The sequence below is a fragment of the Tinamus guttatus genome, unplaced genomic scaffold (genome assembly GCF_059628265.1).
Source record: "Tinamus guttatus ecotype Peru unplaced genomic scaffold, ASM5962826v1 Tinamus_guttatus_pri_ptg000464l, whole genome shotgun sequence".
In the NCBI taxonomy this organism is placed as follows: domain Eukaryota; kingdom Metazoa; phylum Chordata; class Aves; order Tinamiformes; family Tinamidae; genus Tinamus; species Tinamus guttatus.
In genome coordinates this window covers 1,348,807-1,420,895 of record NW_028288998.1, presented here as the reverse complement: position 1 = coordinate 1,420,895, position 72,089 = coordinate 1,348,807, and the positions used below count along the sequence as shown (strand labels likewise).

Below are 72,089 nucleotides of genomic sequence, written 5' to 3'. Positions count from 1 at the left end.
TGACACAATGTTTAAGAAATGCCAACAACCCTGACGATCCAAATCCCCTAAGAATGTTTAGCGCATATGCAGTTCTCACCACCCTATTAGCTGCTTTCTCCCAAAAGCCACAGCTTGGTGATGGTGCCCAATTTCATGCATCAATCTGGCAGTTAGAGGCATAAGAGATGAGGAGTCAGGTTCTCTGACCCTCTCAGCATGAAGGCTGAGATCTCCTCTTAGAGACTGACTATGTAGAGGAGCAGAACACTCTAGCCCTCCATCTGAAGCTGTTCCATTGTACATAAAGAACTGTAAGAGTCTTGAAATGCAAACAAAACAGCGCAAGGACCTCGACTTCCTGCTTAGAGCACTGGCCCAAAAGTGGGAAGTCTGCAAGCCAGAACACGTTCACAAATGTTACACTTACACAACCATACAATCAAAATCAAGATAATCTGGGAGAATGGCACTGGCATAAAGAACCTGCGCCATGTACGCTTTTCCCCAATTCACAGTCTATTGGAAATTTTCCAAATCCTTTAATAAAGCCTGTAACTGTCAAAATTAAAAAAATAAAAATACTCATCCTAATGTTTTTTCCTCTTACAGACACAAAATAGTGTCAATTTTCTATATTCACGTTTAGGTCATTATTTATTATGCTTTATATATACCTTATTTCTATGTATGCTTATTAAAATAGTAAGCCACTTTTTTTTTTTCAGGAAATATTCTAGCTGTTCCCTTTTCCAAACAGTCACACAGGACATCATCTCTTCTCTTCTCTTGTATTTTCCCAAACTACTAACACACAAATATGTCACACAGAGGTGCTGCAGAAGCTGGCCCAGGACAGAGTAAACAGATGTGACAAGTATTCACATCATCGTCACTCTTGTTACAAGCAGATCACCTTGAGCCTTTCTCACAAGAAAAACACAGCTTTCCATTTATTTCTTAAAGTATTATCCAGACAACACTCTCAAAAAACTGAGGTGATCCCCTCGACTTGTAAAATCACCCTCACCTGAAGCTCTGAACAACATGAGGTGTCTTTAGAGCGATGCCTTTGATGCCCTCCGAATCCTCTTAGTCACAAAACCTAAAAATGAAAGTGGCAGAAACTTCGTCCTCTTCTCTATCAGTCAGTCCTAAAGGTAAAACAATGAGAGTATGCCTTGCTCGAGCTCAGAATCTCAACAGAGGATGGGATTTAGCCTCTCTTTTAAACATAAAACAAGAGCTTGAAGTGTCTGGATTAATTTAATTTAGAGCTAAACTCATCTTTGCAATGGTTACGAATACACCACGGAAAGATCTTGACATTTAGCCTTTTCTGCCTTACCCAAAATAAAAGAGGTATGTTTTTAATGAAATTGTCATTATAATTTGTTGCAAATTGTACTGAAATTCTTCTCTGTAGTTATTTTAGCTGTTAATGTCATCACAGCACTAGAACACTTCAGGCTTGTAAATAACATCCAAACAATTAAACTCGTAATTATTAAACCCAAACAACGTACTTTTAATTATCCCCAGCTGACAAGCTCAATCACAAAAACATGCAGATATTTGGTTGTCCAAACCCACAAATCAGAAAGTAGATAAGCACCCTAAATAGTCCACATTACTTGTTGAGTTCACAAAAAGCTACGAAGTCATAACCTTCAGTACCTCAGTACCCCCAAATCTCTCTCAATACTGGGATATTGTGTTTAGAATTGCAATATACAAAGCAAAACTGAAAATTCACCATTATCTCTACAAGGAAGATATAACTATCTCAGTAGATCTAGACATCAGAAAATGTTTAGAAAATAGTTTAATTTAAAAATGCACCATATCTTTGCAAGTCACTGCAAAACCATAAATTATTTTTAAAGGTCAGCACTTGCTCATAGAGCATCACAGGCACAGTTACCTGGACTAAGGGCTTAAAAGTCAGGAGCAAAAAGTACAGGCTACAGAGAAGGCTTTTCTTACAGACTTGAGGTCTAAAGGACAGTCAACAGCACGGAGGGGAAGAGGAGGAAATATGGAAGTTTGTTCTTTTTTTGTTGTTCTTTTAAAGCTGGTCTTAGCTAGGGCACAGGCAGGCTTCAACATTGACACATTGTGGTTAAAGGTCCCATCAAACAGGAATCAGAAAGCTGTATGCTTTGCTTTCAAGAGTACTTAAGAGGTCTCCAAATGGGAGACATCGCATTAGTAGCTTGTCAAATGTGCAAAGAATGTCTCGGCTTTGGAAAAAAGAAATAGATGGATGTGCTGGAGAAAGTGGCAAATTTGGGAGAAAACAAGAGGCAGGCAGCACAAGCTACTATTTCTTACGCCACAGACATTGTCACAAGTTCTCAGGGTCAGAAAGCAACCCACAAAGGGACAACAAACTCAGTCCACCCAAGGCAAGCTAAATACATGCAATTCTGCATTAGGGATCAGTTGTGTGGGGAAGCGAAATTCCTTCCCCCTCCCCAATGCATGGGCACATATGGCGTACACACATAAGGGAGCAATAGCTACCACGGGAAAAACTTCAAAGACAACACATAAACAGTAATGGGAACATCTATACCAGTTAAATCCATTCGGGGCTGCTGGGTTCTGGGGCATGGTGCTGGAGCAGATGAGTGCTGTTTGCGCTGAGCACACGTTCCTGTGCATTTTGCCTTGGGCTGGTAACACTGAGGAAGACGTTATGCCACATTTTTCTCTCCCTCTCATCAGACTTAACTCTCTTTCACTCACCATCTTCTACTCTATTTGTAGGCGAGTTCTGAATTTTAGACTAGTGAAAAGTAAATTCAACATATTGATGATTTGTAAACTATCCTCGATACTTTAAACAAATACTTTATTCTACAGCATTCGCTGACCATTGCATTAATGGATAAGAACTTAAGAGGGACAAGAACTCAAACAGATCTACAAGCATGAATAAAATTATTTAACACATGCCCCAAATTAATGAACAGCACAGATAATGAAAACTTAAGACTAAGAAGTTTGCTGAAGATGAGATCCCACTGGATTCTACTTTCAAATGATTTTGAAAGACTATATAAATCTTTTCTTTTTAGAGGCTTGAAAAGTCAATCAGCTTGAAAAAAAATGAAAACTAGGTCCCCTATTTCCATAGAGATCTTTGGAGTACTGTTCTGTTAAATAAAAGCCAGGTGTTAATAAGTAAAATTATTTTAAATAGATGGTTATATATAATCTGTATTTGTAGTGTATTCGAATCAGCTATCCAATGATTTTGATACTGCAGGGCTTCTACCCATTATTCTGTATTTTTCCTTTATTTTACATTCTCCTCATGTGTGTCCAAGTCCCACAAGCACATTTTTGAAAAAAAAAAAGGAAAGAAAAGGGAGACACTTCTATTAACTTAAAGAGTTTCCATATCTCTTCTTCCCCTTGTGGGAAATGAAACTATCTTAACAGCTAGTCATCATTAAAATGTAATCAAAGAGACTGTACAAGTACAAAATAAACAAACAGACAAACAAAAAACCTATTTTTCTCTCTCTTCTATATCTTTTTTTTAGTTAAAGTAGATTTTTAAATAGCTATCTTATCTCTTATATAAGGCTACATTCTTTAAATGTTACAGGAAACAAAGTGTTACCTAAACATTTTTTCCTGCAAGAGCTCATTATCATACCTTTGACATTCTACGTCTTTCGTTCACAAAAGACATGACAAGATTGGAGACTAGCAGTAATTAGAAAAATGATTTATATTTTCTCTTGGGTTTCAATTGCAACCTCAGTCTGATCTGCCAAGGGAGATATGTAATTGCCCCACCCTGAGGGCAGATTAGATAACTCTCCTGAATGAACGTGTGTTATCTCCATACGCTACACACAGAGAAGAAAAGGGTTTGAAAGCAGGTGAGTTGTTATACCTTTTAAGGAATTCAGTTTTTGTATCTGGTCAGCTTCGTTGGTGGCATCACTTCATTTCAGGGATCTTGAGAATACGCTTCTAACTTTTACTACCATTTATGAAACTGAATTTCTGTCCAGCCTGAGACGCCACTCACAAGGGTCGCTACCCCTAGCTTGGGTATCAGTTTACATTTCTCACCTTGAACAAATCAGCAAAAATGGATTATTAGAATAGTCGTTATTGCTGTCCCATAACAGCTGTAATACGGCCAAGATCAAAAAGGAAAAGGAAACTTGCTTGGGTTCCTGCATTGTTCCAAAATTGCTGCAAAGGTTTTGATGGAGCTTTATATCACATTGCATAATATCACCTGCTCTGCTACACAAGTGTCTACCTGCCTTATGTGAGAGCCTCTTAAATGAACAGTTTTTTGACTTCTTTCTTTCCCAATCAACTGTAACAGCAGCAGCAGTCAACTTTAACATAGCACTTACACCAAATCTATAATTAAATTAAATAGCACAGTTAAATTAAATTCAGATGCTCTGAACTATTGCATAGACTTGATAGTATCTATGAAACACTAGTGTTATTTTTGTGGAGAAGAGTTCATTTAAAAGGCTGTGCAACAGCTGACATTATGCAATGCTGGCCAGCCGAAATGCAGACCGTGTCCTCTGTTCTCAGAGGCACAGCACCATCCATAAACCCAGCTAAGGAAATCAGCACATGGAGAACAGGAACAGCCCATTGCTAGAGCTGAAACCCCCTGGGAACATCAACGACAACTACGCAAAGTCCAAGAAGAACTTCTGTCTGCTCGTATGCTAAAGATAATACAAAAAACAAAGATAGTTGGAAGATAGTATCATTTCTGACCACGGTTGGTTCTGTAGTAGTCAATATTTATAGTAGTTTCAGTTAAGTCAGACAAAAAGGCATAGACTGAACTGGCAGAAAAAGCTATGTATTATCTTGATAGCACCCAATTTAATCTAAAACAACAACAACAACAACAACAACAAACACATAAAAAGATGATCTATTCATAAAAATGTTTAATTTCTAATCAAATAGGACAGAGGAAAAGACACATAACTGTACTTTTTAAAGAGCACGAAAGGAACCAGCAGATTTTTGTAACACAGGGACATACAAGTAGGGCTGCTTGCACTGAAATCAACCTGAATGGAGGAGACTGCTTGACTGACTGATTTCTGAACCCCACATGGTACTGGAAATAAAACCAACTGCATAATATATCTGCATGGAAGGACTTCACCATGAAAAATCAATCTTTCCATCATAAAAAGGAGGGAAAGTTGGAATACGTTTTAATAAAACTGTTGCCAATGCAGCTAAATGTGGAACCTACAGCTTGCCTTGGATGTTAGCCTCCTTGAGGAATTTTCTTTGTGAACAAGAGGTTGATTTATTGGAACATGGAAACTGTATACTGGGTGTATACATATTATATTAATGATACGCCACACACACGGTTAAACACTTCTATGTGGATATTACTGAAATAGCTTCCCAAGATCTTCTAATGAATTCAGCCACTAGTGTCTCAAATCTACATTATTTTTGTTGCTGTTACAATGCATTGGAAAAAAATGCAGGAAAATAGTTCATTAAAACAAAACAAAGATGGCAGAACTAATAATGTGAGTTGAAACACACAGTTGAAACCTTGCACAGATAAACTATATTTCTTGTTCCTGTTTACGTTCTCAATTTCATAAAAATACCTATAATTGTATTTTCAGGCAATAACATTCCATCATAAATGTAACTAAATATAAACAGGTATGTCCCACTTATACAACATGACTGCATTAATACTACTGCTGGAAATTTAACTTATGTTCCTTCTTTTTATTTTTTACATTCCAGTTTTGAATAGTAGACAAAAAAATGTAAGTGTTGTTATGAATCCTGGGTCTATTAAACCTATTAGATCAGAGCCTATTAGAAAAGCCATTACATCTTTAGCACAGATAATAATGCAGACAGGACTATGTTTTTTAAGGCCTTTAATAAAACCAGCCTTCCAGTCTCCTATAGTAAACTCCATGCAGTTCATTGTATTCAGTTAGTGATATCAAAGGTCAAGATGATTTCCAGGACTACTTGAAACCATAGCATTTTCAACTTTCATTAGTAATGATGGGAATTACCTGCATGCATCAGTGATAGAATAAACTCTAGAAGAATTCATCTTTACATCAAAAAGCAGTTTTAAAGACAGATTTCTATCAGTGCATTGTACAATGACTATGCAAGGATTTTGATTTGATCCACACTCAACAGGGGTTCCTGTTATTCAAACCATGTGGTATCTGCTTGGTATGTAGGGTCTAAGACTGCTTCTGTCAGCATTTGCTTTAAAACCTGATGCAATATATTATAAAGAAGATTTGAACAATAATAACTAAAATTTGTTGGGAAGACTTGAAACAAAGGGTTGAATGAAGTTGAAAACTTATGGAAACAATAAAATCTGAAATGTTATAAAAAGAAACTTAATATCCACATGGGAACTATTCTGCAACCTTCTTGGCAAATTTTAATCAGACATGTCTAAAAAAGTAATAAAACTAAATTCTATGTAAGCAAAAACACGCATACCTTCCAACAAAAGGATTAAACATTACAGCTAAACATTTTCAAGACTACCATATATAGGAATACTTAGTGTAATCTCACAGCACTGAATTAAAAAAATGCATGGCAGATTAACAGAACAATTTCCAAAACACAACTGTTTATCAGGTCATCTTTTACTAACTCTTTTCCACCAAGAAGACCATATTTACAGTAATGATGTAGTTCTATTGGTTTTATTCCATCTAGCTTTACTTGTCTCACTAAGTTTTAGGAAAGTCTTTTCTGTTACACACACACACACACATAGATAACCTTTAAAACAGACTTTATCTAAAAAGTTTTAATATTAATTTGTTCCTTGGTTTTGGTATTTATACATATCTGTCAGAGGTTATGACGGAGTTCAGATGAAAGTTGTTTTCCAAAGAAATCTAAAGTATTATTGTAAATTACACAGCAGAGAGTCTTCAAATAAAAAATAGAGATTTGTCTTACAGTAAATACTTTATATTACATAACTCCTTGCTTCAATATTTTCAAAGTCTAAGAGAAACAAGAATGCATCTATCTAAGTTAAAGTAGCTGTGTTAACCATTTTTTAGAGTGGACAAAACTAAACTTATGGGGATGTTGACTGAAATTTCACAGAAATTCTGACAGAATTAGAAGTAAAACCTGCATCTCGGATCCAGATATAAAATCTCTTTTGTGTTTTGACTTTCAGATTGTGCTTCAGCTGAAGACTAGCCTTCACCTTTAACAAAGTTTTTCTTCTCTATTTAAGAAGTAAAGTCTTTGGTGAAGAATTCCAATGCAGAGTTACTCTCAGCATTAGAGAGCTTGAGAATCTGATGAAAGAAAAGGAAAGGGCGCACAAATTTTGCACTGTACAATTTCAGTTTGTGCTTTCAGTAGAGATTTCTGCCCTTAGTACTCTTAGCAAAAGTAACCCAATACAAAATAACGGAGTCACTACAAAACATCAATGTAAAGTGAATTTACATTGGGTAAACTTCTGTACTTGGCTCTCAAGAGAGGGAAAAGGTGCCAGAGACTTTGCCCCTTCCCTCCTTTAAAGCTCAGGCTGAGTTTGAACGGCGCTCTGAAGATTTATTATCTGCAGCAGCCTCCCGGATGGCAGTGCTGAACAAACAAAAAAGCCTATTAACTAGAACATTTACCAGACACAAAAAGATCTTAAGACTGATAGAGAAGCATGAAAGTACATCTTACTCAATTCTGCTTCAGTAAAGATTACACGACCTTCTGAGATACAAGATTTTTATCTATTTATTTTTTAAACAAGATGCTTAATACTGCTGTTTAACACTGCCATTAATACATAAATAAATGTATTAAGAAACTGTTCCATTTAACAACAGAATGTTGAATTCTGCCACAGAATCATTTTTCACTGAGATGAATGACCACTGAAGTAACCACATTTTTCAGTGAAAATGAATATAAAGTTAAGACCAAACGGACAACTTAAAAGATGCAGACATGTTTTCTTTCTGCTACAAGTTATGTCAGTATTGCTTTTCAGAATGAAAATTCTATCATAATCATGATAATCAAATACTCATTTCTGAAAGAACATGTCAAGATTAGTCAAGCGTACGGTTTCTGGTGACAGAATTATTCTGGTGGCAGAAAAAAAATAAACTTAATCATTTTTGTCACATTACATATCCTGCTCATTTGTATGCATTTACTTATTTCCTCTTCCTCCTGGCTACTTTCAACTGCCCAATCTGCAGTACAATCCAATAGTGATGTACATAAAAGGGATGAATCAAAATAGAAAAGTGAAATATTCTCGGTTTTCTCAAAAACAGATTCCAGAGAAACTTTTCAATTCCACTTTTCCATTCTTTCCTTCCTACTTCTCTAGATCCTATATTTATGAAAAAGATGTTTTATTAAAAAGTAACAACAGATATTGCACTACGAATAGTAAACTAAATTGTGCTTTATTCGGTGCCTGTTTTTTGGTTTGAGAATCCAAGGCACAAAACGACACGGAAGGCTGAGGGATTTTGAGGAATATTTCCTCATTCTATTTAGGTCACTTTGACACCAAAATAAATTACCATTTTGGTGCATAACAAATAAATAGCAGGTTAACGAATAAATGGATGACTGAGTACCATACATGATACTCTTATGTATGAATCTTATTGCTAACGGCGCACAGAACCATCAGCTATTGCACCAGAAAGCATAGGTCAACCTTATCTCTAACAGCTACTTTTTGGTCTTTTTGACTACTGATCAACCTACCACCATATAGTCATGTAGTCCTCCAAACTCTTCTTGACTTCAACACATGCAAAAGCAGCCCCTGAATTCAAGGATATAATCTCCATAAGAAGTCATTACTACTCTGAAACACATGCAGTCAAACACTACAAATCAAGCAAAATTATATTAGAGAATGTCCCTAAAAAGTTCATATACCTCAATGATCCGTTTTGCACAACACACTTCCACTCTTTTCTTTGGGGGACCTATGCCATCATTTTTATCGTTAATATATTAGATATTCTAAAAAGCATTATGTATGATGCATTATATCCCAGCCCTAAGTATTCCTGTATCGTTTCTAATAACCGCAATAGATCATCTAGACTAACTGTTACACATACAGGAGGACAAAATTTGGGATCCGACTTCAAAGTCTATCATCATTTTAGAATCATTCTGATGGGCCTGCCAAAGGAGTTACAACAGGAGAGATTCGGAGGGATTCTGGGGGCACTCACAGTGGACCAGTTGAATCTTCAGCATTACAAACCCTCACTCCCCACCACTACCACCAAACACAAAACACCAAATGTAAAAGTTGAAGATTATTAATGACGCACCATCGGTCAATGCCATCCATGTAACCCACAATGTTTTAATTCCCTGTTACCACTACAGATCTACTCAGGATATTCAGAAACTGGGGAGGTGAAAGAAGTGGAGTAGAAGTTTTCCTTTCGTATTTTTTGTGGGGCTTCTGTTACTTTTGTTGAGGGGGTCGAAACAAGCCTTGGAAAAAAGTACAATGGAAGCTGCAGTTTGAGTATAAATAATGACTCACACAACTGTTTTTTATTTTCATTTTTGTTTTCACTGACTGAGAATGTAAATTAAACTTTAGTGCTATTGTGCTTTGTTCTCTCTCTGTGTGAAAATGTGTTCTGCATTAAAGTGCATGGATAAACTAGAACAGTCCCAAATATCACCCTTCAGCTTTTGTATAACACAAGAGCCAAGAAAAGATAGAGAATGTGCTTTTATGACCAACAGATGGTGTAATTGGTATCATAGATGTTTTTATGTTAGGAGGTCGTAGGTTCAGCCTCCATCTGGAGCCTTCTCAGATCTGTTGTATAGCTAAATGATTAAAGAAGCTATATTGGGTCAAAAACATAACCACCTGCCTGAGGGTAAAAGTATTGCTTTCTTGATCTAACTATTACACTACAGTTGCCTTCCATTATTACAGCTCTTAAGCAATGCAATAGTTAATACCAACAGCATTCAACAAAACATTCAACATCAGTTATTTCTTCATATCCTTCAAGACTTTCAATAACCTTTGACACACCTAAAAATTAAGTCTAGTTTTTCCCACATTTACTGAAATACTATTTCCAACTTAAGACTGAAAAAATCACAGTAACAGGCCTGAACCCAAGGAGAAGGATGCTAGAGGGATCTTTGAAAGCAGAGGTTCAGCACTGATGGACAGGTTATGCTGGTTCACACGTTCCAGTCAGAATTAGGTGCATTTGTAGGCTGAGAGCAAAAAACAACACTATTGCTAAAAATGATTGGTTTTAGCTACAGTTTTGGATTAGAATATCAACAAAATGCTTTCATCCTACAGCATCAGGATTATATAGAGTATACTTGACTAAAAGGGTGCACAGATAGATAAACTTCAATAATCTCTACATGCCACAAGATCACTTGCTTACTTTTAGAGGTTTTAGTAATAGTACTGCTAAATAGTACTTAAGTACTGTTACATCATGTTAATGACTGTTAAATCATGACTCTAATAAGAAACAAAATTCTCACTTCTGTGGGGCATACACTCATTCATATCCTTATCCAAGGTGCCAAAGTTGCCTGGGCAATCCTATGTAGAAGCTCCCTCCATTACTACTGATGCCAGGACGCTTATCTGGCTAACACTGGAAATTATTTAAAAGTTTCTAATAAATAAATAAACCAAAAACCATAGCTTTGTGCAGTCCTACTGAGATATACTCTTATGCTTTGCAAAATCTGGAGAAAGGTAATGCTATGTCAAACAGAAACAGTGGTCCAGGATCTAAATTTAAAGATGATACCTGTAGGACTCAGTATTTTGGTGATGTTGTTGTTGAATAAAACAGAAGCAGTTTTATTATTAGAAAAAGTTTAAAATGAACACACGGTCAAAAATAATGAACTGGGATAGGGGATAAAAGTGCAAAGATGAAGCTATTACCAATATAACTATTAATTTATCATTAATATAGTATTACCAAAATAATTACCAATACTATACTTTGGAGTAAGCATCCTCCAGTATGCTTCGTTTCCCAACAATGTGACGAGGCTGGTCATTACTGTATTTCATACACTAAAAACATACAATAGAAACAGAATCACGGAATGGTTGACGTAGGAAGAGACGTCTAGAGATCATCTAGTCCAACCCCCCTGCACATGCAGGGTCACCCAGAGCACGTGGCACAGGACTGCGTCCAAGCGGGTTTTGAAGATCTCCAGAGAAGGAGACTCCACAACCTCTCTGGGCAGCCTGTTCCAGTGCTCTGTCACCCTCACAGGAAAGAAGTTCTTCCTCATATGAAGGTGGAACTTTCGGTGTTTCAGCTGTGGCCGCTGCCTCTTCTTCTGACGCTGGCCTCCACTGAAGAGTCAGGCCCCATAAACTATAAAACTAAACCCTTTTTTCATAACATAAAAAATTCTCTTGTTGAAGATACATTTCTCTGACACACTTACACACCTGTAACAGGTTACCAAAGAAGTTTCAGCTGTTGGTAACATTTATCTGTTGTTTTTCGCAGACGCCTAAACAAAAAATATAGATGTTGTAAATCAAGTCCTCAGGAAGTAGTCCATATTAACAGTAGGTGGAGTTTTAACTACACCTTCTTTAACACTAAACATGTTCTTGCGTAAGTCACATTCATGCCTTAAATGTTTACAGATCTAAGACAGACATAAGACGTAAGGAACAAAGTGTATTTTTTCTCTCATACAAGAAAATATGAATTTCTATTTATTTTTTAGTTATCGTTAGCAATGATTTCATCTTATATAAGCATAATTTATCATTTTAAAACTTTTTTTTAAACACAGATACAACACGATGGATTACACAAATGTACTAATGAGCATGTCCACTTCAGCTAAGACATTTCAAGTGGGTGCATGAAAACGAGTAATATTAGAAGACCACACCAAAACACTTGTAAGTATTGCCAAGTATATTGCTTCTGGAGCAGGAAACATCACAAACAGTTACTGAGTTTCCAAGAAAGAAGCTGCTGACTTGTTTGAGTAGTTCTATGTTACACCAGGTGGTGTATTATTACTACTGCTCAGGAACACCCCAGAGTTACACGCAGTTCTTAAGAAACTGGGATATTGGCCGTATTTAACAGAAATAACTAGGCAGAAAAGCTGTAGTCACACAGCATGGAAGTCATACATCCTGAGACCATTCTGAAAGGCAGCACGATGCTCCCAAGCTATTCCAGTAAGGTGCAGGAACTTCAAAGAGTACTTCATAATGTCAAGGCAGAAAGTGATAATCAGCAGATAGGACCTACACCTAGAACTTCTGAGAAAAATCAGAAACTCCGGCCTCTTTCATTTCTAGATTCTTTGGACACATGGCCATATAAAATCTTCCTTTGCTCTAGAACTTGCTGTATTAATGTTATCTGTAAATCAGATATTCCAACTTTTTCCTCATCATTAATGCCTGGCAAAAGCAATTATGTGATGTTTGTAAAGAGTTAGTAGAACAATAATCAATGGCTTTTTAGGCAGGGCACTACTGAATACAGACGGAGCAAGTCAGTAAGAGGAGTAGCGTAACACTGTCCCTCAAACCCATCAATACCACCCTGAGAGAGAATAAACAAACACGCAGAGGTAAATGTTTGCTAGCAGCCAAGGACTTTGTTCTGAGGCTACTTCCATTTTCCAGAAGCAAAGGACTGTGACAGTCGCTTCAGTCACTGAATAGGAAATTCAAATGCTAAACAGATAAGGTATTTATGCAAGTTTCTTGCTGTCCATCACCAGCTCCACTACTAACTGTCCCAAAAGAGAGTTTTGCTGCAATTTTTCCATCTTGACGGGAACTCCTTCACTCATGGGTTGACTTACTGCACCTCTCTTTTGACCTCCTTATTGCACAAAGAATCTGCGTGGTTACATTTGCTGAATATATTAATATAAATTGTATTTTCATACATAAATATATGAATATGTAAATATATTTTTTGATTCTCAGGGCCAAAGCAACCCCAACTTGTTCAAACCTTGCCATTTTATACCTTCTCTTACATTTGTTCAAAACTGTTTAGAGGTCAGTTGTTTCTTCACCAGTTCTTTTTAATTCTTTCTTTAGCCCAGCATAGAAATTGTATTCATTAGACACATCCAGATACATAACAAATCGTCTTTGTCATCCTGTATGTTGTACTCTGCCTCCAACTTGCAAGGGATGCACATATTTCATTCATTTGGTAGTTGCTATGATTTCACTCTTTCACTTGCAACTAGTTTTGCTGTGAGATGAGTTACTATCACCACATTTAGAAATTAAGTAGTTTCTTTCTAATACAAAATATTCTCAAGAGGCAGTAATTTCTAGTATTCAGAATCAGGCCCTCATCATTCTCCCGTGTGCACTGTTATTCCCTGAACTTGGGTAGATAAACAGTAACAATTTTGGTGATAATTAATTTCTATAATCACAGTTTCTCTGCTAACAACTAGGATCCTGCTGTCGACCCTCTCCGCTGGAACGCTTTACATTCTTTATCTGCATACAGTATGTTACTCTTTAACAGGCATTTAATGATTGCTTTGTTTCACAAATTCTTGCTCAGTTCCCAGGGCCATTTCTACTAACATACATTACCTTTATCAAAACCTTGCTATTTTCACCCAACATCGTTCAAAAATGTTTCAATTTTTAACCTCCAACTCCAGCACGCCTAATAGCACAGTTGTGATGGTTTCACCCTTCCTCAGTTCTGTGGGTTCAAATGACAAAACTGGCCTATGCCTTTTCTGTGCTTAGAGGTGACCACTGTCACTTAAGACATCAAATGGCCCCATAGACTTCAGCTTATGCTTCCAGACTTACAATACATTTCTAGTAAATGGCACAGTGCTCACTAGCATTCTGTGCCTAACAACAGCCGAGCAAAGAGTTGAATAAAAACTGATGAAGTCATGTCATTTTCAGCAGAAAAATCACCTCACAAAACTTACTCATTTGTAAAACACTGCCATATTACCCTGATTTAATCCATTTTGATGCACATCTTTTACCTCGTATCAGGCAGCCAACAATACGCTTGCACACTTGGAAGATGTAAATGTAACCACTGAAAGCAAGGTCTATTGTATACCAGATGCTTTTTGTGCTTAATAAACTAAGCAAATAGCAATGCACTGGTTATTATTTTTGGTCACTATCCAATCCAAAATAAGACATCAGGAAGAAGATTCAGAAAGATGCACAAAATCATGAAAGATTTGAGGAAGAACATATCAATTTGTTTGCTTTTTTTTTTTAAACAGTTCTGATCTTTGCAAATTCTTAACCATATTAAAGTTGTTATCTGCAAGATAGCAATTTAAGTATGAATAATTAAAGTACCCAAAATTTACTAACTAAAATAGTTGAAATTTTACCCATAAAAAATTCAAGAAATTTATTACTTCTAAAGATGTTAGTTTTTGCTAACAATTCTTTATGTGTAGCTTGACTGTGGAAATTCAAGGATACATCAAAATTTAGCCTCATTTGACAGAGTATTCTCTTTCACAATAATATTTCCTATTTGGACCACCAAAAGCAGCAGTTTTGTCACCATTATTTCACTTTTGTTGTTGTTGTCTTCAAGGTCACTCAAATATTCCCAGGTTTAAAAACTAAAGTCCACATGCCAAGGTAGGAGGGTATCATATTATATATAGATTATATAACAAAAGTCCACGTTTACCATTGACACTAAGACAGTTTCACCCCGTACAAACATGCTAAACCAATAATCTAGGTTATATTACCCTTACAAAGTTAAAACAAAAAATTTACTGCTATTAAGTACACAAAGCAGCCATTTCACTAAATTCTTAGTAACTTAATAGAAACACATTTATGCGATTAAGTAAATGGTGTTTAGGGTGAAAAAAATGGGCAGAGCAACAGTTCAGTCTTAAAAGAGAAAAAAGGGAAAAAACCTAATGCCATTTACTGTAGTAGAGATCAGACTGCTGTAATGAATAGTCTCCAGAATTCCAACTACCTCCGAATCATTTATATAGCAAAAACAGCAGTTACGTTACACTGAACCAGAGTCCTGGCCAGTATCATATATACAAACACATAAAAAAGATAACAGGCCTCAGAGTTTCCAGGAGGCAGCATTCCAAGAGGCAAAAAATATGGGTTCCACCTAGATCTTGTTATATACCTCATGCAGAATTTAGTTTACATATCTTAAGTTTCCTTAATTCTTTCCTTTCTTAAGTCTTTCAATATCTTAGGTCTGTGCAGTTATACAAGTTATACAAGTTCTCAGCAAATGTGTAATTCACTTGATAAGCATCTTTCCAATTTTACTTTTATTCCTCCTCTGACACCACCTCTTCCTGGCTTTTGTTAACAACGGATTCCTTGTTGGAAAATGCAGCTCAGTTATCCCAAACATATCCAAAGCCAAGTGATAACACCTTTAATAGAAGTGGTAAGTATTATCTACAGAGCACAGAAGACAAAACTGCATTATTTTCTTCTGTAAAGCTCTTTTAACCCTGGGGTACCTATCATCTGAAATAAGGCCTTGTTGAAACACCAGAAACTCCATACTAAGTCTGAACAAAAGCACATCTGGCCCAGTGTTTAGTTTGCAACAGCAGTCTCCTGTAAGTATCTGCTACCTAAGCACTGGTCATGTGTACGGTGGTTTTTCCCTGATAGACGCTGCTTCCAGCTTCCGTCAGTCTGCAGCTTGGCTGATTTATTAGTGTACATGTCTTTTACTACATCTATTTTGGAACAATCTTGCACTCAGAGGACAGGAAACTAATGTCTGAAGAGTCCATCAATAGCAAGACAAAGTGCATTACCTTATTAACCAGCGAACTGCCAAACAACATAAAAACATGACAAGAAATACTCTCCAGACACTTCCTTTTATTGAGGCACTGAAACAGTTTAATGCACAAATGCTTTGTGTTACTTCTAAATATTTCTCCCGTTTAAGCAGCATTTACAGCTCATGTACAGTTCTCAAGTCATCTTAAGATGCAAGATACTTTTGCAGTAGCAGTTTCATAGATCAGTGAATGCCAACACTCCACAACCCTGTTTAAAATAATAAAGTCCAGATGGAGTGACAGAAAGGAGACAGGACACCATTCTGCGCAGTGACTGGCATCATATTTCAAAAGTGAAAAAATCAAAGTTATTCAGCCTTACCTCCACTTCGTTCTTAATACATTCCTTATGTATTTCATCTCCTATCCAAAAATAATGATTTCTACAATGAACAGAAAAGGCATCTGTATGTTTTCCTATAACAATAAGCCTACATAAGTAACAATTAATTATTTTTAAATGTTCAAGGAAAGCATGTCCTCTATTAAAATATAGATACACATATAACGCATACATATTAATGCAAAAATATTTTCCAAGTATAAATTATTTCCAGTCTATTGAACTCCTTATGTATTGCAAACAATTATGTTCATCATAACAATTTCAAAATATGGCCATTTCACAATTATAATGTATTGCTTCTAAGTACTAAATAGTAATCTTTTATTTTTTTAAAAAATATATTTTTTGACTCTTTATCATCTGATGCTTTCACCTAACTACTACTTTGATCCCAATCCTCAGCAGCAGTAAAATATATAGATTAGATGAATTCAAATCTAGAATTCAGACCTTTAAACAGGAAGTTCAGGATAAGGCCCTTATGGGTTTGATCCACTTCACTGTAAGGATGAAGTTTGCCACTCATTTACCAAGAACAAAGCTTGCTGCCCACACTGGATGAAATATGTGAAAAAAAAAAAAACCTGTCTTAATTCAAACACAACTGCAATGGAACTAAAATAGGCTTATTAATGTATTTATCAGCCTAAAGCACTGAGAATTCAAGCACCCTAATGGGCTTCCAATCTGACTTTCTAATGTCAAAGTTTAACCAAAATCACCTGCTGTCCCTCTAGTCCCAGCCAACCTTTCTTCCCACAGCCTTCATTCCCTTCATCTCTTTGCCTTGTCAAAATGAGAGATATTTCTCAAAAGACTCAAAATGAAGAGGGCCAGACGTGCCTAAACTGACACAGAAAACACTTCTCTACCAGCTAGATAACCAGAGCTTCTTGATTTCTACCAGAAACTGTTTATTTGGTCCATCAGTAAAACACACGTTAGGAAAATATTTCAATTGCTATTAACAACAAGGAATTACGCTCCATTGTGATCTATGACGTGATTCTAAGCCCTGTAAACAACAGCAGTGGACAAAAGCAGTTTTAACAACGTTTTAGTGCTGGTTATGAGTTCGCTAAATGAATTGGTGGATAATGTCTCAATGACATATTCAAACTTGCATCTTTTCAGAACCACTTAGTCATGGATTTGAAACTCCCACAAGTTCCATTGCTTCCTGCCAATTTAGGCGTCATCACTTCATTTAGAAAAAGCAAAAAACAAAACCACACACATATCTAAAGTTTACTTCTAGCTCTCAATAGCAGCATCAAAAAATTCTCCCCATCTGCACACAATTTGAAATACACTGTGAGCAGTGAATATAGATTTTGCAATCTACTATTTCAATGTTAATTAGTAATTTGCTTACCTTCACAGGCTTACCCTTAACTTCAAAACTACTTACTATGTCACGTTAGAATCCAGGCATCTTCATTTATCCCCAACTTATGCATCAAAAGCTGCCTTTGACAATACAATTCCATATTATCAAAACACAAATGTTTCACAAACTGAAAGCTGAGCAGTAAGTTTTCACACCCAGTTATGTCAGCATCTTTGACGGTTTTGAGATACTTGATCGCTCGGCCCTTCAGTTTCAACCTGTAAAATGGAACTCAGCTTTCTTCCTCTTGCTTTTGCTCTTAAATTGTTGCTTTCTCAGAGGCCCTGAAAGCTAAAGCCCTAAATGTAAGTTAAGGGAGACAGAGACTCATGAATGCTAAAGTAACAGCAATACTCACTCCTACTAGGGTAAAGGTTTCTTTACACTGCACAGATAGTTATTTCTGAGTCACTATTTCCAGTAACAGCAGAAACGATCACAAAACTTCAGGTTTTACGTGAACACACACAGGTAAGAAGCTTGGAAAACCAGTACAAACTACGAACCAAAGGAAACAAAATGAACTATCCAACAAAATTTAACTAGATTTCGTTGCAATATTCAACCATATGATACATGAAGATTTGAATTAAACATGTTAAACTTTTTATTTTAACAATGTTATTTCCCAAAAATAGTACTGTAGTCCTTGTAGCAGCAACCAAAACAAAACAACCCAAAATACAGATCAGGCAGAATATTTTTTTTAAAAAACATTTTTTTAAAAAAAAAAAATCCTGAAATACATAGTTATAGTTTCTACTTTATAAAAAAAAGGTACAGTTTAATGTCATCCTCCCTTACCAGTTTCCTATGATTGGTATAATGTTTCCGTCCATCCATGCTTACCGAAAATCCTTACAGCATAACCTGCAACTAATTATTTTCCAATGATGTGAGGATTTTAGGCATAGATATTTTGTAAGTATTTGTACCACCTAAAATCCTAATATCTATTTGTGAGTGCTCCCCTCTACAGTAAAGCTGTTTAGAGATACAACTTAGCACACATATTTTAGTGCTTCAATGTTGTCTGAATAAGCTTATATGCGCAATGGCTGTTGCAGAACTTTGGTTCATTCTTCATATTGTTTATGCCTCCTCTACAAGACTGGTACAAAAGCCCCCCACCTGAACATACTATTATGAAATTGCACCATATTCACAATTTAAAGGTTTAAGCTTAGGTATTTAAGTTAATAATAAGAAAAACCTCACCCATAATATATCAAACATGCATATATTTACATATGAAATGCAGTAAGCAAACAGTGTTTAATATGAATTTATCATTTGGGCAACGAATTATTTGGCCAAGCAGTCTGAAAAACTGGCATCTAGAAATGCTTAACAAATAAATACTAAAGTTACTGTGATTCAAGAACAAATATATATATATATATATATATATATATATATATATATATATATATATATATATCTGAAACAAATCTCGTAATGTGTTATTCTTTTCTTTTTAAACAGTATTAGGAACAAGCTATCTTCATTTTAAAAAAAAATATGAATCTTATATGAAGCTCCTAGATTCTGAGACTGCACAAACAAAATAATGAATTTTAAATATTTCTGGACAAAAATGAATGTTTACGCACATTATTGAAAACATTGAAGGGTAAAAGGAAACAAAACTTAAAGCTTTTTTAAGATTAAGTTTATGAAAATTTGTGTAAGATATTTATATTCCATTTTAGGGAACGCTATTAATTGGTCGGAGTTTAAAATTGAAATACACTCTGTCATTTATCAGTTCTGAAATTCAGCATTCTTCCCCCCACTGCATTTGTACCATTCTGGAAAAATCTTGTTACTCAGTAAGGCTTCAGTGTCATCGGTGGTCAATCTTGAATATCTGAAGCGGAAGCCAAGACACTATAAAGTGTGAAACACGTATCTGATAATTTGAGGGAGGTAGTCTAATTCAGCACAGACTGCGCAGCTTCCTTAATAAGTGATGCAGCTTTGTCCAGTTCTTGTTCTGTTTGCTCCACTGTTACCACTACTCGAATACTAGAAAATGAAAGGCAGAACAAGTTACTCGTTTTCCTCAGTTTTAGGCCTTTTCTGAACTAATTTCAACACACATTAAACCTGCTACCTCCAGGGAAAGGATTATGAATATAAATTCAGTAAGAAACAAGATATATGACTAAACAGGAAAGGTTGGACTACTTTTTTTCCCAAACACACAAGCAACATAATTTTATCTGGCCTCCTCCTTATGTGCAGACATGCAGCTCTCAAATACTCCTGATAAACACACAAGGCCAGTATCAAACTGAATTCTAAGTCTGGGTAGTTTTAATACAGTTATTTCAGCATATTGGCACCGTATAACAGTGACTGGAAATATTCTCAAGAAGCATGGCTAACAAATTAACATATCCACCTAACAGACTATTCAGTCCAGGCTACTTAGCAGAACCTCAACACTGTATGAAAATAAAGAATCATATCCAATAAAAGGCAGAAATACATTGACTTTCTACTAACCTCGGTGGAGGAAGACGCTTTTCTTCCTTCTCTAGATAGCGTGCCTGAGTTAATGCAATACCATTATTCATGCACTAGAGAGAAAGAAAACATGGCAGTCATCATTCTGGGGGAGACATATATCCTGTGCATACGTCCACGCATCACTGAAGCCATTCAATGGTATTTTATGGGTTTGGTGTCAGGATAACAACTAGGTCTTTCCCAAACGGAGACTTTGAAGGTTATGCAAAAAGTCTTTAATTAAGATATTAAATCATATTTATGTATATTTTAAAGGAGCATAACTACATTCTTTCTCTAGGGTTTACCTGTCACCTAAAATATACATCATCCTCATCAACCTCCACCTCCTTCACATGAAAGAGAACCAGCATGTACCAATAATGGAAAAAATGCTAAATATAAAACATATCAAGATTCTTGACACGTCCATGGACTCAAACAAGCAAAATTACAGAAAACTGCATCTCAGACTATTCAAATACAGCAACAGAATTTTGCTCCAGGGATAGCCTGTATTTCTACACGCACCAGCAGTTCTCTGATCAACTGTTTAAATGCAAATTTAACTTGATCTTTGAAATACAAAACAGGAAATACTCATTTTCTAAAGTCCAAAGTTCAAATGCATATATTTTTTATCAAGTGTTACAACCATCTTCAACCAGAAATAGTTAGATTTTACATTTAATACAGCCCTATAGAGAGCAAAGAAACTGGGTTTCAGGGCAGGCATTCCTGCAAGACATTCCAGCAAATTACGAAACAGAGCTGCTACTTTACCCACATGCACCCAGTTTATTATTTAAATTTAAAGGCAACAATGTATTTTGTGCTATGGGAACACTTACATAATCTACAACTCTTTTCAGCAACTTCACATCATTTTCTCGAGATCCACAGCTCTCTTCCAATTGCAAGTGCAATGCTGGAGAAAAAGATTCTCCCACTACCTTTAAGCCAGAAATCCTAAAATAAATAAGAAACTTTTAATACATACCTGAACAGAACATTAAAGTTCCAGACAATAAATATGTCCACTTTCCAGAAAAGGAGTGACAAGAGAGGGATATTTAACAGAAACTTGTATTTCCCAAAGCTTTTACCAAATCTGTTATATTAAGTTTTTGTACAACAATAACCCATTCCTCTTTTCGCAAAAGCAATTAAGGATTCCAAATAGAGGATTTTGAAAGTATCTTTTCAGCAGTATAGAAGAATTGTTAATGTCAGGCTTACTATTTGCTGATAAAAATACAGCTGGCATTGGAATTGGCATTAGGAAAATCAGTAAATCTTTCTACCTTCTTATGTGACAAGAAGAAACCAGGTCTATAGAAATCTAATTTTAATTATTTCTGAAGAAAATCTTTTGAACATCTTCTAACACCAAGTCACAAGCTCTTCCAAAACCGAGGCACATTCACGGAACAACTCCCAGGCCCATATGTGCAGATAACAGTTAATTAGGTTCTCAGAATCTGAGTGCTGCAGTCCAGAATCATGTCCTGATTGCCCTCCACACCTTGCTCATCACATGCACCAGGACAAGCTGGGGACTGACCTTCGGACTGCAGAGAGGCTCTGCAGAGAGGGACCTGCAGATCCTGAAGGAAGATGTTGGCCATGGAGTCATGCTTTCATTGGTGACCATGAGCCAGCAAAGAGCCCTTGTGGCCCAGAAGGCCGACGGGATCCTGGTGCCTTTAGGAAGAGCGTCTCCAGCAGGTGGAGGGAGGTGATCCTGCCATCTACTCAGTTCTGGTGAGGCCGCATCTGGAGTGCTGGGTCCAGTTCTGGACCACCCCAACATAAGAGAAACTTGGGGCTACTGGAACAAGTCCAGCATATGACAACTAAAATGATAGGGGATCGGAGCATCTCTCATATGAGGAAAGGCTGAGAGAGCTACAACACTTTATGGTCAAGAAAAGGAAGCTGAGGGTGGATCTTTGCAATGCAGTTAAATAACTGAAGGGAAGATTTAAAGAGGATGGAGCCAGACTCCTTTCACTGGTGCCCAATGGCTTGAGAAAAGGCAAAGGGAACTAACTGAAACCATAAGTTCTGTATGAATCTAAGGGAAAACATCTTTACTGGGAGGGTGACTGAGCCCTGGAACAGGATGTCCAGAAGGGTGGAGACACTTAAAAGTCATGTGGACAGGATCTTGCGCAGTGTGCTCTAGGACACCCTGCTTGAGCACAGGGCTTGGACAAGATGACTTTAAAGGCTCCTTCCAGCCTCAAGATTCTTTGATACACAAGACTAAATTATTCCCTTCTACGTGCCATAACAAGATCTTCATGCCTAACACTTAACAGATCCCACAAATGCACTACCTCTCTAACATCAGCCATAACTTTGAGTTCCTGACTTTGGTGAGCTTTTATCACATAGAAACACAGAGATTCATATTCTTAAAGTCTTTCATTTTTTAAAAAAGTCAAAACGAAGTTCAAAAAACAGTCAGAACAGAAAAGATAACAATTCCATAACTGTAAAACTGGAATCAGCATGAGAAAAAAATAGGCACTACAAACACATGAAATCTTGAGCTTGAAAAAATAAAAATATTCTCTAACATGACAAGCTTCTTGCATTATGCCTACAACACTATCAGCTCACAGTCCAGTCTAGAAAAACAGGTCAAACTGGCAGCCTTTTCCTTAGCCAAAGAATGGGAAGCATTCTGGTGTCATTTATGTACACTTGCACACAAAACGGAGGCAATTTCTTTAATGTAAAACACAGAAGACAAGTACCCCACTATAACAGTGCAGGAGGGAAGACAGAGTTTGATAGTATAAAGCACCAAAGCACCAGGAAAAGCAATCCGAGGTCCACTACCAAAGTAGGAATCATATGGAATACATAGTAAAATGCATCAGTTATTTGTTATGTTTTCTAAGAGCCGTCTCATGTTTAAGAAGCGTAACACAGTATTCAATTAAAACTGCTAATCATAAATAGCACCTCCTCTCCTTGTCCTCCACAAAAAAGAGGAAATAAGAAAAGACAGTTAGGAAGCAATCTTTGTATCACTTCCAATCAAACTTTGGGTCTTTGCCCAAACAACATGCTTTGTGTTAGGTTCATAGAAGCTGCTTACAAGTTTCTAGCTTAAGTTTAGTCTAGAAACTTCTTCTATCAGTCACAGCTGTAGTAAACAGGCCTATACAATTCCTCCTACCCAAGTATTTGAAGCAACATCAGAGTTTAATATAAGTTTTTTTTTTTTTTTTTTTTTTTGCGGGGGGATAGCATTTTAACATTCACAAAGAGCACTAGCTACGTTTTCCTGAATCTCTACCAAATTAAAATCAAGTAGATAGTTTAAAATCTCACACATGTAAGTTTCCTGAAATCAGAATTCTCTTTCCATAAAGAATGCTGGAAAAAGAAAAAATATTTATAAATTTCATGCAAAAGCAAAAGATATATGAAAGATCTGTTTTTGAAGAAACAAAGGAACAAAACTGAGCTCCTGAACTCCAAGGCTCTTTTTAAGGCCACTTCTATCTTAGCAGATCAAATGTGCCTTGGACGGTTCCCTGGCTCCAAGGCCACTGGGTACAGAACGACTCACATCCATACTTCTAAAATGAGAGTCTCCAGGCCAGGGTGGCCACATCCAAACTGTCTATTGGGAATGGTTCCAGGCTCATGCTAGCTTCAGAACAGTATCCAGGAATTGTTTCCGGGAGTGCTACTCTGCCTGGGCCAAAACCATGCCACAGACCCTTCTAACAATGCAATCGTGTAGACAATTGAGTTCCAGGGCCCAGGAATGTTTCCTGGCCTTTATTTACTAGCAGAAATGTAACCTCAGGGAGCTCCCCAAAAGGGTGCACTTCAAAGCTCTCCATACCTCAGTTCAGAAGCTGAGCTGCAAAACTGAGTGAAAAGGCCAGACACTCTGGCCTTCGGGAATTCTGCAAAATTCTGAGGAATTGATTCGAAAATTCTCAACTGAGTCTAGCACCTGCAATGAGTAGTGAACTATTTAAGGACTACTACTTACTAGTCTAAAGTTTTTTAAGCAAACCCAAAATCCTGTTTGATTCCATCCTGTCTCCCTGCACAAGCCCAATATTGGAGGGCTGAGGAAGATGGGGGGGATAATCATGCACCCACACTTAACACGCCAAGAAAAATTTCCTTTATTTTCAATTTGTTCCTCTCACTTGCCCACTTTCTTTGTGCACATTTCTGTTCACCTTTTAAGCTCCCTTTTAAATTAACAGTTCTATCAAGGGTAGAGGAAAACCCAAATTTGTAGTAAAACAGTAGCTGGGATTAGATGAGGTAGACACCTCTGTTTAATGTAACAGCATTAAAAAAAAATCCTGAAGCTTTGCTTTTGTTTAAAAAACTGCATCTCTTTCCTGACATGGTTACAAATTAAAAACAGGATAAAATAAAAACCTACACCACACAGAATCATGCAAATATTAGTTCAAATCTTCCCTCCAATATTGCTTTACACACCCTACTGACATAGTTTACCTCATAACATCTTGGCATTATTAAATTCTACAATTTCTCTTGAATGTGTCCAAAAAATAACTGCCTTTGTAACCTACGCAGTTTCGTCTCAGTATTGCCACACTGCTTTCCATAAGGCAGAAACAGAAAAACACTATTTCAGGATAGGCGTTTGGTTCACGTGTTAATTTGTGACCATACTCATCACTGAAATAATTTAGGATGAAAAAAAAAAAAAAGTATAATTCACGGAATAATCACGTTAGCCATATATTATCCAGCATTGTTTTTCGTGGCTATTATTGAATAAAAGGCTAATCATTTCTCCTTACTCAGAGTTTATTCCTGTATTTTAAATGTTTATATTTTTATGTTAAAAACAACAAGTGCAGAAGAATATTATAATGATTCTGTAGTAAAATGCGCTTAGTAGTAAAGACATGAACAACTTTCAGTTGACTGTAAAATATTTGAAATTTAGAAGCATTTGTATATTTATGGCCTGAATAGTCTATGTGTTTTCAAACCACTGTTTAGGTAAAACATGAGCAAAGGAGATTAGGATTAGGATTATCAGATGGTTGAATTATACCAAAGAAACTGAACATTGTTGAAGACTATCAGAAGTTCTAACAGTAAGAACGCACTGAAGAGTAAACTCTTATCAAGATGCAGATGCTTACTGAAATAAATGTAATTCATACTGAATGACAGCATATGCATTTAAACAATGTATCATTAATACTACATCAATGCGTCATTGATACTACATTATCAAAGTAGATTGTGTGCTCTGTGTATATGCATTTTTGTAATATGTAATAGGAAATTGCTGAAGGAAATGAAGTGTAAAATATACACTTTTTACATACCTAATCTGCAAATTAGATAGTACTTGAATAGTCAGAGAAATTTTTATAGTTTTTAATATCAAAAAATGACAGAAAAAATACAATTACTAATTACATCTACCATTTAAAACGGATCACTGTTAGGAAAATCTGAAACAGAATTCTTATTTTTCAGACTTGTTTTATGTCCTCAAATAATCATATTTCCATTACTATTTAATATCCAAATCTCATATGTTAAAAACAATATTGTATGTTAGGTGACTGCAAGGCATTCTCTCATTTGAAAGAATATCAGCTAAGCTATGCCCATAACTATCATCAAATGATAGTTACTTACATATTTCTTTCACCATGATTATCAATACTTTGCACCATCAAAACCATGCTGCCTTCTCATAAAGGCTTCAGTACATAAGAGTTTGCAATCATCCCCACCAGAAATAAGGTATAATCTCATTTCAATACCTGTAAAGGGATTTAGAAAAATTTGTCCAAAAACTCCAGTCTAAACATCAAGAGAATCAGATACAGTCTAAGGAAGGAGAGTTCTTTAAAGTCATTTCAAAGGAAAGGATAGATTGACAATAATACAAAGTAAAACAAACAGAAAGCCAAAACCTTACTAAAATAAGAAAAAAAATCCATCATCCTCAACAAGAAACAAACAGCTTACCCCTGTAAAGCTCTGTGAATTCGCTTGCACTTTTCCTGAAGAATCTGAAAAATACCTAGACAAAACAAACAAACAATCCTCAGATCTTGTTTCTGCTTTACATTTCTGTGAGTCTAAGATTAAAAAAAAATGGAAAGAGAATTAATGTATTAAAGCACTTCGAAGGATTACGTCTCTTCACTACTCCTCCTAACGCTCATCATTCTCATTTCTGTCATTAAATGACAGGTTTGTTAAGATCTCAAAAGAAACATTATTTCCCTTTATCTCTTTACTACAGCTGTACTCATTTCATGATCATGTGGAAAGAATACCACAAACGCTTACTAAGGCATTTGAAATGAGAAATCCAACTTATTTGTAAATCTATCTATAGGCAAGGAGTCTTCTGCTCCTTGGTGCTCTCATCCACTCATTGACAACTCTTAAACAGGAAATTTTGACTCCTGAATCTACAAACCTTGATTCTTTCCTTAAATAAAGATCAAACTTCACCATAGCTAATAATTTCAAAGCCTACTCTATTTTTGTGTTGTTGTAGTTTTTTTTGTTGTCTTTTTTTGTTTAATGCTTGAGGACCAGGCAGGGAGTACACAGGACCTTCATGCTTGGACTTTTGTGCGACTTAATGCTTTTTTTCCATTTTTGAGAGACTAAATACTACCCCTCTCTGTAGATCTCTCTCAACCTTTTGACGGTAATGAAAGAGAAAAAAACAACAACAAACAACTAAACACAATTTGGCCAGTTTTGTCTTCCTCTTATATCACTTGTCCCAAGAATTCAGTGAGTATGTAAAGTAGAACAGCGACTTCTTATCTGGAGCTCAACTGATAGCATCACTGTCTCCTTTATCCTCAAGTAACTCATTTTTATTCAGAAGAAGTATTTTTAAAAATAAAAAAAGTGAGAAATTATAAAAAGAAAAATAATCATTAGTGCAAAACTGATCAACTGAAAAAGAAGAGAGAGAACATGGGAAAAAAAAAGTTAAAAATCAAAGTAGGGAAAAATATGGGGTGAATTTGGGATGAAGAAAAAAACAAAGAATAGGATTTTCCTGAATTAAGTACCTGGATTATCTTCCATAATATTCAGCGCCTCAATAGCAGCAGCAGCTAACAAAGGAGGCAGGGATGCAGAAAAGCAGTAGCCCTGGCCAGACAATCGCTGGGAGAGAAAAAAAAAGAAACAAAAAAAACCATTTTTTTTGTTTGTAACAATTCAGAAAAAAAAAATGTTTTACAAGTAAATTTGTTTAAATTTAAAAGTAGCTCTCCGATTCATCTAATATCCTCTGTAGAAGAAGGAAGTTCCTATACAGAATTCAGTGTTGTATAATAATTCCTATCATAACATGGCTTGTAAGTTGATAAAATACTCCAAATTCTCAAAAAGGAACCCTGTCACGCCATATAAAAATAAGATATGGCTTACCTGATGATCAATAACAAAAGATCTACCACAGCAAAATCCTCCAGTGGAAGCCAGTGAATGTTCCATGTTTGCGCTGATAAGATCTATATCATCTATCTGCCATTTAAATTAACAACAAAGTTATCAAGAAATGCCTTTGATTAAATTACGACTACTGTACAATACACTTAACATGTCTTATTTCATATTATTATAAACACCAGAATGTCCAGAATGATACTGCATGTTCAAATGGAGGTGCAATTTACAAAATTTCAAGCAGTACAAGGAGGACCTTGGAAATTAAGATATATAGATTTGTATATATGTTACACAAGCTCATTCTCTTTCAGGAACCACTATGTATGGAACATAAGCAGGAAAAAAAAAAAAGAGGTTATATGTATATGGGTCACAACTCTTTAAAGGATACAGTGTCATGGCATCCATTACAACAGCTAGTAGTCCCCCAACAGTCAGTTAAGATATAACGGGACTAAAACTGAGCACAAGCCTAGACAAATCACAGTTTGGACCCCAAAGACGCAATTGTCTTATTTCACTCATTAGTTGCAAACAAACTTTTCTTTTTGCCATACTCTGTAACGCATACAGATGCCTATCACTACAAATTTCTATTTTGAGTAAAGAAAACAGACTGTGTGTAAAAGAACTTTACACGAGTCAATCAGATGGTGGTTGGCAAGCTTCACAGCAGTTCTCTAATGCTGTTTAACATTCATTTGCTCTTTTCTATGCTCTCGATTGAACAGGGAAACATGCAAAGTGAAAACAAATTAAAAATAGGGGTAGGAGTAGAAAGTAGTGAGATACATAATTTTTAACTAAATTCTGCCCTTAAGAGGCAGTAGAAGATACTCCACATCGGGGAGACATTGGCTGCCAAAACAGCATTTCCTCCTTCTCTAGCTCAGGTGGTTAGGTAAACAAAAAACTGTAAGGATTGCAAAGCACAGAGTTCATTCCATTTCAGTACTCCTCAGGAGAAGAGAGTACAAAAGAAAGACTTGCTGTGTTGGGAGTATATTTTGGCTGAAGCCGTCAGTAAAAGTGTAGGAAAATACCTTTGGAAGGATTAACAAAAGCTTTCTCCTATATTTTTCCCTTGAGTCAAATGCAATATATCAGAACAGGCATGGGTTAAGTGGCTGCTGAGAAGACACTTTTGACTTGCTCCTAACTCCCAAATATTACGCCTAAGTATAATGCCTTTGCGGCATATGGACCTGGAGAATATTACACTGAGCATTAAATAGAAAGGGTATTAAATTATGTACGGTAAGAATTTTCCTGCTTGCTTTCCTCACTAAAGATACATACTCTAAAAAAACTACTTCAGATAAGCAGTAGAAAGAAAAAGTGCCCTGGACTTCTACTACTGGTAAGTGGACAGAAGGAAAAGTAAGAACAGCAGCAACAAAACAAAAAACAAACCAATAACAACCAAAAAACACATACACACACACACACAAAAAAAAATCAGTAAATATTGTTAATGACAAAAAAATGTAGCAAAATTTGCCTCACTACTGGTCTCATTACAACATAAAATACAGGAAGATGGCACTTACATTTATTCCAAAGTGTTCAGTAATTCCTCGCCCATGTTCCCCTAGTACTCCAAAGGAAAGGCTCTCCTCCAAAAAAATTCTAACTTTGTATTTATATTTCAGTTTTATCTAATACAATGGAAATAATGCAAAATGTAAGACAAACCCATGAGAACCTGGTAACAAAATGCGTGGGGGGAAATAAGATGGCATACAGACAACTACAGTACCACAAATACTGCAAAAACGTCAGCTCCGTAGATGAGTTCTGATTTTAAACACTAAAAAAGCTTTCAAACAATTATCACTATTTAATGCTAAAGACAGAGTAAATTCCTTAAATTCTAACGATCATGTACAAAAATAAACTTTGGTTACTTGTCTACTGATAAGATACTATGTTTTCACAGCATTTCTTTCCTTACTTACAGTCTGCATAACAAGCCAATTTATTCTGAGTAATAAATGTATTCCTTGGAGCCATTGTATGAAGATTTTTTTGACACTAATTTTTACAGATATATTTTTAGTTTAACAATATAGTGACAGAAAGTTTTTAAAATACAGTAGATTTTACAGGTTTGAAACTAAGACTTTACCTGGATATTTACTTCCTCACATAAATTATTATATTATATAAATGTATTATTACTTACTGATCGGGAATTTCCACAAAAATGTCAGTTTGGGATCCCCATTTCATAAATATTTGAGGAAGAATATTACTCAAAAACTACAAGCAAAGCTTTTCTTTGTAGGCTTAACTGCACACTACTACTGTTTTATAATCATGTGTGTTCATAAACAGAATTTAAAAAGCAAACTGAAACCACTTACCAATTCTGGAAGAGGACAGATGTCTCCTGTATTCATATACAATCCTTCCACTACAATAAACCTTCGAGTTACACGGGCCTTGCGGGGATTCTTCAGAGAAAGATATGATTTCAGTTCAATATCAATAATTACTGACAAATGAAGCTCTGATGGTTTTGTGGGGAGGCAAGTAATGGGAAGGGAAGGGAAGGAAGATAATGTCTTTTTTTAAAGTAAGCTTTTACTTTAGTCTAAATTTAGTATTTATCACAATAGAAGTTGAAACGTGTCATTGGACTATTTGCTTTTATTTTTGACAGTTTTAAAGCTCTTAACTCATACATAGATTTTAAGATTCTTAACAAACCACAACCAATTCATTTGAACTTTATGCATAATACATAAACAATACAACTACAGAAGAAATACTGCAATTCTAGGTCTCTATTATATTCAGAACAGTTATGTTCTCTCATTAGTCAGAGCATTTAGAAGGCTTTTTAACAACTAATTTATGTGACCAGATTCTCAATGCAGCACAATCCTCTTGGAAACAGTTGTCTTCGTAAGACATGACTCAAAAGCATTCACAATTTTCAAGTCACAGTCTGGTCTCTGAACAACAAAAGCCATAAGAATGCTCTTCATTTTTTTTTTCTGTTTAAACTAGGATTTTATTACTTGATCTTCACTGTTCTAAAATGACTAACTCAAAACCTGCTAGCAATGGAAAATACACAAGTTAGTCCATGGGTGATACTACTCTCAGACTTAATATTATCACCACTTACTTTCTTCCACATTGCCCAGCTCTATTTTCTTTTATCACTTGATTGTGCTAAACCTTTAAATAAAGTGAAACAATGTTCAAATTATGGTTTCCTTATTGCTTATTTTACCAGTAGGATTTTAAGCTTCACCTTCTTCAGTTCTTGGGAAAAGTCTTAAAAAACATTTGTCTTTACCAAAACTAGGCACATTAAGAAAAACGTTAATCATGTACCTCCATCAAAGCACCCTACTCCAACAAAACAAATGTGCTACCTAAACAGACGACCTCACTGTTCTGCCAACTAAATCTAAGATCACAGGTAGAGATTATTGGACAAGATGCACTTCGCATAAATGTGTGTAGACTAGCTCCTTCAAATTTGCTATTAATCACATCCATTATTGATTTATGTTCGTCAGCTTACAATTATCCATCTTATCCAGTTCACTTTTTGTTAGCAGGATATCATCTTTCTCCCAAATGCCTGCAACTTCCCCAGCATTCTATGACTAAGGAATATAATGGAGCTAGTTCTTCAGCACATTGTTTTAAAACTCATGCATGTGAGTTTTCTGGACTAGCTGATGCTGATTTTAATAGGTGCTTTTGGGCAGCCTTTTGTATTCCAGGCAGAATATAAAGGTACCTTTTAAAGACAGAATATCTTAAAGAGTTCAGCGGAGACAGATAATTGAAAGAGAAGTTAAAGGAAAAAAAAGAATCACATTCCTTCTCTAAAGCAAACCTAACACTAGCATCACTGCTTTGTGTTGATTTTACTGTGTGGCATTCAAATTCATAATTAACAAGTACAATTTGTTAGGTAAATACAGTTACACGAAAATCTAAAGCGCAAAATCCATGCAAAATCACCAAAATCACTACATTTCCATCATTTGATCACAGTGATATCCCATGCTACCAAATCCTTTGAGTTTCCTTCCAGTGGTGACAAATACAACACAAGATCTTAGTTATATAAGCAACATCAACTGTTCAACAGAGTTATATGAAAATGAAATAATTGTCTAAGAACTGCGTCCAGTCAATTAGAGAAACCAATATGAAAAAAGAACAAAAAAAGAAAAAGGAAAAAAAAAGAGAACAAGAAAAAGAAAAAGAGAAAGAAAGAAAAATGTGATAGGGCACAGAAGAGTACAAACACCTCATCAAAAGAACTGTACCTTTTGATCTTCAACCTCTTGTTCTTTCAGCAGTCGTTCCAGGTGAGCCATATCATTATGTTTAAATAACTTGATGTTACTACGAGATGCTTGTAAGCCCTTCTGAATAGCAAAGCAGGCAGCTTCATCTCTGTAAATGTATCAAGACCTTTAAATTTGCACTTGGTTTAGCATTCAATCAAAGAAAACTGGCTCATCAAAGAAAACTGGCTTTTCTGTGTGTCTGATCTGCTTTTGAGTTGCTATCTATACTTATGGGAAATTAAGAACAGATTTATTAAATCATCATAGATTTTACTTACTGTTTGAAACATATTTCCAGAGCTTCTCAATTTCCCTATACACTGTAACACTGCAATATTGCACTGAAAACAAGCAAGCTTTTGTTGAAGCATGCACTGGTCCTTTGGTATTCATTGGTGTGCAACATGAATGAACTGGGTACTACTCCTAGTCATCATACCAGAAGCCCTTTTTCCTGGATCTTAGCAGAAAAGTACAAAGTCGTGCCTATAACATTTACAGTGGTCTTCAGAGTATTCAAAACCTGATTTTTAAGACTCATTGAGAATTATTCTCCCAAAGTTTAAAGACTAAGCTGTCATTTTAGGTTTTGAAAAAACAAATTCCTAGCGAGAATTGGTGGAGCGGCAATCCACCAATTTCACAGCTACATACTCCCAATAATTATTTAAGAGTGGCAACTTAAACTTTCTGCACATGGTAAATACAGTAATTTCAACCAAGTTCTTTTTTAAGCAAAGGAAGATGATCTTTAGGCTACTGAGAATCTGAAATTATACAAGACAGCTAAATCCAGGATTCACCTGCATGTTGAATATTGCATGCTATTCTGGTACTTAATCTCAATAATAATAATAATAATAATAATAATAAAAAGATAAGTGTTCAAAGATGACCAAAAAAGATATCAAGCTATGAACAAGCTTCTGTAAAAGAAGTCTTCTGGGCATTGACTCTTACAGTTAAAACTGTATGCTTAAAACCAAAAAACCAAAAACAGATTATAGTAGACAACTGCAAAAGCAACAGTAGTTTGCAGAAGATGAGCAAGCAGTAGTGGTTCATAGACTCTCTTCATTAAAATCAAATCCATCAATTGAAATAGGTGTTAGATTTATTAAGGTTAAGGCATTTATTCATATAATGTTCAATTGTAACTGTGATATTACACATCACAGAAGCACTCTGGATATTAAAGATTCATATTGGTTCAAAAACAATAGAAAAAAATAAGAAAAATCTATGAAGAGCAATTAAAGCATAAATCCTTGGGCTTAGAAATTTTTGAGCGTTTTTACACTCTGCTTCTCCTGGTATTTTACTCTTCTCTAGAGAAACTGCCACTGGCTACTCCATGGGAGAAGATACTGGACTTGCTGAATCCTTGATTAGACCTAGTATAGCTGTTCTTATGTTATGTTAAGCCATAGTGATCTTTATCCAACTAATCCAAAATGCATGAGGAGAAAAACTGGCTTGTAGGAAAGGTGAAAAACCAGCTGTAAATAAAAGCAGATCTGACTACACATTTGATTATGAAGAAAACTAGAATCACACTTGTATAAGCCCTTCTATACAAACATCTTGATTTTCAGATGACTGTCCACATTTGCTTTTCCTTGAAAAAGCAGTAACTGGCTTGCATTTGGAGTATTTTGGAGAATAAATAAATAAATAAATAAAATTAAAGGAAAAAAACAAGACATCTGAACTTTTGGAGCATTATTCTCTAAAGGTCAAATTATCATGACTTGTAATAATAAAAAAATATTTAAAGGAAGTCTTAAACCTGTAATTTCCCAAGGAGAAAACAGTACTTACACAAACACAATATCTCCTCGTTTTGAGTATGCGGGAATAGCACTGGCAATCGTTGCAAATCCATATGAGTATATAATAGCTTCCTCTGTTCTCATGAATTTTGCGAGTCGTTCTTCTAATTCTAAGTGCACATCTATTTGAGAGGAAAATTAAAACAGACAGCTTAATTGTTTTCATATCAGAAAGACTAACTATGGTTGCTTTAACAATCATCTAATGATTGTTTATTTGCAGTAGCAGCATTACAATAATACAATATACAATAAATAATTTACCAAAAGCAGCTGCAGTCAATCCGATCTTACTTAAAATGCCAAATAACCAACTATTAATCAGCAGCAATGCTAGATTTGAATATATTTAAGTAGTGCAGTGCTCACACATTGGTAATTTAAATCTATTTGTGATTAGACCACAGTAGACAAGGAAGGCTTCCTGGTCTGTGACTAGAGAGCATAGTTACTACAGTCAGACAATAAATAGCAATGTAATTTATAGCAGTTAATGCTGTCCTGTTGGCAGACCATCCGTTTTCTAAGCTGATTCTTCCACTGTATCTAGCACAGCTATCACTATAATTGAAAATTGCTCTTGTCAGGCTGCAATCACATTTTGTGTCCTGAATGCAATTAAAAGTCAACTGGAGATGCCACACCTCGCACCAGAGATTACTCACCCTTAAGATCAATTGACAAAATTATGCATACATTTCCCAAATCAATTCATTGAAAATGATCCAGGTCAGAAACAAAACAACACTAAATTAAACGATTAAGAAGAAAAATACCACGTGTTGATTGGAGTTACTTCAGAAGCTGTCAGAAGCAGAAAGGTAAGAGAGGCTTAAGCACTGTGCCTGAGCAAGAAAATCTGTATCGGCCAAACTTATTTGAACTGCTTAAATATCTTGCTACTAAGTGCCTCTGCTGGCAAATAAGGCAGACAGAGAATTACAGCTTTTATCCCCTTATGTGGCTTATGGGCAACACTGGGCTGAGTGTTCCATAATAAAATTTGTAAAATCACCTCTAGTCAAATGTTATTTTTTTGCAATTTTCCAAAGTTTATCAAAACAAAGTTCAAATGAACAAACAACAAACGGAACATACAGATCCTCCAATAACCTACAAGGCACAATTCCTTCTGTTTTGATATTTCCAGCAAGTAAGGGAGCAGCAATAAAGTGCTTTGTAAAAAGCCACATGAAAGAAAGAGCGCACTGCTTCACAGAGAGAGCATAATCATTTGATTTGTATGTTTATACAATAATAGCAACGGGAAGGATACTTATTATCTACTTTCTGACAGGAAATTTAAGTATTTCATAAGCATCCTTTTTTCTTTGTTTCTACATGAACTTTGGGAATCTATGAGCTAGAACTGGATCTCCAACCAAGCTTTACATATGAACTTTGATTCGATTACTGAACATAAAGCCCAAGAAGAATCCCCCCCCTTTTTTTTTTTTTCCTATTTTTTTCTTCCCCTGGCAGCAAGCACGAGAAAAGGTGGCTGGCAACATGGCATATTCAGCCAAAATGGTCTTTTTTGAAGCCTTGTCAGCTAAGAATCACAAATTAGGGGGAACAAAGTCTAAACTATTATTTTGAGTGCCCAGTTATGCCTAAAGGGAAAGATGTGTTTTGTTGGAGAATAAAACCTGCACCCTTCAACTAATATGCTTGATCTGAAAAAATCAAGAGATCATCATCCAGTTAAAAATGAAAACTTGCATGCTTCTCGCTGAGCTTTTGCTCCACAACAAATACTGTTTGCAAATACAGAGGCTACAGAAAATAGTGAGCAAAAGAAATACAGTGAGCAACAACCAGCAAACAAATACAATCAGATTCTATTACAGAAAGAAAAAAAATCTCTAAAGCCAGATAAATATTCTCATTCTTGGCAAAAATTAAGTCTTCTGAAGGCAAGCACTGCAAGTAAGATTGCAATATAGCATAAACAAAGCTGGCAGGACATCACATAGCAGAAAGGATGCTTTGTTTAACTGGTGAATTTGAAATGTCTATGGCAACATGAGTTAAAGCTGCATTACTATCCCATTACAATGAAAACAGGTTACTACCTAAATCACCTATTATTCACTGCAATAATTTCCTGTAGTAATTTCAGGCAGGTTACATTAGCCTACCTGAAAGAAGAGCTGCAATCACTAACAAAAGAATATTTGCACAAAGACAGATATGACTAAAACATCTTTCTGTACACCCACAAAATCCTAATGTAAGTACCTCCCTTGAGGTACTTATAGACACTGATCAGATCCCCTCTCAGTCTTCTCTTCTCCAGGCTGAACAGGCCCAGCTGCCTCAGCCTCTCCTCGTAGGGCAAGGCTATCAAGTTAGTCAAGCAAGATTTCCCCTTGGTGAATCCATGCTGACTACTCCTGAGCACCTTCTTGTCCTCCATGTGCCTGGAGACAACAGCCAGTATGAGCCATTCCATCACTTCTCTGGGGATGGAGGTGAGGCTGACTGGCCTGTAGTTGCCTGGGTCCTCCTTCTTGCCTTTTTTGAAGACTGGCGTGACATTGGCCTTCTTCCAGTCTTCCGGCACCTCCCCCGTTCTCCAGGATCTTTCAAAGATGATGGAGAGCGGCTTAGCTATGGCATCTGCCAGCTCCCGCAGCACTCTGGGGTGCATCCCATCAGGGCCCATGGATTTGTGGGTATCGAGGTTCCTTAGGTGCTCTCTGACCCAATCTTCCTCTACCCAGGACAAGTCTTCCTCTCTCCAGGCTTCTTCTCTTGTCCCTAGGGCCTGGGACTCTAAAGGGCTGCCCTTGGTAAACACCGAAGCAAAGAAGGCATTCAGCAACTCTGCTTTTTCTGTGTTATTCGTAACCAGGGTGCACACCCCGTTCACCAGCGGACCCACATTTTCCCTGATCCTCCTTTTGCTGTTAATGTCTTTGAAGAAGTTTTTCTTGTTATTTTTAACGTCCTTTACCAGAATGCGTCCCAACCATGCCTTAGCTTTCCTTGTTGCATCTCTGCATTCCCTGACTACGATCCTGTATTTCTCCCAGGGGACCTGTCCTTTTTTCCACATTCTGTATACCACCTTCTGCTTGGGCATTGCCACAAGCTCCCTGCTCATCCACGCAGGTCTCCTACCCCCTCTGTCTAACTTCTTACACACAGGGATGCCCTGTTGCTGGGCGTTTCCATCGGTTCCGGAAAGCATCAGGAAAGCTCAAAAGACAACAAATCTGTATTTTTAGCCTACAACTGGGCAGCTCTTCATTTGTTATGCTTTGGTTTCCAGTTAGTATTTTACAATACCAACATCTATGAAAAAACACTTCTAGTGGCTGATATTGAACAGCTTGCTTGTTCTTAGTAAGAGTGAAAAAAAACTCTCAGTAACACCCTCTCACACTACACAAACCTCTTAATTAAAACATTAAGGTCATAAATAAGGGAAAATTTCATTCTTTCCACAGAATTAGATAAACTTAACTAAGCTTTATCACAAAACCTCAAGGTCAGGCTGCCCTCTTGCGGCCTGCTTAAGAACATATTACTAACTTAAGATTCACAAATTCGTCATCCTTGATTAGATGCTAATAAGCTTGTTTTCTCCCCTGTGACAGTCAAGACTAAAGCACACTATATTTAATTTCATAGCTTTTGTCCAAGAGCGGTACTGAAAGGACAGAGAGAAAACGCATAAAGACTGATTAAAAACAGTGCTATAAATGCTGCCAATTCCTACTATAACAGTTTAAAAAAAAAAAAAAAGGTTAGAGAGTAATTGTTCTTCAGAGTGAAGGAAATAATTTGCTACTTTGTCCAACTCACTATTAAAGTCTGAATATCTTTGAACGTAAATTAGGCAAAAAAAGTTACTAACCAAAAGTACCGTAGAATCCTCTAGGTCCACAAGTGCCAACACCATACTTCTTCAGGGATGCCTGGGCTGCATTCTTTAACAGATAAAAACATTACTTGAAACATTTATTCCTAAAATAGATCACCAGTTCTTCTACACAACTCACACAACTTCATGGCACTGTACATTTACCAATTCTTGCATTGCAACATAATCAGTTTCACAGGAAGAACAACAGTATAATGAATTCTGTGAATTTATTCCACACCACAGCTATTTTGGACTAGTGTTTAAACATCATTCATTGTATTTTAAAGGAAACTTATAGTAGGCACTAATCTAACATGATAACAACTCCAAACAAATGCATCAGATAAGCTTTCTGCTGTTTGTATTTTTTTTTTCTCTCAAACTTTATAAACTTCCTTGCTATTTAGAAGTGGCACCATGTTCCTTGACAAAGTTTGTCTTTTCTGAAGCTATTCCTAATTTTACATTAACATACAGATTCAAAGAAAAATCATAACAAAAACATAAAACATAAATAAAACAGGGAGCACATACCTTAACCTTTTCATTATCCAGAAGTCCAAGGAAATTAAATGATGCAAAGTTTATACATTCCTTGCCATTAACAGTGATTTTATGAATGGGAGGACTAAAAAGATTAGAGACATCTGTTATTATGAATGAAAACTTATTGTTTTCATAAACAGTCAAACAGTGGCTGAGCCTTTTTTTTTTTGCCCCTCCAACAGCAAAAGGCAAAAGTGCTTTCAATACGCTCTTTTCCCACTTCTCTCCCTTTTAATTGCCAATTAATAGTAAGGTTCAGTGACAAGGCATGAAATCAAGCAAAAGTCAAATTCCTGTAGTTTCTTTAAAAAATCCTTAAATTTCTTCCTGAGATATTTGTTTTTGTTTTATTGAAAATTTATTTCATACAAAGTTGACTAATGTTCACCAGCAACTTGTGATGGACTAAGCTGAAGTCCCATCAAAACATGGCCATAATTTGCTAATACATTTTTACCCAATTTTCTAAAGGATCGTTACTTTTTTTAAGCACAAACCACTCACGGAAAAAATGTAGTTCAGTAAAAATTGTACCTCAAAATATGTATGCTAACAATACCATATAGCATGCTTTTCAATCTCAGAAACAAGATGAGCAATTAGTCTTTGCAAGAGGAAAAAAAAATTCTTAAGTTTCCCTCGTCTCTCTTCCCCCGTCTTCCCCTAGTATAATACATTTCTTAAAGTATTACAGTATCATCATGGCTTTACTTATCATTTAGCAACATAAAACACTGGAATCTTGTTTAGAAAAAGAAGAAAGAAAAAAATGTTGGCCAGAAAAAAACATGTTAACACATACAAAATGAAGCACAAACTTTTTTACATATTAAGGATTAAGGATTAAGGCAGGATTAAGGAGGATTAAGGCAGGTCCCCCCCAGATTGTGAGTCAAAATGATTTTTACGATTTTACTGAAATATTTAATACTTCTTAGAATAGTTATGAGCCTATACAAACGCAATCCACACATTATATCAAGTATGCAGTATTAAACCACCACAAACATATGCAACTGAGATATACCCAAGTCACCATTCATAGGAGACATCAACACATCATAATCAGGGAAATACCTCTCTAGCATCAGTATGGTTCCTCCTAAAATGCTTACTGAAAATGCGCTTGCCAGAAATGCTCTTGACTTACAATTAGGCTAAAGAAACTTTCATTTCTGCATTAACTCTGAAATGACGCCTGAGTTTACAGGCCAGGTTTCAAGCTTATTGCTGTTCTACATCTAATGGTAAAGTGATTGGCTAGCAGACTAAACCTTACCGCAAATATGCCAAGTCGTCCCCACAGCAGCTGTTAAGTTTAACAGCCATAACATATTAACATTCTATTGCAGTATGTTGCCTGCACTGGACGGCCCTAAATAATTACGCATTTTCTGAAACAAGCTAAAAGGTTTCTTTGTTCTGATCTTAAAAAACAAAACCAAAAAAACCTCCTTTAACCTTCTTTTACTCTAAGCTACTGCTTTGTTTCAAAGTCTTGAATAGAAGAGGGTCAAAAACAGTTACTCTTCATGTAACTGAAGTCAGTTAAAACAGGCATCCTTTTTCAGAGCAATCATTTCTTCCCTGTATTGGTTGGGCCTCAAAAGGCAACAACTTGTGAGAACAAATGATTGTGCTATGTCACAACATTATTTGAAAGTATTAATGTCACTGACAGGATATTAAGAATGTTTACATTTCATAAGTTATCAATATGAGTAACAAAGGTGAAGCTTGGGAAAGAAATTTCTTAAGCAATTTCTAAAACCACTGTGACTCCTGGCTAAAACATCACAAATATTTTTTATAAACCTCAAAATATCTAACAATGTAATGCTGACCCATAATTCCCTGAAAAAAAATACGAAATTCCTTTACAAAACAAGCTTGCCATCAACTACCATCATTTTTGTTGTCCAAATTTATTACCTTTAAAAGGCACTAGGTTTCATGATGTTCCATATAGCTAGCCACCAAATCAAATCCATGTGAAATGTATTGTGTCCCCTTAACTCCACCCCCACTATAACCACTTCTGGACCTCTAGGTCTACTCTAATATTAAAACACATCAAGATTACCAAACAATATAATATATACCTGAACAAATGCTAAGACAAAGCCCCCACATCAGTATTTTAAAAACTGCTGAATTCAGGCATTTAAATTAAGAAACTCTATCTTAAGATTGCCTTAATAAGGAGACCTTTTCAGCGGTAAATCAGTCCTGTTAGGCTACAGAGGCAATTCATTTATGAAAGTTTTGGCGGGTACTGATATCCCTGTGTAGCAACACACTTAAGAATACAGATATCAACTGTTCAAGCAGAAATCAAAAAAAAAAAAAAAAAAAAAAAAAAAAAAAAAAAACTTCAGGCAGATTTACCCTGAAACAATGTTATAGTTGAGAGCTGGGTGATCTTTTGATACAGGAGGAACAAGAGGCTCTGGCTGCCATTCTTCAATCAATTCTTCTTTTTCCTAAAGAAGAAAGCATATTGCTCAAAAAAGGATTTCCATTAGAAAAAAATATATTTTAATAAATAGTTGATAATAGATACATCAGAAATGATGCACACCAATACATGATAACTTTCTGACTCGCTTCAGATTGGTATTACATCAGCATGTTTTGATATGATAATCAGAAGAAGAGATACTAATTCAGTGCCCCTGCCAAATTTTAATCAATACTATTTTATTTAGGCTTCTAACTAATGAAAATCCTCCTCTACAATATATCCAAGTAACTAAATACAAATTAAGTAATAATTGAAAACAAACAAGCTCAATTCATATTCTAAAATGTTCAACATTTAAAAATAGTGGTAGTAACATGCTAAGCAAAATAACACATATACATTTTCCATATGGTGGAGAACACAGACTACAGAATGTTCAGAAAGAGGAGCACAACTACTAAACCACTTATCCTTGCCTAACCATGGAGGAATAGCAAAAGCATATTCATTTTTAAAATGCTTTACAAATACATACAAAAACTTAAATTTCCAAATGGACATGCACAAGACCAGGATCCTGGATACATCAAACTAGTCCCATATAAAGTTATTTTACTAAGAAATGATACACAAAAGACATCACCAATTATTAAGACAAATCAAAGATGTCAGAAATCAGAAAGAAACTAAAGATACATGTTCAACTCCCCTTTATTTGCATTGCCTTCCTTTTACTAAACTAATGAATAATTTTTTTAAGTATAGACAAACTATAGACACTGTAGACAAACCCCTGAGCCCCGCATGCGGCTGCAGCACATGCATTGAAATGACGTTTCTTCAGCAAACAGTTAAGCACTAAAGCTACATATGTGCTCTGTACCAATGTCATCCAGATGCATGGCAAATAGCAGATTTGAATACTTAATTAAAAATAAATAATAGACAACTGATCATAAGTTATTAATGAATATTATCGACTACTCTTCACTACTGCATTTATACTCTTCCACAACAGAGTTCAAAAAAAAGGCTTCTGAAAACCAGAAGAGGATGTCACTACGCACACTCATGCAGCCTTCAATCTGCTCCTCTATAGTTGGTATCCACATGTCACAAACTGAGTGCAAGTACTTTGCTTTTCCTTTCTTTAATATTTTTGAACTCTGGGTACCAAATACAATCGAACATCTTGAATACTTAAGAGCAGAAATTCAGTTATAACCTCTATAATACGGAATGTAGCAGAAAGAAAAGCACCCTTTATAAAAAGACATACAGGCCATCACAACTAAATTGTAACTGAAATGTGTGAATATGCAGTCCCTATTTAGTATTTCTCTCCCTTCCACTCACACCAGCTTGTGAGAAGCTTTGATTCCTTCTTCAAAATGTGTGAAGCACACAAAAACTAAGAGCACAGGTGACAAGGTATGTCAATAATCTGCCTTTTTTTCCCCTCACAAAATAGAATACACAGAAGAGTAAACCTCCTTCTCAACAGCAAAACTTCACCAGTTCTAGCTCACATTAGCACTCACCTGCTACATCACTGCATTTTAAAGAACATAAAGACATAAAGGACAAGCATTTGTATCTTCTTATCTCATGTGTTCTCCTTGCACATATATTTCTGTATGCACTGCACAGGCAGTAGTGCACCAAAAGTTTCTATAACAGAAGTTTCTTTATTACTGTGGAGGACTAGGCATATCGAGGATTGCAGTATGTACCAACCCCAAGAGACCATCCAAACTAAACTGGACCAGCCAATTGGCCTATCCTGCTGACCTTTTGGACTAAACCCTTATGAGCATCTCTTGATCTTATCAGAAGCTATTAATTTAAGATGCCGTAAAAGCAGGTTTACATGGAGTGACTGTCTTGGAAAGCTTTTACTCCAATGTCCTCACATTTAACAACACTTCTCTCTTGTACCTTCCACAGGTACACCACACTTTAAACCGATATTAAAACCAAGAATTAAAATGATAATTTTCCAATATACAGAAAAACACTTTTTGATTTGCAGCTGTGGCATCTTTAATATATGCTTGATTCACTTAGCTCTTCTCATTTCACTGCATGCCAATTCCCTTTCAATGAAAAAAAAAATGCCAATTTCTCTCACTCTGGCTGTAATATAAGTGAACACATCTCTCAGCAATTCCTCTTTTCCTTTTAAAATTTTTATACACACACACACACACACACTTACATTTTGCTGGGGAGTGAGTTACTTTTATCTTTAAAGATGAAATAACATTGAGTAACACAAACACTTAGGTGCACACACATCCAAGACAAATTATTTAATCAGTTGCTCTGCTGACTCTGTTTCAAAACACTTTTGTTACCTAAGAGTTGTCTACATGAACATGATTATTACCTAGCTTGAAAACCAATGTAATACACATATCTGTGTCAATATGCACACATTAATTCATTTTTATTTGCAGTCATTGCACTCCTCAAAACATAGTTCTCTAATTTGGTATTTACAGAATCATGATATATCAGGATACCATAAATTGTCACAAACCATGATCACATTAGTTGAAAATTTCTCTCTGTCAAGCTGTATTAATATTTAAAAGAACTTTCATACATGTATGGAGCCTTGCCTCAAAAAAAATGAAAGCATTTATAAGAACAGTTCACTTCTGTTCTTCTCTGCAGAACAGCCCGTGCCTGAATACTATGTGTGCAAAGTGCCTTGTTCTCATGGCCTACAAAATTATTTCTAACCTATTTATCAAACATTTTTCTCTGACAGGAACTCACTAATACCCTCGTATCTCTATAGTTGAACAATTCGCACGCTACTGCTGTAATAAAAGTTCTGAAACCAAAGAAAGTAACTATGCCTCTCATATAGAGATGTAAGATGTTGCTCGCAATGACTCCAAATATATTGCGAGAAGCTTGCTATCATGTATTTCAGAGTTAAAGTCATATCTGGCAGGCTTCTTCCTCTCATGCCAATGGTTGGTGGCTGGAGAGCATGCATTGCATCATTCTGCAACAAGTCACCTCTTGTAATCCATTGCACTGTTTACTGGCACTATTACTTTTCACAGAATCACAGAATGGTTGAGGTTGGAAGGGACCTCTAGAGATCATCTAGTCCAACCCTGCCCCCAGCAGGGACACCCAGAGCACATGGCACAGGGCGGGTTTGGAAGATCTCCAGAGAAGGAGACTCCACAGCCTCTCTGGGCAGCCTGTTCCAGGGCTCCGTCACCCTCACAGGAAAGAAGTTCTTCCTCATAAGGAGATTAAACTTCCTGTGTTTCAACTTATACCCATTACCCCTCATCCTGTCACCAGCAACCACGGAGAAGAGCCTGGTCCCATCTTCCCTACAATCACCCCTCAGGTACTTGAACATGTTCATCAAGTCTCCTTTCAGTCTTCTCTTCTCCAGACTAAACAGACCCAGCTCGCTTAGTCTTTCCTTATACAATAGCTGCTCCTGTCTCTTAATCATCCTTGTGGCTCCACACTGGACTCTCTCCAGCAGCTCTACACCCCTCTTGTACCGGGAAGCCCAGAACTGCACCCAATACTCCAGGTGCGGCCTCACCAGAGCTGAGCAGAGGGGCAGGATCCCCTCCCTCCACCTGCTGGCAACGCTCCTCCTGATGCAGGCCAGGATCCCATTGGCCTTCTTGGCCACGAGGGCACATTGCTGACTCATGGTTAACTTCTTGTCAACCAGGACTCCCAAATCCCTCTCCGCAGAGCTGCTTTCCAGCAGGTCAACCTCTCATCTGTCCTGGTGCCTATGGTTATTCCTCCCCAGGTGCAGGACCCTGCACTTGTCCTTGTTGAACCTCATGAGGTTCCTCTCTGCCCAACTCTCCATCCTGTCCAAGTCCCTCCTAATGGCAACACAGTCCTCAGGAGTGTCAGCCACTCATCTGCAAACTTGCTCAGGGTGCACTCTGTGTCCTCGTCCAAGTCACTGATGAACAAGTCAAGAGCACCGGGCCCAGTACTGACCTCTGTGGGACACGACTGTCCACAGCCTCCAACCAGACTCGGCCTCATTCATCACCACCCTCCGGGCTCTGCCTCAATCCACTTCACTGTTCGCTCGTCCAGTCCACATTTCCGTCCACACTTTTTCTATATAGGTAGCATCCTGCCTGGTCATAGATTTATTAGTACCTCCTGTAATCCTAAAATATCACGGACTGACAGTCACAGAGAAGTATACCACCTTTCTAGCTATTGATTTGGGAAACTGTGTCATTACAGGATGCCAATCAGTCTGAAAAGTTGATTACTGCTTGAAATTAGTTTGGAAGTACTCTTGCTACACTTTTGACTAAATGGAGAATCTACCTTTAAGGTGGATTTCTTCACTATTTCAGAAATGTGACTCCCCAGTTCACTAGGTTGCACAAGATGCCATCTACCTCTGACTCCCTGTGACAGGCTGGTCCTGAAAGATCATGTTACATCGCTATGCAATAGTGCTGTCCTTTGGTAATTTGATCCATCTTTACTCTTGCAGCATCCCCCACAATAACTGCAAGAAACTCCATGTATGGCTACAGGGTTGTCCAACATGAAGGTAGTCAGTACTCCACTGTGAGGTCTACAGCACCTGTACCAATACAACCTACTCATTCCTTATGGTGTGGCAGAGATCGGATACCGCAGCATGAATCAAACTAAAACAAGACAGATGACAAATCAGCTTTCTCCTTGCTGAGGAGCTGACATGTTACAACATGTAGCTCCACATGCACCTAGAAGCCTCTGCCTGAGATCCCATTTTGCATAAAACAGACCACTATCAACTATCAGAGGATATTCGGTGAAGGTTAAGTGGTTTCTGCAGCCAAAATTAAAAAGCTATTTTTACACTCACTCTCACTTTAATTATAAGAAAAGGACTCAATCACTCTAAACTTCTGATATATTATATATTAGTCTCCTTATTTCTTCAACTGTAGTAGACTTACTCACGCAATCACTTCACTGCTGTAGTTATGCTTACTTTCAATAAGCAGTAGCAGCAGACCTTCCCCTACAAATACTGTTCTTCCTATTGAAAAGATTACTACTTCACAGGTCTGAAGGTGGAAGTAAAGTCAACTAGACCAGCTTAAACGTAACTTCATCAATTGTCAGCTAACTTATGCCATCACATTAAAGAACATTCACACCGTATACTTTCTGCTACCAAGATATAGACAACAAAAGGCAGTGATAAAACTTTCAGTATCCCAAGTCAAGCCATTTGCTATAATGCACCTCTTAACATCACATATTTTTTTTCTCCAGTGCCTTGCAGCTGTGAATTAATACATTTAGTTAATACAATTAATACAGTTAATACATTAATACAATTAAATCTTGATCACTTTGGTTTCTTGTTAGCATTCATGTTCCTTTCCATTTCTGGTCCAGAATATGTTGTACATATCTCATCAGAAGAGGACAGCAGTAATATTATTCCCTCTGTTCCTCCGAAAGTCTGCTATCACTGTCCTGACAATGAACTTCATCCTTACCATCCTGCAGAAACAGGACTATTACCAAGTTAGAGCCATTTCCAAATATTCCTTCCCTTTTTCCTCCTAATTCTGAGCCCTGTTCCCATTAAGCTGCAGCAGACATTCTGCCTTTGCAATCTCCCAAATGCTCACTGCTCAAAGCTAAAAAGATGCAGAACAAAATCCCCACACACACCATTCCAGATTTGTCTGAGCACTTTTGTGAACACCTTTAGGTCAGGTCTGTCAGTGAATGAAGGAAATCACATGCAACCAGATGATATAATTTAACACACACACAGAAATATCTGTATAGAATCCCTGGTGCTGTAAGAAGAGACAGATTTCAGCTTTTTTCAGGTCACCAATTACCAAATCCAGTTTGATGCAAGAGTTGCAGAGCAATTCTTACCACCATCTATGACCAAGAGGTTGAATAATAATAATTAAAAAAAAAAAAAAGTGACCGACTACCCTGATTCTCCAAAATATCAGAGATTAAAGCCATCTCAGGAGAAATCTCTATTTAATACTTACCTATACTGGTATGTGAGTGGATTTCTCCCTAGTACACTTAACCAGGGGCTACTTAAAAAGCTGCTGCATATTTCCCTAGATTATCTGAACATTTAGTGCTTTGACAAGCTGGGGTCCTCCTTGCATGCACTTCTCTGCATCCTTAATAAACAAGACAAACATCAAGAACCCAACAATCAGGATGGTTAAATTTTGAAGAGGCTTTTTAACTTTCTCGATTCCTGCTCTATTCATTTTTTACCTGTTGTTGTTTTCATTAACACACACACACACACACCAGAGCTAGGACACTCCAAACTTGTTTAACAGATACTCGCTTTCCAAAGGGAACATTTCCTGCAGATGTTCTCACGTCTACAGCCCTGTGTCTCCAGACCTTGCATCCCATTCAGCGATTCTGAAACACATTTTACTATAAAGTCCACATGCTTTACATGTATCCTTAGTGCAAGCAATATCAAAGCATGCTGGTGCATGATATAGTTGGAATGACAAGGTATAAAAACTGCTGCTGTAAAATACCTGCAAATCTGTTTCACAAACACTCCTCTGCATCACAAAGAAATTCCAGCCTTTTATGCTATTGATAAAGGATACCTTCTCTTAAGTTCTGGTAAACAAAGCCAGTTAGCTACTTGGGACTTCAGATCAACACCTCACAGAAAGAAGCCAATCATCATATTGCATTACATTCCTGTGGCACATAAATAAAGGGATAAAATTAAGGGATTCTTATTAATCTCAGTATTTTCACATTAAGAGAGTATGTCCAATCATCCTTCCAACATATTCATTGCATCCTCTGTTATTATCATAGACTGTGTCTCAGACAAACTAGTCCTGGGAAAACTCCAGGACAAACTCTATTCACTCTTAATAGTGTCTACAGATAAGTCATGAGGATATTTCAGTCTTCACACATTAGTCCATATTTGTTGTTGTTTGTTTGAAATATATTTTCCATTTAAAAAGAAAGCCATACATAAATTAAAACTGCTGCCAGTTTTTTTTTTTTTTTTTTTTTTAACTCAGCAGTTCTTCTACGGTCACACCACTTCTTTTACATTTAAACTCTTCACTACAGTGTTTATTTTAAGGGCAAGAGCTCAAGTGTGCAAGTAATAAGTGGATTCTTATCCCAAAGTAAGAAATCTCCACTAAAAGAAAAAACTCTAGCTCAGTGTGCAGTGCAACAGTGACTCAACTCACTGATCTCCAGGCATATTAACAGCTATAAACTGATGTTCTAAAAATGAATAATTGCCCAACATACCTTGGGTGTTAGATCAGATCGTTCTTGAAGCTTGTAAGTCTTGGAGAAAAGGAGTCTGATTATCCATAGTATTAGAATGCCCTCCAAAATGAGATGGTAAGCTGGGGCCTGGAAATAAAACATAAAGATTATGTATTTCAGTACTGAGTGTTGAGGCACTGCAGATAAGCCTTAGAAGCTGCAACAGTAACTGTGAAAGGAAAAAGTTTTCACAAGAGAAAGATAAGAGCTTAAAAGTCTGTCTCACTTATGGCCCCCAATTCAAGCACAGATCCTTGGAACTGCACAGTCCACTCACTAGCAGACCACAGACAGCAAAAGTTACTGTTGTTAACATTCATCCTGCCCACAGAGCCCATTTCTACATTCTAACACTTAGTTAGACAGGTGCTTTGAGCTGGTACAATCCAGCACAGCCACCAAAAGCAGTTGTGCCCCCGTGCCACTTACTCTCTTGTGTGGACACAAGGATCTACGAATGTATACAGCAGACCAGAACAGAGAACTGATCTAAGTTAAAGATAGCCTCCTCAGACGGCTGGCAGCAGAACCAGTTTAAAGCATACAGAGAAATATATTATCAGTACTCGACATCTAGTTTTAATGATTGGTTCAGTTACTCCTTCCCAGCAAGGTTCCAGCCTACACTGCAGAAGTCAATCACTGTTAAATGCACACAAGTCAGTCCACATTCAACTTGGTGGAAAAGCTCCCTAGTATCAACAGTTTCTGGTGGGATCTAACATGCAAACAAGGTAAACCAAATGCATCACACAACCAAGGACAAAGGAAACTGAATACTAAGTTTTAAAACTAGTAAAGAGTTCTACAGCCTATCAGACCAAAAACAATACAACTATCATTTGCAGAGCAAATTTAGTTTCAGTTTCATTTAGTTTCATTTAGTTCAGCAGAGCGATCAGGAACACCTGTGTAGTCCAGGCTCTGGGATAACGCAGGCAGACCTTGCCAAGAAGCAACTGTGCTCCTTGCAGACAGCCTTCCCATGCTTCTCCACACCTGCGGCTATCCCTAATTCAGTGCGCTACACTGATCCCTAGCTTTGGTGACAAAGCATTTCTGTAAATATTCTGCAACCCCTACGATAAATATCTTTAAAAGTTACTAATCATTGTCTGAGGAGTACCAGGGGGGGATTTTTCTCCCATTTCACAACACAAATGGGACAATACAACACTAAGAAGGCAACCTCCATGGGAATAACAGATACTGTGAGCACCATACTCTTCAGAAAAAGTGTTTCTTTAAGTGCCCGATCCTGGAGTTTTCTCTTAGTAAGTGTGAGGCATTGGGCTTAGGAACTGAGCATTTAGACCTGCCATTATGAAGTCAGACGCACGCCAAAGCCAGCCAGGGCTTGAATCCTGAAGAGTCGCACTGCCTGTTCACATTTAACACACAGGAAAACTAAGCTTCAAACTTCCGTGAATACACTCTTCTAGAAATCCCCTAGTTTTATTCCAGAGCTCTGCAGTTTCCTTTCCACCTTCTTTGTTTTGCAAAGGAAGGAAACTGGAGAGAGGAACTCAGCAGAAACTCCCCTGCTGAGCTCCTGTGGATGAGGAAAGGGAGAAGAACACATGGCCTGGCAGCACCACCGAGGAAGGGCACAGAAATGGCAGTCTCCGACTAGCCGCTCATTAAATTGCTCACCTTAGTCACCCGAATGCACAAACTACACTCTCACAGCAATACCACAGACTGCATTTTTTTCAAAGGTCTATTATTTCAGCACACCTGCTATATTGAATCTCTGCTGCTTTCAAACAGCAATCCTGCTTTCCCAACACTCAACTTACTCAGAAGGAAGAGAAGGAAAGTAATCAGGCTGCTGACATAACAGCACTACCCATCATTAGGACATGCTTTCCATATCCCGAAACAAAGTCTGGGCACAAATGTGTCACTCCGCTCTCCCCGGGAGGGCTCTGCCACAGGCACTTACAGGTTTCCCTTCTATTGCAAATAAGGTTCCTAAACGACCAAGCCTGACACGGTCACTCCAAGAATGCAGCCCATCAAGCTCAGTTTGGTATCAAAGCGCAGGTGCCACATACACGGTTACAGGCGGACACACAGGAACACCGGTGCAGCGCGGGCCTTGCGCGCACAGGCCGCTGCGGGGGAGCTGCCGGCGCCGGGCGGCCCCGCGCGCGGCCCCTCGCCCCCTCGGGGACACGCGCGGCCCTACCCGGCCTCCCGCCCGCGGCCTCGGGGACACGCGCGGCCGCCCCGCAGCAGCCGCCGCCGGCACCGCGGCGGACCCGCGCCGCACCTCGTAGAAAGCCTGCACCATCTCCACCAGCACCCACTGCTGCCCCACCGCGCCGCACCTCGTAGAAAGCCTGCACCATCTCCACCAGCACCCACTGCTGCCCCACCGCGCCGCACCTCGTAGAAAGCCTGCACCATCTCCACCAGCACCCACTGCTGCCCCACAGCCACCGCCGCCGCCATCGCCGCTTCCGCCTCCGCGCCGTCAGGGCGGGCACGGGGCGGGCACGGGAAGGGGGCGGGGCGGGGGCCGGGGCGGCGCGAGCGCCCCCTCGCGCTGCGGCGGGGCGGGAGGCCCCGCGTTCACGGCCCCGGCGCGTCCCCGCCGCGGGTACCGGTGTGTTGGCCTCTGTTTGTTTCATGTGCATTAAATAAAGAGGTTATGGCAGTCCTGCCAGCCTCGTGATCATCGGCTGTAAGGGTTTTTCACTGCTTTGAAAAAAAAACTCGCCTCACTTTGCACACTGAGGTGGATTAGGGACAGGCTGGATGGCAGAGCTCAGAGGGTGGTGATCAGCGGTGCAGAGTCCAGTTGGAGGCCTGTAGCTAGCAGTGTCCCCCAGGGGTCAGTCCTTGGTCCAGTCCTGTTCAATTTATTCATCAATGACCTGGATGAAGGCACAGAGTGCTCCCTCAGCAAGTTTGCTGATGACACGAAACTGGGAGGAGTAGCCGATACCCCAGAGGGCTGTGCTGCCATCCAGAGGGACCTGGACAGACTGGACAACTGGGCGGTGAAAAACCTCATGCAATTCAACAAGGCCAAGTGCAAGGTCCTGCACCTGGGGAGGAATAACCCCAGACACCAGTACAGGCTGGGGACTGACCTTCTGGAGAGCAGCTCTGCAGAGAGGGACCTGGGTGTCATGGTGGACAACAAGTTGACCATGAGGCAGCAGTGTGCCCTCGTGGCCAAGAAGGCCAATGGGATCCTGGGGTGCATTAAGAAGAGCGTCTCCAGCAGGTCGAGGGAGGTGATCCTGCCCCTCTACTCAGCCCTGGTGAGGCTGCGTCTGGAGTATTGTGTCCAGTTCTGGGCTCCACAGTACAAGAGGGATGTGGAGCTGCTGGAGAGAGCCCAGCGCAGGGCTACAAGGATGATCAGGGGCCTGGAACATCTGCCCTATGAGGAGAGGCTGAGGGAGCTGGGCCTGTTCAGCCTGGAGAAGAGAAGGCTGAGAGGGGACCTGATCACTGTCTATAAGTACCTCAAGGGAGGCAGTGAGGAGGATGGTGCTGGCCTCTTTTCAGTGGTGGCCACCAACAGAACTAGAGGAAATGGCCACAAACTGAAGCACCAAAAGTTCCACAGGAACTTAAGGAAAAATTTCTTAACAGTGAGGGTGACAGAGCACTGGAACAGGCTGCCCAAAGAGGTTGTGGAGTCTCCTTCTCTGGAGATCTTCCAAACCCACCATGATGCCACCCTGTGCCACGTGCTCTAGGTGACCCTGCGTGTGCAGGGGGGTTGGACTAGATTACCTCTAGAGGTTCCTTCCAACCCTAAGCATTCTATGATTCTATGATTCTAAATGGCCAGACTAGTTTAAGCAACAGCCACCTGCCTTGGGCTCCCAGTTGCATGTGAAACCGCAAGGGGAAACAGATTTATTACTTAAGTTTTGTAATGGCACCTTTTTTATTTTATTTTTTTTCTGATAGTGCAGGTGTAGTTGTGAGCTCAGGAACAAATAATCCTCCAAGTGTTCCTCCTCATTGTCATGGCAAATCACTTTTTTTTTTTTTTTTTTAAACACATGGAGGCCTTTATTAATGAGTGAGGCTGGACTAAAAGATTTATGCACTTTCAATATTAATTAAACCAATTATCAACTGAACTTATATAAGGAGATAAGCTTGGATATACTTGCACATGTTTCAGCATTTCTATTTCAAAACTAGCGTTAAACAACATGGTACAATCCTGGTTAACTTTCCTAATACCTGTAGGCTTTCCTCAGCTCCTTCTTCATCAGATTGAAATGGGTTGAGGGAGGGAATGTGCACTTTGATTGCTGATCAACACACATAACTGTACTTGATCGCGATATGTATGTATATAATTGGGGACTTTCTTGCTGAAAAAAAAAATCGTTGTGATATTTCTTTAATAAATTTTACACCAAAAGCAAAGCCACAGTACAATAGAAATAGCTTTACAAGTAATTTCAAAAATATAGAGCACTGACAAACCGGAAGACCATGCCAAATTTTAAGCTGCAAAAGCTGAGCGGTGCTGGAGGGAGCTTAGTGCCATGGAGAGCGCCGTGGTGAATGTGCCCCGCGGACCTGGCTCTGGAGAGGTGCTGTGGGTGCCCGCACGCGGCAGCGCAGGACTTGGCAACCTTCTGAAAGGGCCTGGAGAGAAGAGGGGTGGGAAATGAACATAGCAAGGGAGTAAGCACTTGGTGAAAATGGAAACAAAGGACACTGCTGTTTCAGGAGGCCTTTGGGTGATAATTCTCCAAAAGCAAATGGCAGTCGAAAGCTTTTCCCAGTTTGCTTGGGAGCTCTGCGTGGACTGCCCTCCTTGGGGCTGTGCTCCCTTGTCAGGATGGATAAAGAAACCCCTGGGCAGCAGCTGGTGGGAGCACAGATGCCAGTGAAAACCTTCATTGCTGGGGCTAACTACTAGCAAGCAGCGAGCTTCGCTCTGACCATAGCTAGTTTTTAAAATTAGTGAACCCCATTTTGACCTTTGACTAAAATGTATAGTAGCTATTCTTCCCTCATACTCTGAACTCAGTGCTTCCCTTCTCAAATCCTGGGCTTTGCACAGTAAAGAGGGAAAAAGATGCAGTTCGAGGCTATCTATCTCAAGAGTCAATACAGAAACCATAAATGTCTCTTTTTCAGCTGCAGGAAGGTTATTCTGGTGGCTGCTAAGTTCTTTTGTGAGTCTCCAACATTGTGCTGGAGAAGAGCGCTGGGCTCTTGGCAGATGGCTGCTGCTACATCCCCTAGGGATGTGTTTGGTGGCAACCCGGTCCCACATTGCCCCAAAAGCTGTCTTCACCGTATCAGTTCTATTAGCAGGCTGCTGAGTGAGACGTAACCCCCGCTTCGACTTTGGTGTTTGCAGTGGGTGTGATTGGGAGACCAAGAAAGCCATTTTGGGAGACCCTGAACGAGTCGTTTCCAGCTGGAACTGTGGTGAAGTTAGTAACGTATTTACCAGTAATTCTGGCAGTGAAATCTGCATTCCTGGTCTGGATTATTTTAGAGCTGAGTCTCTTAAAATAATAAGCCAGACTCAATTGTTCAGTACTTTCGTTGTTCCAACACAAGGCAACTGCTGCTAATTGCTTAAGGCTGCTATATTCCTGACAGCAAAAAAAGAGGGGGAGGTGAAGAGAGGAGCCCTTTGCAATGGCCGAATTTGTGGCCAGGAAGCAAGGGGACAGGGGAAAAAAAAATAAAAGGGAAAAAAAAAAGAAAAAAAAAAAGTCCAGAGTCTAGATCTGAACTTAAAGCTCTAGAAAAAGCTGTAGACATAGTTCCCTATGGAAATTCCTGTTCCTGAAGCATCATACTGCATGTTACTCCAAACCCTCCAGTTTCTCCAGTAGTATTCCTAAATTGTTCTTATTCCAGACCTTCCTCAACAACTCACTTGTTTCCACCATTCTGCTTCAAATTTCCACCTCAGCCCTACCAACTCAGCTCTTGTGTACCAGCAATCTGAAAGTATTCTCTGATAATAATTAAGAACAGGCAGAAAAAAATGGGCTTTACTAGGGCTATCAGGAATTTTGTTTTTCCTAAATACCACAGATGCAGCAGGTGCTAGTTATCTTCCTCCCTCTCTTCTGTTAGCTCCTTCTCTGGCTTAATCCTTCTTACTGTTAAGTCTGAGAGAGCAGGAACTGAGATGGAAATGAGGGAATAATGTCCACCCATGGGAATAATGTCCATGCCATGTTGGAATGAGTACCTTTCTACCTGGTACCTTATGGACTGGGAAAGGGGGAGAATATCAGTAGGACACATCATCCTTTACCATACTTAATTGTGTAAGGGATGACGATATTCACTGGCATTCCTACTTGCACATGTAGGAGAGAGTGGGGAGTGAATGTGGGAACAGGTTTGGGGAGTCGTTCAACTCTCTCCCCTTGTCCTCCCCAAGGGAAGAGGGATGATGACAAAGGAGATAGGAACACGGGGGTGTCTTAGTCACTATTCTCAGAGAGGCTGGGTGACAAACCTTAGCTTGTACTCTGTAGTATGCCTGGTTGTAACTTGTTGACTGTGTGGCTACCTCAAAAAATAAACAAAAAAAGAGACTTCTCTTAAGGCATGGGGAAAGCAACCCCGTACTGTCAAGGAGAATAGAGAGTAATATTATTTATTTGTTTGATTTGCTTATTGCTCTTCTTTTGTGTGTGTGTGTGTGTTGAAACCTGATACTCGACCAAGATGAGACTGGTAGCAAGAAAGCAAGCATAGAAAATGTCCCAAATCAGTTGGAAGAAGTCTTAAGCCCAAAAAACATGTCTCAACCCACCTCCTAGTGAGAAGCAGAAAGATGTTGTGAAAGAGTATTATGCAAGTGCCAAGAAAAGAAGAACTTGAATATCAGGTTCCACAATTTACCTGACACCTGGAGGAATAATTGTTCATGAGGCAAGTGGAGTGTAGGATAAATTTAGTATTATCCGAAGCCATGTGTCACTGCATCTTGGAAATGTGTGTAATCCAGTTTCATGGCAAAGTAGCTCTGGCCTATCTTTATCTGCAGAACCCTATCTTAGATCTGCCTAGGAAACTTGTAGCAATTACAGCTTCTTGACACTAGGTTTGTCTATGGGAAAGGCCCCATTCAGAGCACTGGTGCATTCTAGCTATCCCAAAATATCACAGCATCATGAACAAATGGGACATAAAGTGGCATAAAGTGAAAACGAGACCAAGCCTTACTATATAACTGCAGAAGAAGCTAGTGTCTGCCTTCTGCTTCAAAACATTAGTCAAAGAAGCGTGCCCTTTACTCAGTTACTGTTTTGTGCAAAATCCATGAATAGCTCTGAAAGCAAGGAATGGGAAATTTATAATAGTTGTCTTTGGATTTGTATATTTAGAAAGGCTTCAGGTTAGAAAGCTTTCTAACAGCAACCTGTCTTTTATATTAAACTCTTTATCTTAGTCTTAGTTTACAAATATAAAAATAGCTAACAAAATGGAATAGTTCAAATAGAAGACGTAAACTGTTTATTCAAGTTATTTAAATCAGGTTAAAAAATGCAGTGTATCTGAAGTGCTAGTAGTGTGCACTTGTAAGGCTTAAAACCACTGATGCAAAAGAAGCAAAAAATGGTGCTATTATCTTATGATAACAGAAACATACAAAAAAACTTGAAGCTGTTTGCAAGAAAGAACATATTATGCGCCTTAAAATTCCCTTTCTCAGTCTGCTCTTCTGTGGGAGTTGTGTATATACTCATAAGAGCTGGGAGCATTAAGCCAACTGCAAAATCAGGCCTGTGGGTAAAAGGAAGTGTTTCTCTGGCACATTCTAGTTGCTAGGCTTTAATCATGGTATCAAAAAGAAGTCTAAAACACTTAGACAAGTTTTTAACATGGTAGGTATTATTGGTGATTGTTTTTGCCAGCCTAGATGTCTACAATATTGGATGCATAGTCAATAAAATAGGAATATGATGCATTTGGATCCTCAGGTGACTCCAAACCCACAAAGTTTTTTTTTTTTTTTTTTTTTTTTTAAGGGAATTCGAGAACCTGAGCACTCTATTGGAGCATAATTACAAGGTCTTAGAGAAAGCAGAACAAAAAGAGGGCTCGTCTTAAGCAGCACAACAAATGTTAAAATTGTTATGATTTGAATCACATTTCTTTTAGAAACTTGAGCAATGTATTAAAATAAGACAGCTTGGAATTAGTGTTCTTCGTTTCTTGTTCCATATATTGCTCACACTGACTAATAGCTATTTTCCAAGCAAATCCAGGCAGGCAGACCTGATGGGTAGATTTGTACCCAAAGCCATGCTCAGGGAGTTAATGCAGGTAACACACACATAAAGAAACCACAAAAAGCACCTACTTTCTAGAAGCAACTTTAATGAATTGGCAATGATCAATCAAGTATTGATCGAGTGGCAACTATTTCTTTTAATGAAAGGTAGAAAAGTAGTCTTAACCTTTGCAGGCACTGCAATTTAAAAATATTGTCTGCAGAATGCATCAGACGGTTGGAGTTGTACTCTGCACAATCGCTGTTTTTCTTGATTTGCAGAAAAAATGAATGACAGCCAGTATCTGCTGATTTCAGTAAAAGCAAAAGTATCTCTTGATCATAGGGCACAAGGTTCGGTTTCTGGTGGTTTCTTACATCCGTGTAGCATCATGGGGCACATATTTAAGTAAGAAGCACTGTCTTAGCATTATCAGATTGTCAGAGATGAAAGCTTAATTCATGTTAAGCAAGCTAGAGACCTTGACTAACCATCTCCAGGAGCTTTGAGAGCAGGTTGAGCTGCTATTAGAACATAACCTTTGTTTCTCCTCCTTGCTGGCTGGGTTTCCTCACTGACATCTGCATAATGTGCAACGCTCTCAATAATAACTCGTTGTGTAGGTTCCAGCATGCCTTCGTTATTAAAGCATCCCCTGACTTTGTGATATCTTGGACAGGTTTTTTAGGATTTTGTTTTGTTTTGCCTTTTTATTTTTATTTTTATTTTTTATTTTTTTGCTTTTCTCCAATCCATCTCTTTTGCTGTCTAGATGATTTTGTATTTTAATGTCAGGAATGTGGTCTCCAGCATATGACTATAAAAGTCCTACGAGCATACCTGAATTTAAAAACAAGAGACTTTGGATGGAGTCATCAAAGCGGAGAGAAGTTTGAAAAGTCATGCTGACTTCAGCATCTTAAAATTTCCACCAAGAAGGATACACTTGAAGATAAACTTTAAAAACTGCATATAAAAGAAACAAGAAAATTTCAGCCCCCCCCCCAAAAAAAAGAAAAAAAAGAAAAAGAAAAAGCTTGCCAACTCATTATTTTGCCACCATACTGAAGTTTAGAAAGGCACTGCAGTGTTTACAAATCCATGTAACACATACCAGAACACAAGCTGAAATTCTTTATGGTTATAGGTAAAATATGTGTGAATGTGTTGGCAGAGCTAGTCAAGCCTGACAGACAACACCTTGCATATATTTGCTACCCAGAGAGTTGCAACATACTACTATGAATTCAAAACAGATGTGGCTAAAAATATTTTTGAATTGATAGGGCATTGCTCTTTTAAACTTTGAAATTCTTACCTGGATTTTAATCCAGATGAATTTACCTGAGTATGGCCTGAGTAAAAACATAGTTACCCCCTTCAACTGCTATTTCTTAGCCCATTAATGCAATGCAAACTGCATGTTCTTCATTATTAAGCACACATATTTGCCCCAGATTCTGCACAAAACTAATTGTAAGCAGTTGACATTAAAAAGCTAAATAAACTGGATAAAATGGTAAATTCAGAAAATTAAATAATTGAGAAACTTCCTCTGACTTTTCTGCACAAAGTAGTGTTGAAATGTTATCTGTGAGAAAGACCTGAACAGTAGCATTGCACAGAGATTTGAGATAACACAGCAGTCTTTGTTAATATGAGGAATGCTGCAGACTTCTAAGATGGATTCTGATCTTTCTGACTCCTCTGGGTATCTGATGAAAATCTGCTGGAATCAAAGAAAAGAAACCTTTCAGAATTTACCTGTGTGCTCTTCAGCATCATTAAGTGCTTAGTATTTTTAAGCTTAGCTTCTGTAATATGTTTGCACTGGAAGACAAGTCTGCTGCATACAGAATCACAGACTCACAGAAAGGTTAAGGTTGGAAGCGGTCTTTGGAAATCAAGCACAAGCAGGGCCACCTTGAGCATGTTGCACAGGATCGCAAAGGAAACTCCACAACCTCTCTGTGCAACCCATTCCGGTCCTCTGTCACCCTCACAGTCAGAAGGTGACTGGGGTGCATGGGATGATGATACAAAACAGGGAGGAGTGGCTGATACCCCCAGAGGGCTGTGCTGCTGTTCAGAGGGACCTGGACAGGATGGAGAGTTGGGCAGAGAGGAACCTCATGAGGTTCAACAAGGACAAGTGCAGGGTCCTACACCTGGGGAGGAATAACCCCAGGCATCAGGACAGATTAGGGGTTGGCCTGCTGGAAAGCAGCTCCGCGGAGAGGGATTTGTGAGTCCTGGCTGACAACAAGTTAGCCATGAGGCAGCAATGTGCCCTAATGGCCAAGAAGGCCAATGGGATCCTGGCCTGCACCAGGAGGAGCGTTGCCAGCAAGTCGAGGGAGGGGACCCTGTTTCTCTCCTCAGCTCTGGTGAGGCTGCACCTGGAGTATTGGGTGCAGTGCTGGGCTTCCCTGTACAAGAGGGGCGTGGGACTGGTAGAGAGAGTCCAATGGAGGGTACAAAGATGATCAGGGGACCGGAACATCTGCCCTATGAGGAGAGGCTGAGGGAGCTGGGCCTGTTCAGCCTGGAGAAGAGAAGGCTGAGAGGGGACCTGATCAGTGTCTGTAAGTACCTCAAGGGAGGCAGTGAGGAGGACGGTGCTGGCCTCTTTTCAGTGGTGGCCACTGACAGAACTAGAGGTAATGGCCGCAAACTGAAGCACCAAAAGTTCCACAGGAACTTAAGGAAAAACTTTTTAACAGTGAGGGTGACAGAGCACTGGAACAGGCTGCCCAGAGAGGTTGTGGAGTCTCCTTCTCTGGAGATCTTCCAAACCCGCTTGGACGCAGTCCTGTGCCACGTGCTCTAGGTGACCCTGCGTGTGCAGGGGGGTTGGACTAGATGATCTCTAGAGGTCCCTTCCAACCTTAAGCATTCTGTGATTCTATGATTCTATGAGGAAAGGCTGGGAGAGATGGGCCTATTTAGCCTGGAGAAGAGAAGGCTGAGAGAGGATTTTATCAGTGTGCAGAAATACCTTAAGGGAGAGTGCTAAGACGATGGGGCCAGACTCTTTTCAGCAGTAGCCAGAGACAGGACAAGGGGCAATAGGCGCAAACTGAAACACAGGACTTACTGTCTGAACACGAGGAAAAGCTTCTTTACTGTCAGGGTGTCAGCGCATTGGCACAGGTTGCCCAGAGAGGTTGTTTCCTTCTCTGGAGATACTCAGAAGCTATCGGGACGCAATCCTGGGCAATGTTCTACATGGGCTTGTGCGGCGGAGATTGGACCGGACGATCTCCACAGGCACCTTCCAATCTCAACAAGTCTGTGATTCTGTGAAATTACTGCAATTTTGTGGCCAGATAGTGGTAGGCCAAATTGTGGTAGGATATTTTAAATATAATTTCCTATACCATTGTTTTATTTTAGAATTCATATAAAAAACAGGACATCTGATGTCTAGTTTCAGTTGCTGTTCCTTCCCTTGGGTTACATTCTGACTGATTATTCAAATATGTGATACTGATCTTAATTAACATTTAAGATGATAAAGCATCTTAAAATAAGCTGCTCATTGCTTAAATATAGTAACCGAATGGAAGAGTTCTCCCAAGCGTCCTATCTTCCTTTTGCAGAAGAGAGGAAAGGTGGTAATAGCATAACCATCGTAGTAGTTAACAAGTTGAAAACTTTTTTGCTCCTATTACTATCAGTAACAGAGAGCACTAGTCAGGGAAAGCACTAGTCAGTCAAGCAAAAGGGAATAGCTGATTCTTGGGGGAGAGGGTGTCAATGATTGCAGTTAGAGAAATGCCTGACAAATGTTTCATGCTTGAAAAAATACATTTTTTACTAAATTACAGTGCCAAAAACCTGATCAACTTTATCAGCTCTGACAGTTGCTGTCTAAAGTAGGAGATAAATTAATCTGGTCACATTCTTTTGTGATAAATTTGTTGTGTTTTTCAATAACAAGATGTTTGCTTTTCTTTGAAGAGAGGAAACACATTAACAACATACAGAGATACAACAAGTCTTAGTTCTTGCTGAGTTCAAATAACTTGGTGCAGTTCTTTGGATCATGTCTATATTTATATAGAAAAGCGAAAGGAGACATAGGTAGATTCTGCTGCATTTTTCCATTATTAGTTTCTCAAATTTCTTTATTTTGTTCTCTAATGCTGTGACATTACTTGTGTTTCCTCATTCTTCAAACAGGAAAACTGGGGTAACAGGAATCATATACTGTTAAATTACCTGAATCTTTTGTCTTGAATCCAGTAGCTTGTGCAACAGTAGCCTTCACACTCAATTCATGTTTCAGGGGTTTTTGTATATGGATCGTATCAGGAAATGAGTGAGACAATAGGAATTGTTGTGGTATCAGCATTCCCAGACACATTTCTATATTCCGTACGGAGTAACAAATGTGTAAAAGACATTTACAAAATTATAATATGTTTTCCAAATCTATTTTTTTCTGTTAAATATTTTAACCAAAAATGGACATCTGTGGCTAGCTACAGAAATAAGGCTTTTCTTTTTCCCTTAATCATACTTACACCCTCTTATAGAGAATCTTGTGCAAACATCTGCACTGGAATATTGTGCACACAAACTTGCAAAAGTACATGTCAGGGTTTGAAAAAACTTCATTTGGGGGCTGAATCCTGAGTCCCCTCCACTAGGGTAAGTGTAGCTTTCCATAACTCCTCTAAATTAACTCTGACAGCTAGCAGTGGCCATTTCCTGTAACTGACTTAAGAACTCCTGCTCTCATTAATGTAGAACAGTGTTAGAATTCTAGTACCCAAATTAAGGTTGTACACACTCAAAATAGTGCATATTCAGAAATGTATTCTGCTCCCCCAGAAAAAAATTCAGAGCAAAAAAACATCAAATTCAAATTTTTGTAGTTATTTAACTTACTTTCTCAGATATACAGCTTTCCAAAACCAGTCAGTAAGAATGGACACTTAGGTGCTCAATTATGAAAACCGAGTTCCATGGCAGAGAGGAAACTGCGCTTAAGAAAGAGTGTCTTTTATACACTGACATTTATACACTGACGATTTTTATGGGAAATACGCAAAGTTAACTAAAAGTCATCATGCTAGTTTAATTTGTTTGAAATAATAAAACAAAAATAAATTGAGATTTGCAGATTTTTGACATGGTCTCTCAATCCTTCTGTCCTGAATTTAGGAGAACATTGAAGCAATATATTCTGAATTTTCTCATACCTTTGAGGAAATAAGCAAAGCCAAAAATGTATAGATGAGCATATCAAAACTGTTCCTGTAATTTTGCAACTGTAAACCTCTTACACAGTATTGATGGGCACAAGGGGACATCTACTGCCAGAGAGTGGCACTGCACTGAAGCCACAGGACTTCATGCAGTACTGTGGGAATGTAACAACAACAGAGGTCGTTATGCTTAACATACACATTTTATGCTATGTTCCTGGAAAAGTCTGTTTTTTTTTTTTTTTTTCCCTCCCACACTAAGAAAGAGAGGCAAGAATACAAGAGAAGGAAACTGGAAAAATCAACTCTTATTTCTTGATTCATTGACCTCAGAGCTGCAAGAAAGGTTTGCTTACCCACAGGTTTCAGCAACCAGTTCAAGTGGTTCTTATTTTCTTTGGTAGTCTTTTACAGTCCCTGGAAACCTTAGAAGCCCTCTCATTCAGCCAAACAAGGTCCATTTCTAATACTAGAATGCTCCTCCACTGAAAATCTCGGCCTGTGATTTAAGAGAAGGATCAGAAGATTAGTCCAACTCCAACCTAGAGGTGGTCCTGTCAGAACTAAATTACTTTTAAAGTGTATGTGACTTTCACAGGGTTGGATATGGTCTTGAACTACTTCCTATTAAAAATATTAAAAATATGAATATATAAAAAGCATCCATACTAACAAACTTCTTATTCTGCATTCAGTGTGGAAAGAAAGAAGTTGTGGTTTTAGATGGCAGTTGCACTAGTTTTCATATAAAAATGTGTTCCTATAAATCTATAATTAGACAACTGCTTAAGTTTCTTTCAGAAATACATTTCTTTTTCTTTATGGTGTTTATTCTTTTTTGGGGTTAACAAAGCACATTTTCCATCAGTAAGGGTATTCCTATTATTAAAGATAGTTAGCACAGCAAACCTGAAAGTCAACCTGAAATTACAAAATACTATAAAGAGAAAAAGGAGACATTAAAAAACATTAGATCGCTCAGGCCTGCTCTAGGGATTTGTTCAAGCCTCTTCCAACTTCTCAGCCAAACGCTTCCAATGTATTCACTATTTCATTGCAATCCATATTGCAATACATAGCATTACCTGTGCTTTACTGATTCAGGTATCTTGGAAGTTAGGAACTGGTTAATTTTAACTAGGTAAAGTAATTTTAGGGAAGACTGACCAAATAATTGCACAGGTGAGGGATCAAAAAACTGTGGAAATGATAGCAGTGTTCCAGACTATATGTGGCTAGTTTTGGTTTAAACAAAAAGTCATTGTAGGACAAGGTTCAGACTCATATGTCTTGTTAGATTTTGATCTTGTTAGATGGCAGCTATGATGATTAAGTATATTTCCCGTCTTAAGTATAATGAGTCATGAAAAGCAGGCAAGTCACATATGCCACAAAAAAAAAAAAAAATAAAAAGAGCTTAAGGCTGTTCAGAAGCTGAAGTGGATTCAGAATACACGCATGTGTAGTAGTCTTTGCTTAGTGCCTTGCACCAAGGGCACAGAACACTCGAGCAATTTCAAGTTTCCGGATTCTCACATGAAACTCGGTGTATTGGTGTTTTTTAGCACTCCTGCTGGCAGGGATAAGACCTTCTCCCATTCACACTACATCGCAATCGAACTCCAGAGGCACTTAAGGTGTGCTAGCCACTCACATTGCTGACAGGGCAGTGTTTGTGAGGGTGAGGTCTGAATGAATTTCCTTTCTCTGGGCCAAAGCTCAGATAAGTCAACTTGCCACGTATCCTATATATATATATAAAAAAAAAAAAAACCACCTTTGAAAACAGAACTCTTTACTGCACGTTTCCTCCCTTGGGAAAGGATGAGAGTACAAACAACATATGGCAGATGTTAGTCATGCTGTTTAAAAACCTTGGTAGAAGAAGCTCAGATATAGTTGTGATGATAGGTGTTGAGTGAGAACACACATGGAAAAGAAAGGTCTTCACCAAATGATGTTTGAGATTATGCAAGGCGCTGAAAGGGAAGTACTTGCTGACCTTTCAAAAGGTTTTTTTTTTGCTGGGTTATAAGGATACAGATTGTGTTTAAGTGACCTTTTAACACATAAAGAATAATTCACTCATTACTCTCTTTATTATCCTAGTCACGGCAGTGGGCCCACAGACATTCAGTAGGTATTTCATACATGCAGATTTAATATAAAATGAAGAGATCTTTTGGCTTCAGGGAAAGTTGAGGATTTTTTTTAGGAGCATAAGACCTGGTGGAATGGCTGGATATTTTTCCTTTTAGCACTGCTGATCCATATCTTAGTCCCGGAACTAGCAGATGTTTTCTTTGGGGGAGGAAAAGTGGAATTAAGATCTGGTTGCCAGATTTCATGTTTGGTAATGAAGTGGGGACCAGCAAGAAAGCCAAGCTATTACCTAATTCCTGGCCCAGTTTTAAAGGTTAGTAGGTTAAGATAGTTTTCCATTCTTATGAAACATGCTTTATATTTTCTTATAAGACAGGAAGCATGAATGCCCCAAAGCCATCATCTTTTATCCTTGACCAAGACTTCTGGTTATATTGCACTGCCAAGAATGACTTTTCAATAATACTTTAGAATTTAAGAAGAAGTAAAAAAGGGGAGGAAAATCAAGCCAGAAAAGTTTAAATACTCACACCATCTCACTGGAAAAGTATCTTACTGGGATCTGACATACTGCCCTACATTTTTTTCTCTGGCTAGTAATTGTCTCCTGACTGTCCTACTGGGAGGAATGTTATCTTAAGCACAAGGCCTTCCCACCCTTCTCCAGTATTCAGATGTTTTTTCTGCTTTTTTGATTAACACCCTCACCCTCCCAGAGTTAATATGGATATTTTATGAAGTTTCCTGCTCACTAAATAAAAGCTTGGTTTGCTCTCCGTATTGCAGCACACTAATTCCTGTTCTCCTTGACCTTGTGCAAAACACTCAGGGTGTCTTGAGCAATTCCTGCAGTCAGCCGTGCATGGATGGGCTTCTCCTCTGTTTTCCAGAGCCCTTGGAACTGCTGCAGCTGTATCTAAACCCATGTTTCCTTGCAACATCCAGCAGTATCAGTATAAATCTCATTGCTATTAGAAAGTACAGTTGTGAAGAAAGGACTTTGTAATGTCGTAGTCTGGAACTGGCCTAACTGTGGGAAATCATTCATGGCTATACAAAACCTTCTGAATAATAGAACACAAATAATCTCTCATTATGTTATTTTATAAATAATCTCTCATCATGTTATAATCTCTCATTAGGTTTGAGTAGGAATGGCTAGCTTTTCTTAAAAGAAGCATGGCTGTATAATTTGTGGCTGAACTAGTTTGTCTTACTTACGAGAGTGGATTATGAGATTTTTTTTCTTCTCATATACTTGTTGTCTGTAGTTACACAAGTCAACTAGAATCAGGAAACAGCAGGCGCATCTATTTCCTGACAACCTTAACTGTCCTGGCCAATCCAATTAAAATTTAATGAAGCCATGTGAACTATCTGTTTATTTCATAGGAAGATTCCATAACAAATTTCATATTTTCTCAAGTAATTGTCTCAGAAAATAGGGTGGATCATGCTGGCATTCGTTACATATTGTTTCTAAACAACTGTGTTTTGAATTTAAGAACAGTCTTGATGCAGATGTTTGTGGACTGACAATTCAGCTGGTATCCCTTGACATTTTAACACAACCTTGAGCTGAAAAGGATTTGAATTTGGTACTGCAGATGCCCTTTTTTTTCATAGCATAGAATAAAATTGTGGGCAGAAACCAAATTAACAATTCATAGAGTATCTTCCTAAAACGTGTCTGAGTCTGAACAGCAAGGTGCCCTGCTCTTGCAGGGCGAGCAGCTTGCTTCCACAGACACTAGCTTTCACCAGATACCTTTTTCTTTCTGTACACAAAACCAAATATCTTTGGTGATTCTCACAGAACTTTGATTCCCTTCATAGAGCAACCTGGACATAGGAGGAATCTGCCAGAACTGCAAAAAAAAAGGAAACAAGAAGCTGCACAAAAACACAACACAACCTCCTGCCTCCTCTCAGCCCATGTCCCCCCCGCACCAGTGCCAACATAGAGCATTTTTGCTGGTGAGGCAGCTGCTTTGCTGTGACTACAGCTATTATGCAGAGCAGCCTGTCTGTCTCCCACACTCTGCTAATTATATTCAGCTGTTGTCTCCTGGCTCCCTGAGCTTGCTGGCTTTTTGGGGCAAGGATCAGCTGTTTCTTACATAGGATTGTTGCCTAGTTACAGCATAAGGAGAGCTAATGCACAACCAGAAGCTATTGTGCACTCCCTCTGTGCAAAAGAATGGTGGATGGTGGGAAGTGCTAAAAGATTAGCTATTTATAGATGTTTTGGACCACCTCATAGGCACAAAGGTTATGTAGCTGGGAACATTCACACATCTCAAGAAGTATCTTTCTTGAAAATCTAGCTTTAGGTCTTCAGCTGGTCTAAACTGTTCAGTGTACTGGCTTGAAACATGGTTTGCAAAGGTTACCTTCCTGTGTTTGCGGGCAGGGAACAATTAACCAAGCCTACTCCAAGGTGGCTCTGCTTATCACTATGGCCAAACTCAGTTTGTGTGTTAACTCACATTTTTTTTAATTCTCTTTCTAATGTGAAATGAGAAATCCACCAAAAATCATACAAACACCTGTATAACGAGAGCTCAAAATATTTCCTCTTAAGGTAGTTGCTGTCATAGGCCTCCATTTTACCACATGAATATGCTCTCAGATTTCAAGTACATTGCAGATTATAGCAGAACTGATCATCACTTTCATTTTTGTTCCCTCAGTTGAAAATGCAGATGCAGCTGCTGCTGACTTCTGCATAATATAATGCCTGTTTGGAATAGATCCTATACTCAAAACTCTCAATGCACTTTTCAACACAGGCTGCCCAGAGAGGTTGTGGAGTCTCCTTCTCTGGAGATCTTCCAAACCCTCCTGGATGCCCCCCTGTGCCATGTGCTCTGGGTGTCCCTGCTGGAGTAGGGGGGTTGGACTAGGTGATCTCTAGAGGTCCCTTCCAACCTCAGCCAGTCTGTGATTCTGTGATATATGTTAACGAAGTACTAAGACATGGGAGTCCTGACCAGTTTAGCTGTCATAGTTGAATTTCTCAGTGTTCGTGAGCAAATACCCATTTATCTATGAACTCCAAAATGAAAGAACCAACTAGCTGAAGAACTACAATGGTTTATGTGACTCAGGCTGACCTCTGAACAAAAGCATGACTTCAAAAGCAAACAGAAAGTTTTACAGGACTCCAAAGTGAAATGACTAAGCTCTGAATTTGATGATTTTCTTCTCAGTCTTTCTACCATGAAACTTCTGCTTAATTCCATTAGTATTTTCCATTTATGTAATTAAAAAGAAACAGTCACTTTGAGTTTTTCTTACACTTCCTTCTCAGTAAGTGTTGCCAACTAAATATGCCGTGTGTGAAGAATTTCAAGCCCTACAAATGACAAAGTGTTTAAAGACTTACGCAAAGAATAACGTAACAGGGAAATGAATAAAATGATCTAATCACATTGCTATCACCTATTTCTGTGGTTACTTTTGGCTAAAGGGGAAATAAATGTTACTGATTAGTAACAATGTGCATGTGCTTTGGAAGTTGATATTCTGGCCTTGCAAGCTTCCAAGCTTGCTGATTTGAACTTGATAAAACTCCGCATGGCTCACACCAACAGTAAATGATCCTTTTTGTTTAGGTCTTTCTTGTGATTACCCAAGTCTACCTCAAAATTCCAAGTAAGTGAAGTGTATATTATGAGAGACCTATCCCCTACTGACAGGGAAATGAAATATAATCACTAGAAGATCTGAGCAAAGTTACATCTTCTTAGTTTCGGTTGCTCAAATTCTAATTTCCTTAAGCTGTTTTATTCCCCTGTTGCCCACTCTTGCAAAACAGCATTGAATTGACTTCATTACATCAGGATTAAGTAAGGACTTTTCTGTGAAATTATTTTGATTGGACTGCTGTGGTAGGCTTTTGCCACTAGAGAGCAGATTCACACTACACAGTAGAATATGCTCACCAGGAGATGTTAAAAGGGCTGGAGTAACATCCTGAAAATAGTACCTTTCAAATACAGTCACCTGGTACCATAGTTCTCTGTTAGTCTCAAATGGGTTTGGGTCCTGATTATTGTAATGTGATTCTTTCAAACTGTGTGCATGTTTGAGGACTTCAGTGGAACTTTCCAATTCTCTTCATACCAACGTAAAATTCAGGAAAAATCAAAACATTCAGAAGAAACAAGCATGATCCTTTTTTGACATGTTTCCATGGCTTTACTTGCATAAACTAATAGAGCATGATTAGTTAATTCTTAATTCTTTAAAAATATATATACGTCACTTCCTTAAAACAATCTTCCTCTACCTTTGCATTAATTTGTGCTTAGCAGCAGCCTGGAAAGAGCCCTTAGCTATAGAGGCACTGGGATGCAGAAAGGCTGTGTGCTGGGAGTTGCGTTGTCTTTTAACTGTTATCGGGAAAGGCAGTACTCCATGTCCGTAGCTCCCCAGGATTGTTTTTAGCAGTGATAATTCTGTAAACTGATTCACAGGCCTGTGGTCCCCGCATTCCCTCAGCAGAGCTGAACAGAGGGCAGAGTGCAGCGAAAGGGCAGGCGCCCTCCACGCCAGCATTGCGCAGGCTGCCCTTGCCCAGTTCTCAGTGGTTAGTAGTTAATGCTCTGGCAGAGTGCAGGAGTCCATCTGGATTGCTCCTTTCCAGCAATGTCCCTCCTAAACCACGTATGTGTAGGAAGGTGGGGTCTTGTAAAATGCTTTCAAGCTTTCCCAGTATCTGAAAGAAGCAAAGACTTTATGGAAGCAGAAAAGAGCAGCTCAGAAACCGTGTTTGTTGTCCAAGTACACAGCAAAACTGTAATATTTGATGTGGAAACCTGTATCCATTAAAAACAATAATTGTTTTAATCTTTGATCAAAATAGGGATAACCTCAAATCTTATTACTGGGCATATATTCTTCTACTTGCTTTATCCTTCAGCTGAGAACATCAAAGATGAGATGCTTCAGTTTATTCTTCTAGTTTTAGCACAGGGGGAAAAAAAAGTGCTGCTGAATAAGGTCAAAAACTAACCTGGCTGATGTAACAACCAAGTTTCATCAGACAAATGTGCTATATTCCTTTCATTATTTTAAATGTGCAATGCACAGGCTTCATGCGCAATTTGTTAACTTAGGCAAGAGCATAGCTCATAGTTTCCTGTGTTTGAACACTGCAGGGTATTTTTCACATCCTTAAAAGATTTCCAACACTGAAGTTTTCTTTTCCTCCAGTTTCTTCACTGGGTTCTGTCAACTCGAACACCCAAACCTCTGATAAAGATATAGTTGTAGCTCTGAAGATTTTTAAAGAAATCTGTATCTCAGAGAATGTTTTAAATCTCTAGTATATCTCAGTCGGCATGACCTTATGGATCCTAAGGAGCACAAAGAGGATCTAGTCTGTATTTCAGTTGTGTAGCTGTTTCTGTAATGCATAGTAGAACAGAATGCATAGTAAAAGCTGTGAAAATTTTAAAGTTGAAACATTAGTCACCTGTTGGTTGTGCATGCAGGGAATGATGAGAAACTCACATTTAATTTAATCTGTTAAGCTTAAAAGGGGATGAATATGTTCTTGCACATTTTTGTCCATGCTTTGTGTTTTGGCTGAGGGAAACATCAAATTGAGATGGTATGTGCAATACACGATGGAGGAAAAAAATTCTAGTGCATGTCCTGGGGGGCCTGCAAGTTTATACTAGAAAATACACTACAAGTGATACAGGTGTCCTCAGAAACCTGCAAATATTAATGCTTATGTGATTCAAATATTATTTTGTGCTTTCTGAACAGCATGCATAATTCCAAACATACCATTGCTATTTTTGCCTTTGTGGTATCAACTTGTTACTGGAGAACAAGAAAATAAGGAATAAAAGACACATCTCTGCTGCCAAGGAAAATGCAATTCATGCAAATGGCAAAAATGTCATTTAAAAATGAGGTTCAACTTCTCAAAGTCTTGATGCCTCATTTACATTCTTCCTAAACCACCAAAAAAAAATCTCAGCTTTGTCATTCCATTTGGTTTGCTTCCCTAGTTGTCCTTTGTAAAACACCGTGGCTGATACTGCTGGCCTTACCTAGCAATTCCTCTACCCATGACTGCAATCCAGTTCTTCTAGCACCAGCCCCTCACAGTGACAACACTTGCTGTCACCCAGGGCTCAGTGAGGGGATGAGCTGGGCTCTTTCAAAGCTGCCAGCAATTAGTGGAGCACCTCCGGTCCTAGCTGATCATGTTCCTTTTAAGGAACTTTATCATTATATGCTTATAAATGAAGGAGACGGGCTTCAGCAAACTTTATGACTATTTATGCATTGCCTAGCTAGGTTGGGATTCTCAATTGGTTTAAGATGTTGTGGTTTAAGATATTATCCTTTCGGTTACTGCCAAGCATGGTAGAAGGGCCTGGGAGTATTAGTCTTTGGACCAATTGATAAGCTTTGGTTTAAGTGTAGCTAAATCATTATAAACTAGTTGTTGTCCTACAATATCTATGACAATACAAAAGTGTATGTGAAGAAGGCAAAAATGGTTTTTTAACAAATTAACATTTGCACCATCTAGGTCAGTGCTGTGGTGCTGAGAAGGCAGCATGTTTTTGTGCTTGACTATGATTCCTATACATGCAGCTACCATTTCCTCCCCATTTTCACATTAGTCACAGGAAAGCTAGACCAAGGCAGTCAGCATACTCCGGTCAGAAGCAATATAACTGGAATTCTATTTATGGCTCTAGCACAGAATTTGTGATTTCTCATATTCCTATAGAAAAAGGAAGAACATAACTTCCTCCAGTCTCATACCAGCAAGCTGAGTTTTTAATATTTGAACACTACAGAAGTGAATATGTTAGGCTTTATGATTAATTTCTGGTGACATGATACAGCAATCTTTTTAAAGGTTGCTAGAAGTCAGAACATTTCCTACCATTACATGGGGAAATGTCAATCAACTGATCATTTAAATATATGCATCTATGTACCTTAGACAAAGGTAGATTTGTATTCCAAAGTGACACCAAGTACTGAAATCCAGCAGTTCATGAAAAGGGAGCTGGTCCCATCAGTGAGATCTGAGGAAACCTGGAGCTCTCGTTACTCTTCCTTTTGCTCTGTTTTACACTTCTATGTATATTCCTTCTGAGCTGAGCTTCAAATGGAAATGCCAAGCTCATACACCCACAGATTTCGAAAGAAATAGATCTGTAACCAGTCTGAAGCTTCTGCTCCTGCAGGAAAGTGTGATTTCTTTCTGCAATGTCAGCTGTCACTATCCAGAAAGATCTTCATGATTCAGGGAAAAATAGTTGGGGTTATTTAAAACTTTTGCATGTTAATCAAGAGCTATCATTCAGCGACCTACTTCCAGCAGAAAACTGTCTTGAAGGATTTCAGATTCTTTCTAGAATTCCTGTTTTTGCAGCAGTTGTTTGCTTATGCGCAAGGAATCTCAATGAATTCATCACAGCATTGACTTTGTGCTCCTGTGCTAGGACATATGGTTACACCATGCGGAACAGTAGCCTAGGGACCTCCTGATACAGCAATTAAAGAAGTAAAACCCTGTTTTTTTCAACAGAGTAATAGAGTTTTTAATAGAGTTAACAGAGTTTTTAAGAATGCCCCTGGACAGTAGAAAGATGAAGGACATCTTGAGGCATCTCTATTGTTAAAACACCAAACTTCAAACACATCATATTTGCCATGCAATGTATTTATATATAACCCATTGGAACAGATCAAATAGGAAAAATGTGTTAGATATGATGAAATTTAATCAGAACTTTATATGATTTATGCAAATTCACTGTGGTTGTTAACTTTCTTAAATCAAGAAGGAATCCTGTAAAAACATCCATAAGGAATCTTACAGGAGGAGACATTTGTTATTATATAATGGTGTTTTTAGAAGAAATGCATTACATTTTTAAATGCACATCAAGAGAGACTACATGAAATAAAAAAACCCTGTGCCTATTTTTCAGTCACAGTTTCAGTCAAGACTTCAAAAGTTGAAAACAGATTGTTTTCCCTTCTCCTAGGTATTTCTTCAATGTAAGGACATCCTGAGGGCAGCTCTGCTTTGTCTTGCCTAAGTAATTCATTCCAGAAGACACTGCTGGGAAGGACCAAGCCCTACAGATACTTGTGGAAAGGCCTCTGTAAATTTCCTTTTAGACTCCTCGAGAAATCCTAGCCCTAATTCACATTAGGGCATGTAAGTATGACTTTACTAGTAAAGTGATTTACATTTACACACTGTTAATGATGTATGGTGATGATTCATTTGCACAAATCTAGGAAAAAGGAAAGAGTTCCCCACTTTCTTAATGTTGAGTTCACTTGAACTGGAGGTCTGAAATATTCTAGTGTCCTGGAGGATGCCTGACTAGATGCTCTAGCCCATTACTGCATCTAAAACGATACTTAAACACAATTGGCACTAAAACCCAATGCCGTCTCCATTTGATGGCAGTGTAGGAGAAAAATTGAACTCATTTGGATGTGTCCACCCCTAGGGT

General features: G+C 38.2%; 1 protein-coding gene across 1 annotated transcript; it reads right to left on the bottom strand.

Annotated features, from left to right (window-relative positions):
* Nucleotides 1-19,573: 19,573 nt before the first annotated feature.
* On the bottom strand, nucleotides 19,574-50,481 carry LOC104570568 (serine palmitoyltransferase 1). Its single transcript, XM_088532681.1, has 15 exons — nucleotides 50,400-50,481; nucleotides 47,988-48,095; nucleotides 40,592-40,686; nucleotides 38,192-38,285; nucleotides 37,649-37,721; nucleotides 33,773-33,905; nucleotides 31,928-32,057; nucleotides 29,993-30,082; nucleotides 29,177-29,284; nucleotides 27,606-27,701; nucleotides 27,242-27,338; nucleotides 26,169-26,223; nucleotides 21,005-21,122; nucleotides 20,151-20,224; nucleotides 19,574-19,667 (listed from the first exon to the last, which is right to left on the bottom strand). Exons 1-15 carry the CDS (start codon nucleotides 50,463-50,465, stop codon nucleotides 19,574-19,576), a joined length of 1,431 nt encoding a protein of 476 aa, XP_088388807.1. The 5' UTR covers nucleotides 50,466-50,481.
* Between the last annotated feature and the right edge of the window lie 21,608 nt (nucleotides 50,482-72,089).

What these genes read in the sequence shown, in the direction of transcription:
- LOC104570568 (XM_088532681.1), bottom strand. Translation starts at nt 50,465, where the DNA reads ATGGCGGCGGCGGTGGCTGTGGGGCAGCAGTGGGTGCTGGTGGAGATG. An exon ending in CGAGGAGATATTGTGTTTGT is followed by an intron (nt 32,058 to 33,772) that starts GTAAGTACTGTT and finishes ATACATTTACAG; the next exon opens with AGATGAAGCTGCCTGCTTTG. An exon ending in CTGAACACTTTGGAATAAAT is followed by an intron (nt 27,702 to 29,176) that starts GTAAGTGCCATC and finishes TTTAAATGGCAG; the next exon opens with ATAGATGATATAGATCTTAT.